The sequence below is a fragment of the Hoplias malabaricus genome, chromosome X1, assembly GCF_029633855.1.
Source record: "Hoplias malabaricus isolate fHopMal1 chromosome X1, fHopMal1.hap1, whole genome shotgun sequence".
In the NCBI taxonomy this organism is placed as follows: Eukaryota; Metazoa; Chordata; class Actinopteri; order Characiformes; family Erythrinidae; genus Hoplias; species Hoplias malabaricus.
In genome coordinates this window covers 14,809,238-14,881,326 of record NC_089818.1, presented here as the reverse complement: position 1 = coordinate 14,881,326, position 72,089 = coordinate 14,809,238, and the positions used below count along the sequence as shown (strand labels likewise).

The window sequence follows — 72,089 nt, the reverse complement described above, 5'->3', positions numbered from 1 at the left end:
TTGTTTGTCTGTTGATTTTGCACAAGAACAGCTGTTACCTGCCACTTCTTACATCACACAAACTGCAGCTAAAGAGGGACTTTAAAATGAAAAATTCCAGCAACAGAATCGGTGGAGGTAAATAGAACCAGACGCCAGCATTTAAAAGTTCTTCATAGAAAATTATAAGCATTATGCCCTGGGGCCGGTTGCACCTTAAACACCTTAAGTTTTCTGCTTAAGTATGACACTTAAAGCTTAATTTCTCCTTAGCTGAGGGATTTACTTAAGGGTGTTGCACAGAATCACTTAAAAGATTTCCTTATGTAAGGAAATATGTTAAGGGGCTTACTGTACTAATAGATTTGTTACGAGAGTAAAATTCTATTGTTTCCATGGAAACCACTGTTTACATGCACTCACTGTGTTACCTGTTATCGCCTCTATTGTACCAGCTCACAAACTTCAGCAGATGGGCGAGGGCGCTTGAAACTTGGTGAATGATACAGCACCTTGTTGATTTATTGACATGAACTACCTCATCTATTACTGACTGGAAGGATCCCATAGCATAAAATCAGAAAGCAATCATTAACCACATCGCAGCAGGAAGAGCACCACCTGCGGAAAGTAGCGTGATCCAACTCGACGGTTGGACGGATCATTTGTTGACTGTTTTACTTTGATTGGAATCATTTCACAGCGGTACAACAGGAGGCTAAAAACTTGTGGGCACCTGTACAAGTGTATTATTAAGGAGGTTGCCCTTTTCCTGCTGTAACTGCTCTGCTTTTTTGGCATAGCTTGAGAGTAGATATTGGAACACATGGAGGATTTGATGAGAGCATTACTGAGTTCAGGTAGCTATATTGGATGACTATGATCCCAGTGACCCCTCGCAACTCATTCTGTATTTAATGGTACTGCTTTATTCCAGATAACGCAGTTCCACTCTCGTTCCACTCCAAATGACTTTGTTTACATCTCAGTGATTGAATTATCCCCAGGAAAGTCGATGGATTTCCACATTTAATGGAAGAAACAAAGCGTTTCACATAAAGATGCCTTTATTCCAGTGTGATAAAAGCATTTTCGTAACTTCTACGTCCATATTGTTTCACTGCTTTTTAATATTCACTGTTTAATATGTATCTGCACTAGATTAATTACAGACGTCTTGACTTGGTTAATAGCATCAAGGTTTTTTTTATCACTAATATCTTCCCCATTTTTTGGACCAATCCATTTGGACTCATGGAACACTTCATCTTTCGACTTATTATTTATTCATAGCTTCATTTTGCACACATCACTCATGACTTTGCCATGGAACTGCAAATTAGAGCTGGTGTGGAAGAGACAAAATGTCTGGTTACAGTCCTATGAATTCTGTGCTCATGAGGCTTTATTAATGGATTCATAAAGTGTGATGTGGCATACAAAATACCTCATTGTTACATTGTTATATAATTAACACTCTGTCGGGTTCCATAACAAATTATATTAATTTTAAGGAACCTGTAGGTCACTAGGTAGCTTTGCTGCAACACAACTCTTTGAATCCAGCCATAATTATAACTGGTTTCAAACAGCTCTACCTGCATATGCCAGGCATATATTTGAATAAGGAAGGAATACAGGAATACAATATTTTGTATTCCTTACAAAAGCATATGTTCGGCCTTGTGTATACAGCATTCATAAATATATTGTCGCTATCCAATGGAAAACATTCATACATTCATTGTCATCCAGTTCAGGGTCACGGTGGGTCCGGAGCCTATCCGGAATCATTTGGCAAGATGACACCCTGGAGGGGGTGCCAGTCCTTCAGGGCAGCACACACTCACACACATTTGAGTCGCCAATCCACCTACCAACATGTGTTTTTGGACCGTAGGGGGAAACCGGAGCACCCGGAGGAAACCCATTTGTACACAGGGAGAACACACCAAACTCCTTACTGACAGTCACCTGGAGCAGGACTTGAACCCACATCCTCCAGGACCCTGGAGCTGTGTGACTGCAACACTACCTGCTGCACCACCGTGCCTCCCCAGTGGAAAACATGTCTCCCAAACTAGTAATTTTACAGGGGAAGGAAAAACCTCCTAAATTTTCAATGGAAGTCAATGTAAAAAGATTGTCCTTGTAATTTTGGATCATTTCTATTGCTCCATTATAAAATGCTCACACAATATGAAGGAGAGCTGCTGTGTCTAAATGATCTAGTAAACTAAACATCCACAAAAATGGAGATTCATGATTTTAACTGGACAGCGGTAATATATCCTTTTTGCTGCATTGGTGTGCAGTCATTAAAAAATAATAAACGTGTTTATGGGAGCGTATCATAATGCAAGTGGTGCTTTAAATTTGCTGATATGTTCAGGAGAAGTGTGGCTTTATCTGCATTCACACACAGAGTGGATTCCAATTTGCTGAGTCAGCAACTCCTGTGACATAATATCCCAGATATTTCTCTCTTGTGTAACCTCAACAGCACTGGTGATTAGATGCCACAGACTTTTAAACCCTCACGGTGTCCTAAAACATACACCAACACTGTCCTCTGTCTCCCTCGAAACCCAGTGTTCAGGCATTAGTCTGAAAACACACTGGGCACTTTATCAGAAATGTCTGTGCTGTAGCTGTACTGTATAAGTACAGTGTAAGATTATGCCACTCTTATGACCATTGTAGTTCAGAAGGTTTGTTGTGCTTATATGTGAAAGTACACACACACACACACACACACACATATATATATATATATATATATATATATATATATATATATATATATATATATGCTTTGGGTGACTGTGAGGAGTTTGTTGTGTTCTCCTTGTGTCAGCGTGGGTTTCCTCCCACGGTCCACAAACACACGTTAGTAAGTGGATTGCCTACTCAAAAGTATACATAGGTGTGAGTGTGTGAATGAATGTGTATAGGTGTGTGTGTGTTGTCCTATGAAGGACTAGCACCCCCTACAGGGTGTGTTCCTGCCTTGTGCCCAGTGATTCCGGGTAGGCTCTGGACCCACCGTGACCCTGAATTAGACAAGCGATTACAGATAATGAATGAATGGGCACATTTATTTAACCAGTTAATTACAAAATTTGATCTCAATGCAAAGAATTACTGGAGCTTTCAAAATTATGCCAAAAATGTCAAGTAAATAAATAAATAAAGTGTGAAACTGTAGATGCATGGCAGCCATGATATCTCTCCTGATCTGCGTGTTCCAGTGGTGGTTGTGACAGATCACAGAGGTCAAGTTAAAAACTGCAGAATGGCCGAATGCACAAAGAGCAGAAATATCTGAGGGCAGCGGATTGGTTTTTACGGCCGTGGTAATGTAAGCCGTTATTCCAGCGTCCCTGTATTCTGCTGACATGGCCGTTCCCGACTGAGATCAATGAGGCGCTAGACGCCACTTTTTATTGAATTTTGTTTTAAACACAGCTGGAGATATGAAGACATCTCTGGGTGGGCTGCTCAGGACCCTTCACTGAGCTGAGTATAGTCCCTGTGTCTCAGCTTTCACTAAAATAGTCAGTAACTGCAGGCAGGGTTGTGTAGAGCACCTTTAATCTATATGCAAGTGCAAGTGCTGTGTCAAGGGTAAACCTATATATTGCAATAAAAGTAAAAATACCTTAAGTTCAAAGGTAGCAGCTGCTGTATTTAAGTACTGAGAGGAACATCTTACAACATCAGTGCAATGTCAGTATTAAAACTCCAAGCATTGGCCTATTTTTTTTAGCATATTCATTATCTCTCCAGAGTCCATCCACGTCACTGGGCACAAGGCAGGGACACGCCCTGGAAACATATCAGTCCACCACAGAGCATCAAACACTAACCCATTCCCTCACACCTGGAGGAAACCCACACAGACACAGAAAGAACACACGGAAGACCTCATTGACAGTGAACCAAAACAGGTATCAAACATTGGACCCCAAAACCGCTTTGTAGCCTTTTTTCCAACAAAGCAGTTGGAATGGACTCAATTGGAACTGATTTCTGTCCAGTTGCAGTGAATGGAACCAGATGTGTCCAGATCTACAACACAAACACAACATGTGCTCTCCCCAAACTTCAAACCAAACAAGTGCCTCAGGCTTATTACGTGTGATGTAGTAAGTTCTGGAGGAGCTTTTAGAGCTAGACATCTGGTTCCATTCACTACCATTGTGATCAATTCGGAGTAGGTACGTTTCTGCCTCTATTACACTTTTATCACCATCTCTCTCTCTCTCTCTCTCTCTCTCTCTCTGTCTCTCTCTCTCTCTCTCCATCCCTCTGTACCCCCTTCTCTTGATGCTTGCCTCTCTACCTCCCTGCCTCCTCTCTCTACTTCTCCCTTTACAGTAGAATATAAACTCTGACACATGCTCTGACATCAGCAGCTCCTCTCTTTCACATTCTCTCTCTCTCTCTCTCTCTCTCTCTCTCTCTCTCTCTCTCTCTCTCTCTCTCTCTCTCCCATCCTTTCCTTCACTCTCTCTCCTTCCCCCTCCCCTCAGAGTAGAATATAAACTCTGCCACATGCTTTTACATCAGTAGCTCTCTCTCTCTCTCTCTCTCTCTCTCTCTCTCTCTCTCTCTCTCTCTCTCTCTCTCTCTCTCTCCCTCTCTTGCTCACTTCATCCCAAACGTGGAGCAGCATGGATAAGGGAGGCGGTAAGTAACACTTCTTCCTCTACTTCTTCTTCTTCTTCTTCTTCTTCTTCTCTTTCTTTTTTTTCTCCTGCTTATTTTTCTGTGGTGTGTTGGGCAGTGTGGGGCTGCAGGGTTTGCTGCTCACTGCAGTAGAGCACAAACCGGAAACGCCTCAAACACTCCTGACACACACTGGGCTTTTATGCTTTCTGCCAGAGTTGAGTGTGTTATATCTATAAGCTCAGTGTTTGATCAGTGTTAGGAACCCCCCACCCCAACTTAATCCCACCGACACACACACACACACACACACACACATGTGCCTCTCAGCTGCCTCATATGCTGCTCGCATACTTCACTCACACACACTCTGCAGATGTTTCTGCTTCAAATGGGGAAAAAGTGTGTGTTTGTGTTTGTGTATGTGTGTGTGTGTGTGTGCGCATTACTATGCAACAGAGTGTGTTCTGCAGGGAATCTATTTTACTCGGAATGTTTGAGATACGTGTGTATGATACAGTGTAACAGAGTGTGTTCTGCAGGGAGGATCTCGCTCTCTTTGCTGTGTTTTGCTGAAGCCAGAGCCAGGTGCTCTGCTGGAAAAGTGCTGGGTGTCCACTTTTGTGCGTGTGTGTGTGTGTGTGTGCATGAGAGAGGAAGAGAGAGAGAGAGAGACAGCGAGAGAGAGAGAGAGAGAGATCAATGTGTTGTTTGGAGCTGCTTTCTTTATGTGTCCACAATTTCAGAGAAGAGTCATTAGAGGGAAGAACACAGCACTAAACACTGCATAATATGTGTAATATTAATATTATTAAAAACACATGCCATGTTTATACTTTATTTATATGCATCTATGTGTAATAATAATAACATGCTCCATATATTAATATAGTTTTTGTATGTAATATTAGGACACACACTCACACCTAATGTGTGTATATAATACTGAAGTATATTGTTGCTTTGAGCAATAATTGTGTATTCCAGTGGAATAATATATACGTGTGCACTTATATGTAATTATCACGTAGGCTGTATGTATTATAAACATTATACGAAACATTACTATGATATTATTATTATGTCTAGTAATGATTCATATAATGTATATAATCATAATAATAATAATAATGTACAAATGTAATTTGTATAGAAGTATATTTATATCTGTGTCCTTATGTACAAAATATATTTGTACATCATCATCATCATTATTATTATGATTATTATTATTATTATTACTATTATTATTAATAATAATAACAACACTACTGCTTCTACTACTACACATTTCTATGGTTATGTAAATAATATAAATATATATATAAATATATAACCATATAATATAAAATATATATTATATTATATAGTATTTATATTATAACATGCACTTATCTGTATATAACTGTATACTACTCCCTCACTCTTAGCCTAACCCCAACTCTAACTCTAAACCTAACCCTAACCCCAAGTCTAACCCTAGACTAAGTCAAACCCTCACTGTAATCCTTACTCTGACCATAAACCTAACCTTAAACACACATTTAACATAAAGATGTAACAATTTACCAGTGGTCCATACACCAAAATAAATTCACAATATGAGTTTGTAAATGGCCTGTACTATATATATATATATATACACACTCACACACGCACAGCTCGTGACTCCTTCACTATCTCTCTGAATTAGTGTCTGCTGAATTGATGTGCTAGAATAAAATGAATGATAGAGAACCTCCTTTGTCAGCAGAGAGATAGAGAGAGAGAGAGAGAGAGAGAGAGAGAGAGAGAGAGACTGAAACATAGACTGAGAGAAAGTGAGAGGGTTCGTCAGAGGTGACAGAGTGAATGAGAGAGATGTAAGAGATGAACTGAGGAGTGAAAGAGATAAGATATATAGAGAGATGGAGAGAGAGAGAGAGAGAGAGAGAGAGATTCCTGGGTGTAGTCTCTTGTCTCTTGCTCCGTTTTTCTCTGCCTCATTAAGGCAGTCGTCTTCCTGCTGACCTACACATTTTTTCTGTTTACTCCTTTTCTCCTAAAGGCCGCACATCACTCTTTCACCATCCCTCCATCTTCAGTGTAGACTGCATTGCTTTCCTTCATCCCTTCTTCAGAATGACGTTTCATTTTCCACTAACACCTCCATGAATTATGAATCGCAGATGCATTATGCACTCGTACAGAACCTGAACTCCGCTGAGTAAATACAGGCCACAGACATAACTTTCATCATGTTTTACAACCTCACATGAACTCCAAGAGGTCTATCTACAAAGCCCAGGGAGGAGGCGGGGGGTGGTTTCCTACCCTCCCACTAAAGTCTCATAGTGCAGTTTCTGCAGTGCCGAGCCCAAAGTAGCAATGACACAAGCTCTATTCTCTCTATTACAGCTCAGTGGAGCATCACAATGATTCTGAAGCTGTAAGTTTAAGGTAAAAATACTCCATAGTGTTCCTTTAAGCAAGTACTCACCCATTCTCAGTTTACATTGGAAATCCAAAACGCTGCTACATTAAGATCACCTTAAAAAGCAGAGATTTTATTAAAAATTCCACTTTAAATAAATGACTACTTCAAAAAATATTAAATCCTTGAAAAAAAGCCAGTATATTTTAACTGTCACCTTTAAAAATTCCACATTAAAAAAACGGACCTCTTATTTTGATTTCCACATTAAATATCCAACCAATTCAAGTGAATATTATATTATAAACCATAAAAAGGCTGCCAATATATTTTGATTGCCACCTTTAAAAAAATTCCACCTTAAGAAAGCCAAAATTTTATTAAGACTTCCACATTAAAAAATGACCACTTCATCCATTATCTGTAACGCTTATCCAGTTCAGGGTCACGGTGGGTCCAGAGCTTCCTGGAATCATTGGGCGCAAGGCAGGAATACACCCTGGAGGGGGCGCCAGTCCTTCACAGGGCAACACAGACACACTCACACACTCACACCTACGGACACTTTTGAGTCGCCACAGTTTTTGGACTGTGGGAGGAAACTGGAGCACCTGGAGGAAACCCACGCGGACACGGGGAGAACACACCAACTCCTCACAGACAGTCACGGGGAGCGGGAATCAAACCCACAACCTCCGGGTCTCTGGAGCTGTGCGACTGCGACACTACCTGCTGCACCACCGTGCTGCCAATGACCACTTCAAGTAAAGCTTAAAACATGAAAAGCTTGCAAACATCTTCGTGTTCTTGTGGACATAATGTTTGAGATGGCTGCGTGGAGCTGAAAACACCTTTGCAAGTTTGCATAATTTCTAAAGGTTTTTAGCAGATTTGTGCCCTCATCTGCTGTGTTTGCTCAGTAGCCAGGAGTGTGACACAGTGTGTGAAGCTTCAGTACAAGTGTGTTTTGTTCTTTGAAACCAGGCAAACCTTTATTGGTTGCATTTCTTATGAATTTATGACATTGGTAGCTCATTGCTCATATAATGTTGACACTGTAGGTATAAAATGTCACACAGCTCCAGGGTTCTGAGTTTAAGGGTGAAAGCCTCATCTCGGATCGCTGCCTATGAGGAGTTTGTTGTGTTCTCCCTGTGTTTGTGTGGGTTTCTTCCAGGTGCTCCTGTTTCCTTCCACACTTCAAAAACACACACTTCTATGTGGATTGGGGCTAGGTCTTTTTATTTATTTATTTATTTATTTATTTATTTTACCAGAGGAGGAGGGTCCCTTGTGAGTCTTGGTTCCTCCCAAGGTTTCTTCCCCCAGCTTTGAGGGATTTTCCACTGTTGCCATTGGCGTCCTCACCTGGGTTTATTTATGACACCATCAGGTTGTAAAAAGTGCTATACAAATGACTTGGATAGGCTATGCAAAACTGTCCATAGGTGTGTCCAGGGTGTGTTCCTGCTTTGCGACCAGTGATTCTGGGCAGGCTCCAAACTTACTAACGGTGAATAAATGAAAGGATTAATGCATTAATATAATAACTTTTTAATGTTCCGAAATCCCATTTGTTTTTCTCTGTGAGAAATTCAGGACCTGGAAATCCTCATATGGCCATGACTTATACTACAGCCGGCCGCTATAGAAGCAGGTGACACGGCCTGTGTCCACGGAACTGTGGTTTGGCACAATCCAATGTTTGAAACGAACCAGAATTATCCACAAGGGCAAATTTGTTTTTTTGAAGACGTCACCGTGGCTCGCTCTGTAAACCTGCCTGGGTCAGGGTGCTGGGGTCAGAGGGAACTTTGCTCTGTTAGCAGGAAATGATCCTCTGAGCGGCTCAGTGTGGAGATGTGAGCTCGTACTACCCTCCTTTACCTGTCCTCTGCTGCACCTGCACACCTACACACACCCTCCACTCTCTCATACGAACACACACACAAAGCACAGGATTAAAACATGACATGTTCACTTCAGTTGGACTTAGCTATGTTTCTTTTTTAATATCTTATATGATTTGATCAAAAGAAAAGTAATGTTTCATTTACTTTATCATTTGAACATGGCAGCGGTTTAACATTGACTTGCACCAAATGCTAAAACGTGTTTTCAATATGCGCAGAAACAGACTGGCCACAAGATTAAAACCACTGACAGGTGACATGAATAAGATTGTTGATGTGAATACAGTTGCCCGTTGTGTGTGGGGGGGTGGGGGGGGTTAAGTTTATCAAGCAGTCTGTTCTCATAGTTGATGTTGGAATATAATTATATGAAGGGCTTATTTAACACTTGAGGGGTGTAAGTAGTCTAACTGTCAATGTTTGTTTTTGTTTACATTATGACAGAGTGCGTTTGTGTCACTGCAATTTTTGTTTCTGTTGTTATTGCCACTGCAACTGAGTTTGATCATGTAAAAGCTGCCAGGTAAAGTTATTATCCTCTGCTAGTGGTGCCTAGTGTGTGTGTGTGTGTGTGTGTGTGTGTGTGTGTGTGTTTCAAATTTAGCTTATAGCTCCCTCTATTGTCACCACTTAATTACTGCAGCCCTTTTTTACCAGCGCAGTACAGTAAGACATTGAAATTGTCATTGACTGTAAAGTAGTGATGACATCACAGGATTTTCTGATGAAAGCAGTCATTGACGTCATCCAGGCCACAACATTCAGTGAAAAGGGGGGATGATAAATGAAAATAAAAGCCCAAATGGACAGCGAACACAAACCTGCACAAACATTTCTGAAGTCTTTTTTATGTGATAACGGCGGATTTGATCCATTTTGATGTAAAATGGACCAAACAACTCTTCTATACTTTCTGACCTTGGTGTGTTCTGACCTTTTGGGGTGAACTGTCCGAGCATGTCACCCTTATATCACAGAGAGATGCCTAAATTAATATGATTAAGACTACGAGCCCCTTTAGTTCAGCCTTAGTGTATTTGAGCTACACAGATCGGCCATAACATTAAAGCCACCTCCATGTTTCTGCACTCATTGTCCATTTTATCAACTTCACTTACCACACAGGTGCACTTTATAGTTCCACAGTTAAAGACTGGAGGTCATCTGTTGCTCTGCATACGTTGTTAGTCTCCTTTCATCCTTTTCTTCCCCCAGAGGACCCCCCGCACAGCCCTGCTGTGAAACTGACGTGGTGGTGGTGTGTTAGTGTGTGTTGTGCTGGTGAATGTGGATCAGACACAGCAGCTCTGGTGGAGTTCTAAACCAAGTGTGCACCCACTGACACTCGTTACTCGTCGGCCCACCTTGTAGATCTGTTGCTACACAGGATGCTGTCGGCTAGATGTTTCTGGCTGGGGGACTGTTCTCAGTTCAGCAGTGACACCGTGGTGTTTTAAAACTCCAGCAGCACTGCTGTGTCTGATCCTGGTGTACTAGCACAACACACATTAGCACTTCACAACATCGCAGCCACGTCCGTGTCACTGCAGCGCTGAGAATCATTGTTGTGCACGAGGGGGCGCCATTTACAGACAAATAACTTTGAATGTTTCACAAGAGAAGAGCTTGACAGTGACACTGTGTGCTATGTTTGAAAGGTACACCATATATATGTATGTGCTACTGAATAGATGATGATGATGATGATGATGATGATGATGAACACCCTACTCACTCGCTTTCTATCACACACACACACACACACACGAACATTCACTCCACGCACAAACCCTTTCAAAGATACATACACAAAGCACACCCCCGCAACACCCACAAACATATACACCCCCTCCAGAGACACAAACAAACATACAGACACACACATACTCTCAAAACACACACACACACATACCCTCAAAACACACATATATACTCTTAAAACATACACGCATACACATATAATCACCCAACCCATACAAACCCCCCAAACAAACACATACCCCCCCCCCCACACACACACACACACAAAAATACACTTACACACATAAATATGTACCCCCTAACACACTCCAAATTCAAAACACACACATGAAAACACATATACAAACACACATGCACGTGTACCCCTACACACTAACACATACACTTAAATTCATATACACCCCCCCCCAACAGGCCCCCCCACCCCTCCCCGCCCCCCCGGTCTCACTCTGCCAGCTCACAGCAGAGGAGGCTCACCCTGTCGTCCTTGCGCGTGCAGCAGCTGACCAGACCGGAAAAGAATAGAGAGAAAGAGAAAGCAAAGAAAAGAAAGCAAGAAAAGCACGAGACGCACCGGCTAGAGAATAGATGGAAGCGCGCGGAGGAGAGATGGAGCCCCCCCAAAAACCCCGGCACGACCCCCCCCACCAACAGCCTCTGTGGTGGTGCTTGATTTACCGTGCTAGCGCGCGAGCTCGCAGCTAAAAGAAGTGGAGAGGAGCTCGAGGACAGGACGAGACGCTGTCTGTGCGTTTTGTTTTGTTTAGTTTTGTTTTGTTTGTATTTTTTTTCGTTTCGTTTTTCCCCCGTTTCAGTTTTTTTGCATGCATCGAGCAAAGTGGAGCTGGCGGAAATCAATGAGGATTGCGAGGCTCTTCCTGAGGAAAGGAGCGCATATGCTGCAGTGTCTCTGTGGAGAGCGCGCGGAGGCGACCACCACCACCAGCGGTGAGACATAGTGCATGCCCAGGGATGAGGGAAAACACACAGAGGGAGAGAAAGAGAATGAAGCAGAAAAGAAAGAAAGAAAGACAACAAGAAATTCCCTTAGACCCAGACCTCCGTCATCTCATTGGCCGGAGACCTCGCCGGCTCTCCGAGGCGCGAGGCAGATACAAACGCTGCTTTGACTCGCTTACTCGCTCCTCTTCGCCTTCTTCATCATCACCATCATCATCACTACCACCACCTATCATCATCGTAGGCACCATCCTCCTCCTCCTTCTCTTCATCATCACCATCCTCAGCTACAGTCTTCTCAAGGACGCTGCTGCGGGAGAAATGTAAAAACCAACTATCGATGCAGATGCAGCACAACGCAGAAAGACAGGGATAAAAGAAGAAAGAAGGAGAGAGAGAGAGAGAGAGAGAGAGAGAGAGAGAGAGAGAGAGAGAGAGAGATTAGTGGCTTCGGAGAGAGATTATTTTAGGGTCCTAAAGGAAAGGGGCTCGCGGGTGTCCTTCGGGACTGAGAACTTCTGCACGTGATTCAGCACCTCGGACAGCAACTTCCTTCACTGCGCAGCGGTACAGCGTGGCTCCACTACACTACATTATACAAAACTATACTACATAAAACTACACTACACTACATAACAATACACCACACAACTCTCAGCACTCAGTACTACACTACACTACATAAAACTACAGCACTCAATACTACACTACACTACACAACTCTGAATCACTCGGTACTACACTGCACTACATAACACTACAGCACTCAGTACTACTCTACACTACAATACAGCACTCAGTATTACACTACTGAACACTACAACACAGCACTCCGTACTACACTACTGAACACTACACGACAATACTGCACTCAGTATTACACTACTGAACCCTACACAACAACACAGCACTCAGTATTACACTACTGAACTCTATATTACAATACAGCACTCAATATTACACTACTGATGCTACAATACTGCTCTCAGTATTACACTACTGAAAACTACACTACACTACTGCACTCAGTATTACACTACTGAATACTACATGACAATACTGCACTCAGTATTTCACTACTGTACCATACACTACAATACTGCTCTCAGTATTACACTACTGAACACTACATGGCAACACTGCACTCAGTATTACACTACTGAACACTACACTACAATACAGCACTCAGTATTACACTACTGAACCCTAAACTACAATACTGCACTCAATATTATACTACTGAAAACTACACTACACTACCACACTCAGTATTATATTACTGAACACTACACTACAATACTGCACTCAATATTACACTGAACACTACACTACACTATTGCACTCAGTATTACACTACTGAACACTACACGACAACACTGCACTCAGTATTACACTACTGAACACTACAATACAGCACTCAGTATTACACTACTGAAAACTACACTATACTACAGCACTCATTATTACACTACTGAACACTACATTACAATACACTCAGTATTACACTACTAAACACTACACTACAATACACCCAGTATTACACTTCTGAACACTATGCTAAAATACAGCAGTCAGTACTACTCTACTGAACACTACATTACAATACACTCAGTATTACACTACTAAACACTACACTACAATACAACCAGTATTACACTTCTGAACACTATGCTAAAATACAGCAGTCAGTACTACTCTACTGAACACTACTCTACAATACTGCACTCAGTATTACACTACTGAACACTAAACTACACTATACTAATGCTCTCAGTGTTACACTACTGAACACAACACTACTGTACTCAGTATTACACTACTGTTCCCTACACTACAATACTGCTCTCAGTATTACACTACTGAACACTACACTAAAATACAGCACTCAGTATTACACTACTGTACCCTACACTACAATACTGCTCTCAGTATTACACTACTGAACACTACACAGCACCACTGCACTCAGTATTACACTACTGAACACCACAAAAATGTATATATATATATATATATATATATATATATATATATATATATATATATACATACAGTGGTTAGTGAGTAAGTCACTGCTGTTTCTGATTCTTATGCTGTAAAATAAAAAGCCCGCAGTATAAGTGCTTAATAAATGTCATCTTTAAAACTGCATATACACATTTGCATCACAGAGCAAATAAATCACACACAGACACACACACGCCTACTATATGTACTCTCCTGTTCATTCTTCAACTTCATGACTTCATTAGTTTTGCCACATTCCTGCTGAGCTGTACATATTTTTTGTTTGTTTGTTTGTTTATTCATTGCTTTCTTACAGGCCACTGTACTCTGTGCAGTTATGAGGACTGGTTCACTGCAGTGGAGGTATACACAGTGTGAAGTTAAGATTTGTCAGGTGTCCCTGCCCATGTTGGGGTACTTAAGGGGTTTCAGGTTTAGCTGCTGGTTTGAATGATCAATAAGAAAATGCTATTTATCTAGAGTCTGATCAAATTCATTGCTATATTGTGTAGTTTAGGGTGTCACTTTATACAGCATCTTACAGTCACAAAACTTCAAGGGTTCTGTAGTAAATCAAATTGTTCAACATAGAGTTCTACACAGAACAATTTATATGGTGATATAGTTCTTCAAATTAATGCAGAATATGCTGTATATGACTCTATACACTACTTTTCTAAAAATGCTTGGTAAGGCACCAAATAAGGTGCTTCAACTGTAACATATTGTACATTGTAAAAAACCTGTGTAGTGCTACAAACAGTAGCTTTCAAAAGATGGTGTATATCACCCTATACAGCACATTCTGCATCAATGTGAATTATTTTGTCTTTATACAAAGAGCCATTCCTGCATGCAAATATTTTTGGATTAATAGAACCATTGCCTTTACTAAAGAACCCTTGAGAAATCTACTTTCCAAAACTCTGCTGTCCAACACTCTTCTGCCTTACACTCTACTGTCTTACACTCTACTGTCCAACACTCTACTGTCTAACATTCTACTGTCTAACACTCTACTGTCCAATACTCTACTGTCTAACACTCTACTGTCTAACACTCTACTGTCCAATACTCTACTGTCTAACACTCTACTGTCCAATACTCTACTGTCTAACATTCTACTGTCCAACACTCTACTGACCAACACTCTGCTGTCCAACATTCTACTGTCTAACATTCTACTGTCTAACACTCTACTGTCCAGCATTCTATTGTCTAAAACTCTACTGTCTAACACTCTACTGTCTAACACTCTGCTGTCCAACACTCTACTGTTCAAAACTCTACTGTATAACACTCCACTGTATTACACTCTACTGTCCAACTCTCTACTGACCAACACTCTACTGTCCAACACTCTACAGTCCAACACTCTACTGTCTAACAGTTTACTGTCCAACACTCTACTGTCTTACACTCTACTATCTAACACTCTACTGTCTAACACTATGATGTCCAACACTCTACTGTCTAACACTCTACTGTCCAACACTCTGCTGTCCAACACTCTACTGTCTAACACTCTACTGACCAACACTCTACTATCTATCACTCTACTGTCCAATACTCTACTGTCTAACACTCTACTGTCCAACACTGTACTGTCTAACACTCTACTGTCTAACACTCTGCTTTCTAACACTCTACTATCTAACACTCTACTGTCTAACACTTTGCTGTCCAACACTCTACTGTCTTACAGTCTACTTTCCAACACTCTACTGTCCAACACTCTACTGTCCAACATTCTACTGTCTTACACTCTCCTGTCTAACACTCTACTGTCCAACACTCTACTTTCCAAAACTCTGCTGTCCATCATTCTTCTGCCTTACACTCTACTGTCTTACAATCTACTGTCCAACACTCTACTGTCCAACACTCTACTGTCTAACACTCTACTGTCCAACACTGTACTGTCTAACACTCTACTGTCTAACACTCTGCTTTCTAACACTCTACTATCTAACACTCTACTGTCCAACACTTTGGTGTCCAACACTCTACTGTCTTACAGTCTACTTTCCAACACTCTACTGTCCAACACTCTACTGTCTTACACTCTCCTGTCTAACACTCTACTGTCTAACACTCTACTTTCCAAAACTCTGCTGTCCAACATTCTTCTGCCTTACACTCTACTGTCCAACACTCTACTGTCCAACACTCTACTGTCTAACAATTTACTCTCTTATACTCTACTGTCAAACACTCTACTGTCTTACACTCTACTGTCCAACACTATACTGTCCAACACTCTACTGTCTTACACTCTACTGTCCAACACTATACTGTCCAACATTCTACTGTCCAACACTCTACTGTCTTACACTCTACTGTCCAACACTCTACTGTCTAACAATTTACTCTCTTATACTCTACTGTCAAACACTCTACTGTCTTACACTCTACTGTCCAACACTATACTGTCCAACACTCTACTGTCTTACACTCTACTGTCCAACACTATACTGTCCAACACTCTACTGTCTTAAACTCTACTGTCTTAAACTCTACTGTCCAACACTCTACTGTCTTACACTCTACTGTCCAACACTCTACTGTCTAACACTCTACTGTCTTACACTCTACTGTCCACCACTCTACTGTCTTACACTCTACTGTCCAACACTCTACTGTCTTACACTCTACTGTCTTATACTCTACTGTCCAACACTCTACTGTATTACACTCTACCGTCTTACTCTCTACTGTCCAACAGTCTACTTACTTACACTCTTCTGTCTTAGACTCTACTGTCCAACACTACACCGTCTTATGGTCTACTGTCTAACACTCTACTGTCTTACACTATGCTGTCCAACACTTTACTGTTATACACTCTACTCTCCAACACTTTACTGTCTTACACTCTACTGTCCAACACTCTGCTGTCCAATACTCTACTTTCCAACACTCTACTGTCCTACACTGTACTGTTTTACACCCTACTGTATTACACTCTACTGTCTTACACTCTACTGTCCAACACGCTACTGTCTTACATTCTACTGTCCAGCACTCTACTCTCTTTCACTCTACTGTCTTACAGTCTACTGTCCAATATTCTACTGTCTTACATTTTACTGTCCAACACTCTACTGTCTTACACTCTATTGTCCAAGACTCTACTGTCCAACACTCTACTGTCTTACACTCTACTGTCTTACACTATGCTGTCCAACACTATACTGTTATACACTCTACTCTCCAACACTTTACTGTCTTACACTCTACTGTCCAACACTTTGCTGTCCAATACTCTACTTTCCAACACTCTACTATCCTACACTGTACTGTTTTACACCCTACTGTATTACACTCTACTGTCTTACACTCTACTGTCCAACACGCTACTGTCTTACATTCTACTGTCCAGCACTCTACTCTCTTTCACTCTACTGTCTTACAGTCTACTGTCCAATACTCTACTGTCTTACACTTTACTGTCAAATACTCTACTGTGTTACACTGTGCTGTCTTACACTCTACTGTCCAATACTCTACTGTCTTACATTTTACTGTACAACACTTTACTGTGTTACACTGTACTGTCTTACACTCTACTGTCTTACAGTCTACTGTCCAATACTCTACTGTCTTATATTTTACTGTCCAACACTCTATTGTCCACACTCTACTGTCTTACACTCTGATGTCCTACACTCTACTGTCTTACTGGCTACTATGCAACACTCTGCTGTCTTATACTCTACTGTCTTACAGTCTACTATCCAACTCTCTACTGTCCATCACTCTACTCTCTTACACTCTACTGTCTTACAGTCTACTGTCTTACACTCTACTGCCTTACAGTCTACTGTCCAACACTCTATTGTCTTACACTCTACTATGTTACACTCTACTGTCTTACACTCTACTGTCCAACACTCTACTGTCTTACACTCTACTGTCCAACACTCTACTGTCTTACACTCTACTGTCTTACAGTCTACTATCTCAAACTCTACTGTCCAACACTCTACTGTCTTACAGTCTACTGTCTTACAGTCTACTGTCAAACACTCTACTGTCTTACACTCTACTGTCTTACAGTCTACTGTCCAACACTGTACTGTCTAACACTCTACTGTCTAACACTCTGCTTTCTAACACTCTACTATCTAACACTCTACTGTCTAACACTTTGCTGTCCAACACTCTACTGTCTTACAGTCTACTTTCCAACACTCTACTGTCCAACACTCTACTGTCCAACATTCTACTGTTTTACACTCTCCTGTCTAACACTCTACTGTCCAACACTCTACTTTCCAAAACTCTGCTGTCCATCATTCTTCTGCCTTACACTCTACTGTCTTACAATCTACTGTCCAACACTCTACTGTCCAACACTCTACTGTCTAACACTCTACTGTCCAACACTGTACTGTCTAACACTCTACTGTCTAACACTCTGCTTTCTAACACTCTACTATCTAACACTCTACTGTCCAACACTTTGGTGTCAAACACTCTACTGTCTTACAGTCTACTTTCCAACACTCTACTGTCTTACACTCTCCTGTCTAACACTCTACTGTCTAACACTCTACTTTCCAAAACTCTGCTGTCCAACATTCTTCTGCCTTACACTCTACTGTCTTACACTCTACTGTCCAACACTCTACTGTCCAACACTCTACTGTCTAACAATTTACTCTCTTATACTCTACTGTCAAACACTCTACTGTCTTACACTCTACTGTCTTACACTCTACTGTCCAACACTATACTGTCCAACACTCTACTGTCTTAAACTCTACTGTCTTAAACTCTACTGTCCAAAACTCTACTGTCTTACACTCTACTGTCCAACACTCTACTGTCTAACACTCTTCTGTCTTACACTCTACTGTCCACCACTCTACTGTCTTACACTGTACTGTCCAACACTATACTGTCTTACACTCTACTGTCTTACACTCTACTGTCCAACACTCTACTCTCTTACACTTTACTGTCTTATACTCTACTGTCCAACACTCTACTGTATTACACTCTACCGTCTTACTCTCTACTGTCCAACAGTCTACTTACTTACACTCTTCTGTCTTAGACTCTACTGTCCAACACTACACTGTCTTATGGTCTACTGTCTAACACTCTACTGTCTTACACTATGCTGTCCAACACTATACTGTTATACACTCTACTCTCCAACACTTTACTGTCTTACACTCTACTGTCCAACACTCTGCTGTCCAATACTCTACTTTCCAACACTCTACTGTCCTACACTGTACTGTTTTACACCCTACTGTATTACACTCTACTGTCTTACACTCTACTGTCCAACACGCTACTGTCTTACATTCTACTGTCCAGCACTCTACTCTCTTTCACTCTACTGTCTTACAGTCTACTGTCCAATATTCTACTGTCTTACATTTTACTGTCCAACACTCTACTGTCTTACACTCTATTGTCCAAGACTCTACTGTCCAACACTCTACTCTCTTTCACTCTACTGTCTTACAGTCTCATGTTCCTATACTCTACTGTCTTACACTTTACTGTCAAATACTCTACTGTGTTACACTGTGCTGTCTTACACTCTACTGTCCAATACTCTACTGTCTTACATTTTACTGTACAACACTTTACTGTGTTACACTGTACTGTCTTACACTCTACTGTCTTACACTCTACTGTCCAATACTCTACTGTCTTATATTTTACTGTCCAACACTCTATTGTCCACACTCTACTGTCTTACACTCTAATGTCCTACACTCTACTGTCTTACTGGCTACTATGCAACACTCTGCTGTCTTACACTCTACTGTCTTACACTCTACTGTCCAACACTCTACTGTCTTACACTCTACTGTCTTATACTCTACTGTCCAACACTCTACTGTATTACACTCTAACGTCTTACTCTCTACTGTCCAACAGTCTACTTACTTACACTCTTCTGTCTTAGACTCTACTGTCCAACACTACACCGTCTTATGGTCTACTGTCTAACACTCTACTGTCTTACACTATGCTGTCCAACACTATACTGTTATACACTCTACTCTCCAACACTTTACTGTCTTACACTCTACTGTCCAACACTCTGCTGTCCAATACTCTACTTTCCAACACTCTACTGTCCTACACTGTACTGTTTTACACCCTACTGTATTACACTCTACTGTCTTACACTCTACTGTCCAACACGCTACTGTCTTACATTCTACTGTCCAGCACTCTACTCTCTTTCACTCTACTGTCTTACAGTCTACTGTCCAATATTCTACTGTCTTACATTTTACTGTCCAACACTCTACTGTCTTACACTCTATTGTCCAAGACTCTACTGTCCAACACTCTACTGTCTTACACTCTACTGTCTTACACTATGCTGTCCAACACTATACTGTTATACACTCTACTCTCCAACACTTTACTGTCTTACACTCTACTGTCCAACACTTTGCTGTCCAATACTCTACTTTCCAACACTCTACTATCCTACACTGTACTGTTTTACACCCTACTGTATTACACTCTACTGTCTTACACTCTACTGTCCAACACGCTACTGTCTTACATTCTACTGTCCAGCACTCTACTCTCTTTCACTCTACTGTCTTACAGTCTACTGTCCAATACTCTACTGTCTTACACTTTACTGTCAAATACTCTACTGTCTTACACTTTACTGTCAAATACTCTACTGTTTTACACTGTGCTGTCTTACACTCTACTGTCCAATACTCTACTGTCTTACATTTTACTGTACAACACTTTACTGTGTTACACTGTACTGTCTTACACTCTACTGTCTTACACTCTACTGTCCAATACTCTACTGTCTTATATTTTACTGTCCAACACTCTATTGTCCACACTCTACTGTCTTACACTCTAATGTCCTACACTCTACTGTCTTACTGGCTACTATGCAACACTCTGCTGTCTTACACTCTACTGTCTTACACTCTACTGTCCAACACTCTACTGTCTTACACTCTACTGTCTTATACTCTACTGTCCAACACTCTACTGTATTACACTCTACCGTCTTACTCTCTACTGTCCAACAGTCTACTTACTTACACTCTTCTGTCTTAGACTCTACTGTCCAACACTACACCGTCTTATGGTCTACTGTCTAACACTCTACTGTCTTACACTATGCTGTCCAACACTATACTGTTATACACTCTACTCTCCAACACTTTACTGTCTTACACTCTACTGTCCAACACTCTGCTGTCCAATACTCTACTTTCCAACACTCTACTGTCCTACACTGTACTGTTTTACACCCTACTGTATTACACTCTACTGTCTTACACTCTACTGTCCAACACGCTACTGTCTTACATTCTACTGTCCAGCACTCTACTCTCTTTCACTCTACTGTCTTACAGTCTACTGTCCAATATTCTACTGTCTTACATTTTACTGTCCAACACTCTACTGTCTTACACTCTATTGTCCAAGACTCTACTGTCCAACACTCTACTGTCTTACACTCTACTGTCTTACACTATGCTGTCCAACACTATACTGTTATACACTCTACTCTCCAACACTTTACTGTCTTACACTCTACTGTCCAACACTTTGCTGTCCAATACTCTACTTTCCAACACTCTACTATCCTACACTGTACTGTTTTACACCCTACTGTATTACACTCTACTGTCTTACACTCTACTGTCCAACACGCTACTGTCTTACATTCTACTGTCCAGCACTCTACTCTCTTTCACTCTACTGTCTTACAGTCTACTGTCCAATACTCTACTGTCTTACACTTTACTGTCAAATACTCTACTGTGTTACACTGTGCTGTCTTACACTCACTCTACTGTCCAATACTCTACTGTCTTACATTTTACTGTACAACACTTTACTGTGTTACACTGTACTGTCTTACACTCTACTGTCTTACAGTCTACTGTCCAATACTCTACTGTCTTATATTTTACTGTCCAACACTCTATTGTCCACACTCTACTGTCTTACACTCTGATGTCCTACACTCTACTGTCTTACTGGCTACTATGCAACACTCTGCTGTCTTATACTCTACTGTCTTACAGTCTACTATCCAACTCTCTACTGTCCATCACTCTACTGTCTTATACTCTACTGTCCAACACTCTACTGTATTACACTCTAACGTCTTACTCTCTACTGTCCAACAGTCTACTTACTTACACTCTTCTGTCTTAGACTCTACTGTCCAACACTACACCGTCTTATGGTCTACTGTCTAACACTCTACTGTCTTACACTATGCTGTCCAACACTATACTGTTATACACTCTACTCTCCAACACTTTACTGTCTTACACTCTACTGTCCAACACTCTGCTGTCCAAAACTCTACTTTCCAACACTCTACTGTCCTACACTGTACTGTTTTACACCCTACTGTATTACACTCTACTGTCTTACACTCTACTGTCCAACACGCTACTGTCTTACATTCTACTGTCCAGCACTCTACTCTCTTACACTCTACTGTCTTACAGTCTACTGTCCAATATTCTACTGTCTTACATTTTACTGTCCAACACTCTACTGTCTTACACTCTATTGTCCAAGACTCTACTGTCCAACACTCTACTGTCTTACACTCTACTGTCTTACACTATGCTGTCCAACACTATACTGTTATACACTCTACTCTCCAACACTTTACTGTCTTACACTTTACTGTCCAACACTTTGCTGTCCAATACTCTACTTTCCAACACTCTACTATCCTACACTGTACTGTTTTACACCCTACTGTATTACACTCTACTGTCTTACACTCTACTGTCCAACACGCTACTGTCTTACATTCTACTGTCCAGCACTCTACTCTCTTTCACTCTACTGTCTTACAGTCTACTGTCCAATACTCTACTGTCTTATATTTTACTGTCCAACACTCTATTGTCCACACTCTACTGTCTTACACTCTGATGTCCTACACTCTACTGTCTTACTGGCTACTATGCAACACTCTGCTGTCTTATACTCTACTGTCTTACAGTCTACTATCCAACTCTCTACTGTCCATCACTCTACTCTCTTACACTCTACTGTCTTACAGTCTACTGTCTTACACTCTACTGCCTTACAGTCTACTGTCCAACACTCTATTGTCTTACACTCTACTATGTTACACTTTACTGTCTTATACTGTACTGTCTTACACTCTACTGTCTTACAGTCTACTGTCTTACACTCTACTGTCCAACACTCTACTGTCTTACACTCTACTGTCCAACACTCTACTGTCTTACAGTCTACTATCTCAAACTCTACTGTCCAACACTCTACTGTCTTACACTCTACTGTCTTACAGTCTACTGTCAAACACTCTACTGTCTTACACTCTACTGTCTTACAGTCTACTGTCTAACACTCTACTGTCCATCACTCTACTGTCTTACACTCTACTGTCCAACACTCTACTGTCCAACACTCTACTGTCCAACACTCTACTGTCTTACACTCTACTGTCTTACAGTCTACAGTCCAACACTCTACTGTCCATCACTCTACTGTCTTACACTCTACTGTCCAACACTCTACTGTCCAACACTCTACTGTCTTACACTCTACTGTGTTATACTCTACTGTCTTACAGTCTACTCTCCAACTCTCTACTGTCCATTACTCTACTGTCTTACACTCTACTGTCCAACACTCTACTGTCTTACACTCTACTGTCTTACACTCTACTGTCCAACACTCTACTGTCCAACACTCTACTGTCTTACACTCTATTGTCTTACAGTCTACTGTCCAACACTCTACTGTCCATCACTCTACTGTCTTACACTCTACTGTCCAACACTCTACTGTCCAACACTATACTGTCTTACACTCTACTGTGTTACACTCTACTGTCTTACAGTCTACTCTCCAACTCTCTACTGTCCATTACTCTACTGTCTTACACTCTACTGTCTTACAGTCTACTGTCCAACACTCTACTGTCTTACACTCTACTGTCCAACACTCTACTGTCCATCACTCTACTGTCTTACACTCTACTGTTTTACAGTCTACTGTCCAACACTCTACTGTCTTACACTCTACTGTCCAACACTCTACTGTCCATTACTCTACTGTCTTACACTCTACTGTCCAACACTCTACTGTCTTACACTCTACTGTCTTACAGTCTACTGTCCAACACTCTACTGTCCATCACTGTACTATCCAATACTCTACTGTCTTACATTTTACTGTACAACACTTTACTGTGTTACACTGTACTGTCTTACACTCTACTGTCTTACAGTCTACTGTCCAATACTCTACTGTCTTATATTTTACTGTCCAACACTCTATTGTCCACACTCTACTGTCTTACACTCTGATGTCCTACACTCTTCTGTCTTACTGGCTACTATCCAACACTCTGCTGTCTTATACTCTACTGTCTTACAGTCTACTATCCAACTCTCTACTGTCCATCACTTTACTCTCTTACACTCTACTGTCTTACAGTCTACTGTCCAACACTCTACTGTCCATCACTCTACTGTCTTACACTCTACTGCCTTACAGTCTACTATTCAACTCTCTACTGTCCATCACTCTACTCTCTTACACTCTACTGTCTCACAGTCTACTGTCCAACACTCTACTGTCTTACACTCTACTGTCTTACAATCTACTATCCAACTCTCTACTATCCATCACTCTACTCTCTTACACTCTACTGTCTTACACTCTACTGTCTTACAGTCTACTGTCTTACACTCTACTTTCCCACACTACTGTCTTACACTCTTCTGTCCAACACTCTACTGTCTTACAGTCTACTGTCCAGCACTCTACTGTTTTACACTCTACTGTCTTACAGTCTACTGTCCAACACTCTACTGTCCATCACTCTATTGTCCAACACTCTACTGTCTTACACTCTACTGTCTTACAGTCTACTGTCTCACACTCTACTGTCCAACACTCTACTGTTTTACACTCTGCTGTCTTACAGTCTACTGTCCAACACTCTACTGTCTTACACTCTGCTGTCTTACAGTCTACTGTCCAACACTCTACTGTCTTACACTCTACTGTCTTACAGTCTACTGTCTCACACTCTACTGTCCAACACTCTACTGTCTTACAGTCTACTGTCCAACACTCTACTTTCCATCACTCTACTGTCTTACACTCTACTGTGTTATACTCTACTGTCCAACACTCTACTGTCTTACACTCTACTGTCTTACAGTCTACTGTCTCACACTCTACTGTCCAACACTCTACTGTCTTACACTCTACTGTCTTACAGTCTACTGTCTCACACTCTACTGTCCCACACTCTACTGTCTTACACTCTTCTGTCCAACACTCTACTGTCTTACAGTCTACTGTCCATCACTCTACTGTCTTACACTCTACTGTCTTACAGTCTACTGTCCAACACTCTACTGTCCATCACTCTATTGTCTTACACTCTACTGTGTTACACTCTACTGTCCAACACTCTACTGTCCAACACTCTACTGTCTTACACTCTACTGTCTTACAGTCTACTGTCTCACACTCTACTGTCCAACACTCTACTGTCTTACACTCTGCTGTCTTACAGTCTACTGTCCAACACTCTACTTTCTTACACTCTACTGTCTTACAGTCTACTGTCTCACACTCTACTGTCCAACACTCTACTGTCTTACAGTCTACTGTCCAACACTCTACTTTCCATCACTCTACTGTCTTACACTCTACTGTGTTATACTCTACTGTCCAACACTCTACTGTCTTACACTCTACTGTCTTACAGTCTACTGTCTCACACTCTACTGTCCAACACTCTACTGTCTTACACTCTACTGTCTTACCGTCTACTGTCCAATACTCTACTGTCTTACACTCTACTGTCTTACACTCTACTGTCCAACACTCTACTGTCCATCACTCTACTGTCTTACACTCTACTGTGTTACACTCTACTGTCCAACACTCTACTGTCCAACATTCTTCTGTCTTACACTCTACTGTCTTACAGTCTACTGTCTCACACTCTACTGTCCAACACTCTACTGTCTTACACTCTACTGTCTTACAGTCTACTGTCCAACACTCTACTGTCCAACACTCTACTGTCTTACACTCTACTGTCTTACAGTCTACTGTCCAACACTCTACTGTCCATCACTCTACTGTCTTACACTCTACTGTCCAACACTCTACTGTCCAACACTCTACTGTCTTACACTCTACTGTCTTACAGTCTACTGTCCAGCACTCTACTGTCTTACACTCTACTGTCTTACAGTCTACTGTCCAACACTCTAATGTCCATCACTGTACTGTCTTACACTCTACTGTCTTACAGTCTACTGTCCAACACTCTACTGTCTGACACTCTACTGTGTTACACTATACTGTCTTACACTCTACTGTCTTACAGTCTACTGTCCAACACTCTACTGTCCAACACTCTGCTGTCTTACACTGTACTGTCCAACACTCTACTGTCCATCACTCTACTGTCTTACACTCTACTGTCCAACACTCTACTGTCCAAAACTCTACTGTCTTACACTCTACTGTCTTACACTCTACTGTCCATCACTCTACTGTCTTACACTCTACTGTCTTACAGTCTACTGTCTTACACCCTAATTTGAACTTTATTTATTATGGATTTCATAAAACGGCATAAAGTTCCATGAAAACAAGGAGATTCTTTAAGGCTGAAATATTGTTATGTACCAGCATTTGGAAACCCATTCTGTAATTACAGTGGAATTGACATGTTTACATACAACCCCTTTTTTCAATTTTTTTTTATTTTAAAGTTTGTAAAATGTAAGAATAACACCTTTCATCACATTCCCAGTGGCTCAGCAGCATTGCTTTATTATGTTTAACTTGGGTCTAACTTTTTTGGAAAAACTTCTACAAGGTTCTCACAATAAGATGCAGAACCTGAGTGTAACTGAGTCAGGTTTTTAGGTATACGTTTGTATTGGGAGTGTATTGGGAAGGCTCCAGATTGCTCCCAAGCTTTAAGTTGCTGGCTGATGTCTTGAGGTGTTCTTTAAATATCTCCCTCCATAAACAATGATGGTCATTATGGTCAAACAGTTAAATTTTACTTCCATCAGACTAGATGTTGTTTCTCCAGAATGGAAGGCCTTTGCCCCATGTGCAGTTGCAAATTTTAATCTGGCTTTTTTTATGGTGAGTGGTCTTTCAGATTGTCTCGATATAGGACACACTTTATTTTAGGTTTAGATGCTTTTTGGTGTCTTCCAGCATTTTCCCAAGGTCATTTGCTGTTGTTGTTGGTTTGATTTGCATTTCTCACACCAGACTATGTACATAAACTTGAATAAAATGATCTGGACGTTCAAATCATCTCAGTCAAATTTATAAAACACCTCAATACTATTGTCTCTTTATAAATCACAATAATGAACTTATGACAATTTTCAAAACAGTGTTTAAAAAGCGCTTTAGAGTGAGATAAAACAACATACACAAAATAAATTAAATGAAAAAATCTGAATAAAACCCAGAGTTAAATAAAAAAAAAACTAGAATATTACAAATAGTAGAATGAAATACATAAAGCAATGTAACTTTAATCATCCTTTTTTATATTCCGCATTTTTTAAGTTATTTTAAACAAGTGAGTGTTAATCTTTCTTAATTCTTCTTTCATTTCCGTTTTGTAATCTTTCTGCGTCATAGACGGATTTGTGTGAGGATGGTTTGTGGGAGGATGTATTTACTTGCAGTTCTCTATTTTACCACACGATGTCACCAATTTACGGTCTCTCTGCAAAGTCTTATGGCTACGCATGGGTCAAACCTTGCTTAAATATATGCTCATTTGTACGCAACGTATCACTGTTTCTGCGTGAGATGTTACGTACGCATGTTTCAGACCCGTTTTTGTGCGTACGCACCCTTTATAAACGAGTCCCCTTGACTGATATCTTTTGATTCAGCCAATCAGAAGCTAATGAAGTCATGACAAAATTTTCTGAAGTTCCTTTAGCAATTTAAAGGCACAGACAGTTTGATTTATGTAAAAGTCTGTCCCACTAACATCCTGATATAATGAGGTTTAATTGAAATGACCTGTTGACATCTGTGAAGAGGAAAAATATTTTTAAAATAACTTTAATGACCCCAGAGTGTGTGTATGGAGACTTATGAATTTGAATGTGCATGATTTATTTTTTATGTTTTCTGTAAAGTTTAATGCACAATTTCTATTTCCTTTATATAATTCAAAATATAAAGTGTGTTATTGATATGTATAGGCCATATTTTACACATTAAGTTGAAAACTGTCACTGTGTTGGTACCTTTCCCTGTCACCGTGGTGGGACCCTCACTGGCACGTCTTGTATACGTTTAATTCGGCAACATAATTATAAGCCTACATATTTTTATTGTAGGGTTTAAATGGAATTGATTGCATAATTCCAACTCCAGACTTACATTATTTTTTTTTTTAAAACACATCAATAATGACAACCTACAAACACTCCTCATTTTCATCTCGAGAGGGGAATGTAAAGCACCTTCAAGGTACGCAGCTGGACTTTACCAGGCCTTTACACTTTCTGGAGCTTTAGTGAACAACAGCTGGTACAGGATGTCATTTGTGACTGTGTAATATTTCTGCATTAATGAGTGAAGAGGTGGGTTGTCTATAGATGATGTTTACTTATAGTTTACACTGAACCTCAATAATACCACATCTATCATGTGCCACCTGTGTACATTCTATTACACACACTCTGTGTGAGTGTATTCCCTGGTGCTACCCCAGTCCTTGATGGGTCTGTGTTCCATGATGAGAAAAAAGTGCTGATGAAACATTTTGGGCCTCAAGCTTGGGCAGCATGGGCTGTGGTTTGATTGAACACGTCCCCTCACCTAAATGAGGTTTTTAAACCAGGACAGGAGAATCCTCAGGAGCTTGCTGAGGAGACACCGCGCGTGGAGCTCTTATATAATGAGATATTGCTTCTGCTCTGAATTGGCGTCTTGGGACGCTTCTGAAATAAATGGACTATATAGTACAACACCAGACGGTAAGAGAATGGCAAGCTGAGAATCTGATATACTCCTGCATACCTTTGCTATGTCTATAAAGCACTGCCCACTCCACACTTTGGATAGAACTACTGATCACTTTAATAGTACCCCCTGTGTATTTACAAGGTCTACTAAAAAACATTAGGGGACATTAGTGTTACAAGCATAATGTTTAAACAGTATATATATATTATTGATCTTGTAGTGACTATAGACAATATCAGTCACTGAAATCTGTAAAAAACCGTAGCGACTCCACTCAGGCACATGACATGAACTCACTGACCCATTCCCCATGTTCAAATGCACCATTCATCCATGATTCTGTGCTGACCATGGCTGAACATATCATGTAGCTGTGGGTGATTCTGTGTTATCAAGTGTACGTGTAAATATTCCAGGCTCAGCAGAACTGAATGCACTCTCATTACAATAAGTGACATATCCCCTAAGCTGGAGATAACGTGGGAAAAAAATAATTATATATATATAGTGGTAATTACAGTACTGCATTATATTTATATTTATATATATATATATATATATAATGCAGTTCTGTAATTACCACTAGATGGCAGCATAGTGTAACAAAAGAAAGCCTTTAGCCGTTGTTCTTGCCGTTCTCTTAAGGTGGATGCTGACTGGGCTCTGTAAGAGTGCATGGCAAAGACACTGGATGAATAAATATATATTATACGTACTATTCTTCTTAAGATACACTAAATAGATTTTAGACACAGAAATGTAAATGTTTAATGACAAATTTATATCATTGGTGTTACATGCTTTTTTGTTCATAAAATCTAAACAGAGACTCTGAATAAAGAACAATATTTTATATTAAATGATATATAATAAAAATATACATGCAGTAACTTATTATTTTATAAATCAATAATGATTTATGACAGTTAGCTCCAGACGGTGTGATGTGACTGAGCATGTTAATTCACGGACGTTTTTTAAGAACTACAAATTCACAATCTGTATATGAATGAACAAAGACAACTGTACACACCGTAAGACCTTAATAAAGCATATAATTACAAAACGTAAACCTTTATTCGAAGGCAGACATACATAGGTAGAAATAGAGTGGTGCTGCTGGTTGTTTCACTGCCCTTGGGGAGCTTGGGTTCCTGGATTGGATCCAATTTTCGGGTAACGGCCTGTGAGGATTGTGGTGTTTTCTCCCTGAATCTGCGTGGGTTTCTTCTGGGTCTGGTTTCCTCCCATAGTCCAAACCAACATGCTGGCAGCTGGAATGGCTGTGTGAAACTGTTTACAGGTGTGAGTGTATAAAATTATCCAAAGGCAGGGGACAGTTCCCAGCTGAAGGACTCTTCCCGATTTGCGCCCCTGCCTGATTTGGACGGCGCATGCGCAGAACACCATTTAAGTGTTCACTTTACTGATACCTCCGATATTTTACTATCTTCTTCTTCGAGTATAATTGTAAAGAGACACAGCCCATTTTGGTTGAACGTCATGTGTGTCCCACATTGTTATTCGTCATTTTTTGTTTAAACAGAACACTACCTCAACACGGATATCGTCAGCTGTAAATAAACACACTTTGCAGCTTCTCCAGGTGTTTAAAATTGTAAAGGACAACGAGGAAAGGCTAACTCAGGTTAAACACATATAAAGTTGTTCACTCTTGAAGATAGAGCTCTTCAATGCTGCTATAAGTGATATACGTGAAGGTCAGCGCATGCGCCGTCCAAATCGCGTAGGTCGCGCAAATCGGGTAGCAACAGCCCCTAACCCTTTAACGTCTCCTCGGACGCTGTGTGTAAATCTGCTCACTATTGTGTGCATCTGTGTGGGTTCACCCTCAAGGATGGATTAAATGTAGAGTCTCGCTTTGCCCAACAGAATTAATAAAATATATCTTAACACTCTTCCACTGGGCAGAGGTCATGAAAATCAATGCATGTCATAAACACAGCATGTCATAACTGCTGACCTTATGATCTCAAAAGTGCATATTACAGTGACATAATGTTGTAATAGTGCCATATAACATCACACCGTCAGCTTTGTGTTACTGTACATTCTTAAAAATAAAGGTGCTACAAAGAGTTCTTTGTGAGATGCCAAAGATAAACCACTGTTGGTTCCATAATGAAACCATTTTTATTTAAGAGATGTGTGAGTGTGGAGAACCTTTAAATGGTTTTAAAACTGATCCCTCGATTTTAAGGTTCTTTACCCATTTAAATGTATTAGCAAAAGGGAACTTTATAGAATCAAAACCGCTTCCCATATATATATATATATATTTGTATGTATGTATAATTGAATATTTGTTGAAATGAGGCCCAGTAACTTCAAACAAACCCACTGCGGATTCTTGGCAGAAATGGAAGCCGGAAGATGCCCTCCCCATGCTGTTCTCAAGCAAGGCATGCATCCTTTTTATTATATAATCCAATAAGAATGATTTATTAATGTGGTGTAAGCAGCTCTTCTGCCTTTGATATGGAAAAGCCTGGGCTCACGCGCTCTCTCATTACGTCACATGTCTTAACTTTCCTACTGCAGCATTTAAGAGGCGAACACAGAAAGAGTGAGGCGCAACAGCACCAAGATACGAGATGTGCCTAATGAAACTTAATTTTATGATCATTGTACCGTAATAGAGCAACATTGTGCATCCACGTTTAACGCATCTGTAATAATTATAATTAAGGTTTCCATACGTACTGTTAGTTTAACGCTGAACTTGCTGCTGAGAATACTGAGGGAGGAGATCATAAACTCAATCATGGCTATAACTAGCTACGAGGACACCAAGGCCCGGACCTCGGTTGTTTTTTTTTATTTTTATTTTTTCATGTTTTCCCCATCTCCCATATTTCTAGGACAGACTTTGGTCTGGATATTCGGACCTGGACCTGGCAACCCTGCTCTCAATTTGCCGGTAGAATTGCCAACCTGCTCTCACAAGACCTTTCAATTACTAACCGTCTTTGAGTGCTTTGAGTGCAGGTATATTATGCATATGTTATCGACACTGCTGCTATGACATAAACGTGAGGACTTTGTGAGGGCAAAAATGTGTGTAGCACTGCTATTCAAAACCTGTTCTTTATCTGCAGCAACGTTAGCTGAGCAGACTTTATACCCCTCATGTTATGCTACTTTGTCAGATTGTGCTACCTAGTGTGTATTTACAGGTTTAACTTACAAAATACAAAGGTAGGACTTCTTAACACGGGATAAAAACGTAATAATACAAAATGCTTTCAGCAGTTACATGTTTTATAGTAACGTTATATTTATCTTAAATCACTTTAGAAAAAAACTCAACACAGATAAAACTAGAAGTATTATATTTTGTTCATTAATTAATTAATTCATTATCTATAACCTTTATCCAGTTCAGGGTCGCGGTGGGTCCAGAGCCTACCTGGAATCATTGGGCGCAAGGCGGGAATACATCCTGGAGGGGGCGCCAGTCCTTCACAGGGCAACACACACACACACACATTCACACCTACAGACACTTTTGAGTCGACAGTCCATCTACCAACGTCTGTTTTTGGACTGTGGGAGGAAACCTACGCGGACACAGGGAGAACACACCAAACTCCTCACAGACGGTCACCCGGAGTATATTTAGTCATTTATCTAAACACGATTCCAGCATCAGTTATTTATATAAGTTGTAAATTTCTGTATCGTAATAACTTCCATCTTTAAACAGTTGTTATTAAAAGTAACGTGATATGACATAATCTATGCAGTATATTAGTACAATATAAGAACATGAACTATTTTAATTACTGCATTAATGAAAACAGTTAGTGTCCTTATGTCCCAATCCTACATGGATTACTACAGTCTGTTTATTTTAATGAGGGACTAAAGACTTAATTCCTATATATTGCCAAAGATTGTGATTATTAATAGTATTTTATGTGTTTTTTTTTAGTAATCATTAAGGAGAAGTGAGAAAAACAAAATACATATTCTGGAGTCAAAGCAGTTTATGGGAGAATGGATGGGTAACATAAATTAGAAGTCAGCATTTGAAGTTGTAAACATTGTAAACAAGCTGGTTTGCATTCCCGCAGTGTGGACCTCACTAAAATGTTAATGCTATTTAAGGCCCTGAAACTCAGCTAACATCTCTGAACTCTGAACTCTTTTCAAGGCCCCCAATGTGCTTTAAAATCTTTGCAACATTAGGGATTCGCCTACCCTCCAACTCCTCCCCCATCCCCCTTCAACCCCAATGTGTGGCATCCACCAGGACGATGCACAGCAGCCCAGCTTTGATTGGAAAGCCAGATCCTTTGATGGGTTTTAACGACTAATGCTTGAAATGTGCAAAATGAACTGCCTTGACACTGTCTCCAGATAAAATCACTTCACCGACAAGTTAACACCACATACAACAAGCAGCAACATACAAAAACAGCTGGTATAGTAATATAACACTATTAAATTGATAAATATTAGGAAGTTGAGTGCGTGTGACGCCGTGGCCATGCTGATGAGACGAGACAGGGTGAAGCAGAGAGAGCTGGGACTGAGACTCTGCATTAAATTTGGAGCGAGCTCTCTCCCAGCGGCCAGTGAATGTTTAATGCTGCTCCAGCAAACGGAGGACAGAGACCGAGAGAGAGAGAGGGAGATTGAGCGAGAGAAAGAGAGAGTCTTCATGTCTCCTCCACGTGATCCTCCCACTCTTCTGCAGCGTCTTTAAGGCAAGAGAACACCAAACTTCTTTTCATCTTTCCTCCTCGCTCCTCTCTCTGCGACTGGGAAAGAAAGAACATGCTCTGAATTTGCTCCAATGTGCATCGTTTCCATATAAAAACATACATTATATCCACTATTATATCCAGCTAAAGTAAGCAGGACAAACTGATGGCAGTGTAAAATTAGTCTCAGACTTTGACACAATGAAATTATCTAAAAATATAATGTAATAGTTTCAAATTGTAAATATACACAAGCAATATTATTTTTTTATTGAAAATGCTTTAAAAGTCCAGTGAGATCACCTTCTGCTGCTCCCACACTACTGGAAAACAGCATCAGTGCTCCTCTGTATTAAAGAACAATGCCACCCATGTAGTCAAAATTTCAGCATAATAATTATATCTGCATACTTTCTCTATAGTCTCTATATGTGTGAATAGACATTTTATTTACTGCTAGAACCCAGCAGAGGACCCATATATTTTAATAAAATAGTAATGTTTTTAGGGACTATTTTGGCTCACTACGTCCTGCATGTATCCCTCCACCATAAATCGATTTGTACCAAAAAAATCCTTTCATTCAAACAGCCTCTAGCATCAGGTGTGTATTCAAACTCGTCTCCTGTAATAACTTTCTGTGTGAACCTTTTAGAAACTTTTGACATCTGGTTCCATTCACCCCCACTGTGAACTTTGATATGTCTCAATCTAAGAACTAGAATCTGAGAAATGCAGCACTGAAGTATCCCGTCTCAACAGGGGAGTTGTGCAGAAGTGCTGGAGCAGCTGCACATGAGGTTTAGCTCAGAGGTTGTGGAGGGTATGTGAGATTGTGTTCTGTGGGGGAATAGAGGGATGGGTGATTGATAGGTGGTTGGATGAATGGGCGGAACAGATTGGAAAAAAAAATTATTACAAAAAACATACCTCTATTGGTGTTTTCAAAGCCAGGCCGCCCTATAAGCTCACTGTGCACACTGTTTAGGGCCCCACAAATTAACGAAGGCCCCCTCGTCTCCCCCTCACGTCAAGTTATTGAGAATTTGTTAGTTAGTGTATCATCAGAAGATGAAGCAAAACTATCTTTCAGGAAAGATTCTACAAGACTGCAAGTCTACAAGTTCGTCTAGAGGTTAAATTGTTAATTAATAATAGTCTACATACATAGCCACAGGAATATATTTAAAGGCGGCGTGCACTGAGGAGCTGCTCTCCATAAAGCCTCACAGTGCCACAGTATCATGAACCAAACGTTGAAGCAGAAATGTGAAAAGTGAACAAATACTGATAGTTTTATACCCTCTAGTATTCATTTAAACTTCTCCAAACACACAAGTGCACTCTAAAAGTTCCTTAATCTTCCATTCCACATTAAAAAATTATGTAGTTACCTAGTGCTTAGTGGAGTTCTTTGAAGTTTCAGTTCCATCTTAAATGCTGCCACAATATTCACACAATCACACTAACACACCAGCATATTTGAGATTTTTGTTACACCTTAAAGAGTGAAGCAGTTACAGCTGCCTGGACAAAACGAATGCCTCATTTAAGGTGGAAGAATAAATAGTTACATTTGCTTCTTTTTCCTATTCCACCTTAAATATGGTAGTTACAAAATTGCTCACAGATTTCAGGTATAAAAATGTTGCGTAGGGCCCCAGGAATGTCTGGACCGGCTTTGAGCATTTTTCTCTCTCCCCACTTTCCCCCCTGTCCTACTACTTCTCTCTCTCTCTCTCTCTCTCTCTCTCTCTCTCTCTCTCTCTCCTCTCTTCACTTCATTTTTTCTCTCTCAACCTCCTTCCCTCCTGCTCCTTATTCTCTCCATCTCTATCTCCCCCTCTTGCTTTCTGTCTTTGCTCTCTGATTCTCACCCTCCCTTTTTCTACTTTCCCCTCTCCCTCTCCTCCTTCCTCACCCCTCACTCTCACCCTCTCTCTCTTACACACTTTCCCTCTCCCCTCTCCTCCTTCTCTCTCTCTCTCTCTCTCTCTCTCTCTCTCTCTCTCTGCTCCTCATCCAAATCTCAATCACGTATGATTGCGTAGGGGGAGAGCAGCTCGCTCTCATTCAGTCTCCGCTCGTTCCTTCCTTCTCTCGTGAGTGCGTGCGTCTGGGACTCGGTAAACGGGACACTGTGCGTTTCGCGGGAGGATGCTGGTGAAGCTGAAGCTGATGGTGATGATGATGATGATGGTGAAGATGAAGCCGTCTTCTTTCTGTTCGGTTTCCCGCGGATCGCAGGATTGCTAAGGGGAAGTTACGATGGGCTGCCCGTAGTGCATGTGCTGCACAAGACCAAAGGGGAGGACGTGGAGGGAGGGAGGGGGGGCTGCATTTCTAAAGTATACACAGCTATATTAATATAGTACTCATTTGTTACATTGTAATTACCATTATTTTTGGTGTTATTACTGGACAGCGAAGAAGATGAAAATGTAGGCTCTCGTGGGGTGATAAAAAAGATACAGCACCTGGAAAACACCTGACGCGCCAGACGAGCGCGAGACTCTATTAGATTAACGAGCAAAACAAACTAACAGACAAAAACAAACAAACAGAGCGTGATGTCATGGCTGCGATCGCGAGCTCGCTGATCCGCCAGAAGCGCCAGGCGCGCGAGTCCAACAGCGAGCGGCTCTCGGCGTCCAAGCGGCGCGCGAGCCCCAGCAAAGACCCGCGCTCCCTCTGCGAGCGTCACTTCCTGGGGGTCTTCAGCAAGGTCCGCTTCTGCAGCGGCAAGAAGAGACCCGTGCGGCGGAGACCAGGTCAGACCCCCAATCATTCATTAATTTAATCATGAATAACACACACCTCCCGCACATTTTAAGCCCCTTTTTATATACTTTTGACCTCTTTTTTACCCCCACCCTAGTGACCACCCCCCAGGGTGGAGAGTTTTTCAGTCATAGATTTTTAATATTATTTTAATGTTAGAGCACACATTCCATAAGTCTCTCTTTTATTCTCTCACTCTCGTGCCTCTTTCTTTCTATACCTCTCCCGCTCTTCTTTTTCTTCTCTCTCTCTCTCTTTCTCTCTCTCTCTCTCTCTCTCTCTCTCTCTCTCTCTCTCTCTTTCTCTCTCTTCCTACAGCTGTCCTTTTCTCCTTTTCTCCTTTTCCCCTTCTCTCCCTTTTCACCATTCTATCACTCTCTCTCTCTCTCTCTCTCTCTCTCCATTCTTCCCATCACTCCCCATCTCGTTCTCCCCTCACCCCATTTCATTCTTTTTCTCTCTCTCTCTTACACACACACACACTCTCTGTCTATATCTCCCTCTCTCCTTCTTCCATTCTCTTTCCCTTTTCTCACTCTCTCCATCCGTCTACCCCCCTCCTCTTCCCTCCCCTCTTCATCCCTCCTCCTCCCCTCCTCCTCTGCTGCAGTCCACAGCTCGAGTAGATTTTGTATCACTAAAGAAAGAAGGAAAGAAAGAAGTGAAGCCCAGACCCTGGCACCTGTTCCATAGCTCCGGCGCAGCCCCCCACAGTGGAGCGCTGCCCCCTCTGCTCTGTATGACTGTACATGTCAATGTTACACGACCTGCATATGTACGTGTGATCTCCTGTAGTTTCTGACGGTTACTGACCGTAATATTGATCGTGATGGCTGATCGGTCCCGGGGTGCGCGCCTCTGTCCTGCTCGCAGTGTCTATGCCAAGTCTAAACAATGCTTATTTATTTGTTTGTTTGTTTATTTATATGTTTATTTATTTATTCAATTGTTTATTTGCTCTCAGTGTAGTGCAACAGTGTGCGAGACATAGTCAGGGACAGGTGGCACCGCAGTGCACCAGTGGTTCTATCTTTCTCTCTCTCTCTCTCACTCTCTATCTGATGAAATCTTTAATGGTTGATGTTTATCAGAGAGAGAGGGAGAGAGAGAGGGAGAGAGAGAGAGAGTGAGAGAGACAGACAGACAGACAGACCGAGAGAGCAAGATACAGAGCAGGGACGGAGACAAAGAAAAAGAGGGCAAGCGAGAAAGAGCGAGAGGGTGAGAGAGCATAGACAGAGAGGGAGAGAGAGACAGGAACAAGAGAAGGTGAAAGAGGAGGATGTATGAGAGAGAGAGAGAGAGAGAGAGAGCTCTGCTGCAGTGTGGTCAGGGGTGTGGATGGACACAGCACACTGTTGTCCTTTTTGGATCAAAGACAAAAAAATGCATCTCTTATGATGTAGGACACAGTGGAGAGAGAGAGAGAGAGCGAGAGAGAGAGAGAGAGAGAGAGAGAGAGAGAGAGAGAGAGAGAGAGAGAAAGATGAGCTATCAAGTTAGAGATACACATTCAGAGGCAGAAGCTGGGAAAATTGAAGCGAGTAGAAAGAGAGAGGGAAGAAAAAATGGGCAGAGATTGAAAAAGTGAGAAAAGAGATTGACAGAGAGCAAGAAAAGCAGAAAGGGAATGAATAGATGAAGGGATAGAAGGAAAGAGAAGAAGAGAGAGAGGCATAGCCAGAAATAAGTGAAGAGTAAAGAAAGGATGAGAAGAAGAGAAAGAGTATGAAAGACAGCTAGTGTGAGAGAGAGAGAGAGAGAGAGAGAGAGAGAGAGGCAAAGCCCCTCCAGCCCCTTCACCTTCACCACCAACCCTCCCTACACACATTATCAGTCATTTGCTTTGTTAAAGAAGAGAAGAGAAGAGCTGAGAATGTTTGTGTTAAAACCGCTGTTGTTTCTCCTTCTCCTTTTTCGTAAGATGCGCCCTCGAACCCTCCGCAGGTGTCCCGTAAGGGCGTCCGGCTCGGTCAGTACCTCAGCCTCCATCCGTGTGCTTCCGTCTGCCACCCACCACTCCATCCCAAGCCCATCCTGACCTCTTTTTTTAATTATTATTTTTTATTTTTTGCAAGTGGGTGAAAGGGAGGGCTGGGGGGAGGGCTGGGGGGAGGAAGGGAGGGAGGGGTTGGGCCAAGCTCTTGTCCGGCAGCCGTCTCTGTCTGGTCAGTCTCTGTAGTCTACGGCCGACTGTGTGTTTTCTCTCCTGTCCTCCTTTGTCTTTGTCAGTTGCACTGCAAAGAACGATATCCTAAATTAGTAAAAATCATCTTCAAACTTGTCCATGAATCTAATATTCCTCTCTATGTGTCGAAGAAGGCAAACACAAAAATGGCTTTACAATGATAAATCAGTACAAATCAGTCTTTCACAGTACACAGCAAAGCCCAGCACTTACTTACACAGTGGGAGTGTTGCGCTGGTACGTGGATCAGACACAGCAGAGGTAGTAGAGTTTTAAGCACTGTGTACACTCACTGTTCTCACTATTACACTGCCTTGTTGGTCCACCTTGTAAAGACAGAGACTTTTTCTGTTGCTGCACTGTTTGTGTTGTTGGTCATCAGTGAACACAGGACACAAGATCAAATTTCCTAGTAATATTTTAGTTCTCTTATAGTACGTATACACATCATTTCATAATGAGAAATATTAGACACATGGTCTGGATTTAAGATGGCGGCCCTTAATAAAATATCATTTGTTGCAGTGTGTCTATTTTTTCTAGTTGCTTTCTGGAGCTCCCTTTCTTGTAGGACCTTGATTTTTCTTTCATCTTTTCTGTCTGCTTCTTCATCCCCTCCCCTCCAGTTCTCGTTTGTTCTGTCCCTTCAGTACGTGATGTAATGTGGAGTTTTTTCGCCGTGAGGGGGGCAGCGGGGGGCTGGTGTGTATCGCCGTGTTTGTCTTGTTTCTCCTGTCCAGTCCAGTGGTGACCTTGGTGGTAGAGGAGATCACCATCTCATGACCATTAACACATTGTTCGTCCACATGCCGTATCCAATATGTACAAAGCCAATCCCAAAACAGTCTGGGAAAGTATGTGAATCGTGAATGAAAACAGAAAGCGAGGGTCTGTAAATCAAATTCATAATTTTCAATTTATTTGTCTCCTGTAATTATTCCCTCGTTCTGAAATTGATGCCAGCAGCACGTCCCAAAAACAGGAGGAACCTTATATTTAAAATGTAGTGAGATCCAAAAACATCTTAAACAGGGGATGCAGTAATGCTAGGGTAAAGGTCTACCCAGCACATCATGTAGAGCCCAAATGTGCAGCCCTTTATATGGCCTACAATGTCAGTGATGGGACCAGGAAGGGTTAAACTTAGGGCTGATATGTGAAGCCCACCCCGAAAGCACAAAAATTACTCTAAATTACAACAACCCACCGTGGGTCCATGTAGCACCACATATTGGCTGTCCTCATTTATCCAATATCGGTAGCCCGCCTGGGTCCACGAATAACCCTGGTACCAACCCAGATCCCCTGATCACCTTTGAATTGATTTTCTAGATTTTGTTAAAAAAAGTCTAAAAATATTTTTGTGAAATTTAAGCCCATTACATTTAAAATTGCCTAATTTTAGTCATGGGTTTTTAAATGTTTTACAATTTTTGAAGTATTATATATTACACATGTTCATAAAAAATAGCCTTAACATTATGTTACATTTAAAACATCCATCATTATGGAAGGAATATGGACACATTTTTGTTATAATACAAGTGCACTGCAAATTTTTATTCAATGCAAACATTTGGCAAACATTTCATCATAGTTCTTATCTTCAGATGATTATTTTTATTTAGTTTTTGTCTAGTTTTCATCGTGAAAAAACAGGTTGTGAAGAAATATTTCTTGTCAAGATGCGCAGCTGAAGGCTTCAGAAGACTCTCTTCAAAAATAAAAAAAAACTCAGCTTTCAAAACTTGATCAATCCATGTCGTCAATCCTCAAACCATTCCAAAGCGGAGGGAGCCCAGTGGTAAACATCCTCCTGTTCCCAACCTCTTTGGAATGTGTTGCAGGCATCAGGAATGGAAGCTGATAAAGTTAAACATTGGCTAATCCCTGCTTTCTGGTTTTTCCTGACATTCCACAAACTGTTCCAAACCTTTTCGGAATTGGGGTTTGTAAGTGTTTTGTTGATGCAATGGGGTGATATGGAACATCTCTGTAGATCAAGGCATTATGCTCAGTTCTTACTGTACATACTGTAACATATGCCTCTGAAACACAGAGAAGGACTTGGTAGGAGGTAAACAGTAGATGTCCATGCAGGGTATAAACACCATACAGCTAGTAATACTAACACCACTGAGCAAATCTTCTTCCTCACCTGCTTCCAACTTATGTATGGAGCTGTGGTTTCCATCTGTGATTTAGTATTGGATCCCCTGACGGGCTCCATCCCGTGATTGATGGCCCTCCTACCTGTTTGAGACATCTTGGTCTGGATGGATGGAGGTCATGATGAATGGCTGAACTGAGTTGAATCGGTTACCACCATGCAGATCCATAGTTCCTCCAAGGCTGAGGAAAGTCACTCCCATGGTTCCCCTCATGTAACTCTCACCCCACAGTCCCACCTCCAGTTTGGGAATTGACCTATCAATAGTCTGCTCACAAATTAAATCTTTCGGAGCAACTGTGAGTTTGGAGAGGTTCGAACATGAAGCCATAAATCCTGCATGGATTTCCTTATCCTTTCCTACTCGTAGATGCAATAACTCAAAATGCCTTCTGGTAATTTTGAGATGGACCCTAACAGTGAAGAAGAAAAGGAAGCAAACAATGATAGTAATTTGTTCTTGTCAAATTGAAGAACTACCAACCTCATAGCATAATTAGCGATACCAGCTGATAACAGTCATATTTTATGCATCCAAACCCCATGGAAACAGGTTTACATACAGCAGTTGGACAATACTCTGTGTACAACTGATTTAATCTGACACAAAAAGAACAAAGCACTAATTAACTGTAGGATACTACTGCTTTAATACAATATTGATATGTGAGCAGCCATCTTGGATTCTGAATTTGGGGTTGGTGAGGCTCTCCCGACTTTCCAAGTAGAAATTCCAACTAGTAGGAGCATTCCAGTTGAAATCTTCTACTTATAACTCAGAAATGTTGAAATCTGAGTACAAACAGATCACAGCATAAGACTTGGTCCACAAATGTAATCAATCGGCTCTGTTTAATCTAGTAAAAAAGGATAGAAGATGCTCAACCAGCTCAGATCAACAGCCTCAATTATGTTCAGGTTAGTTATGGTTTAAAATAGATAAATAAATCAGCCACAGCTATCTGTTACTAAGGATAACTTAATGTGGGACTATGCTGTACCTAAACAGTGAAGCAGACATTAGAATTGTTGCCTGTGATGAGTAAACTTATATATTTTTAACTCACAACAGCTGGCAACTTATGCATTTGTGGGCAGAGCATGGATAGGTCAATTGTACCTACTTGTCATCTTCACTAGGAAACACCAGCAGGTGATTTCCTGAGCTCCCAGCATTCTTAGCAAGTGAGGCACATGAGGTACATGAGGCACATGAGGCAAATGAGGCGACTGCAAAGAAATAAAAAACCTCACTGACAGTAGCAAGCAGTATAAGAATTTCACAGGAAGCTGGCCTTGAATGTTCAAAATACTCAAATCTGCTTGAATCTTAAGAAGCAATGCAATGCCTTTAGGGGTGCAGACTGACGTAAGATGTGGGGTGTGGGTGGGGGTCCATCTCTTTCTCTTTTCCTCCAGAGCCGCAGCTGAAAGGTATTGTGACCCGGCTGTTCAGCCAGCAGGGCTTCTACCTGCAGATGCATCCGGATGGCACCATTGATGGCAGCAAGGACGAGAACAGCGACTACAGTGAGTGCTCTTAAGCTTTTGGCATGATAAAAACATCAATGATAATCAAGTAAGAGGCTGTAAGGCAATGTAACTCTTCAATATTTTTTTATTTTTTTTTAAATTACATTGGATTTGAGCCTGGTGCTGAGTCAAGTAAATATCTGATCAGGTGCTGTTGCCAGGAAAGGTGGTAGAATAGGGATATTAGCCAGCGTGCTAGCTACTAGTTTAGCTTAATTGCAAACTACACCTAAAATGGAGGAGAGTGGCAGAAAAGGGATATTAGCCAGTTGGCTAGCTACTTGGTTACTGGGCTTGCAAATAGCTCTAAAATAGAAGCAAATGTTGGAATATGGAAATTAGCCATACTATATATATATATATATATAGTATGTATATATATATAATATATAATATATATATACTAACTTCCAAACAGCACCAAATGGAGGATCCATTCTCATCCAGACTTGTTCCTACATGTTTCTGTCTCTATAGCATAGTGGGTATTGCTTCCCTGTGCTAAGGAGGTGAAAGGGTTTGATTCCCCAAGTAATCACACTAAAATTACATTCTCTGGACCAAAATTACAGCTTCAAAATCATTGTGATGCTCCCCTGATCTGTAATTTGGAGGATAGAGTCTCTGTCATACAGCAGAGCTTACTTAGTGTTCCTTTACGTGTATAAGTCCATAGCTCAGAGATTTGTCAAAGAACTTTTGACCAAGCTCATGGCTTTTGTTTTGAATGACTAACTTGCTCACTTCAGTCTGGTAACTGAGCTGAAAGCAGGTAAGAACATTATTGTCTTGACGCAAATTAGCTCGGAGACATGCAGAGTGCTGAGTGGAGAGCTGAGTGCTTTTGAAGAGTCAGTGAAAGCAAAAAGAGCCGAACCCTCTCAGCGAGACTGTCAGGTTCTCTGCTAGGGAGCTTTCCGTGACTCATCTTCCCTCGGAGGAATCGCGTGTCTAACCTCTAGCCTCTTGCTTCGAGAACTGCATTGAAGAAGGAGGGATACTCAAGCACTGGCTTTGAGGTACAGTGCCCCAAGAATAGACAGAAGGAAGACAAGGGTCTTTAGGGACTCAGTTTCAAAGAGAAAAGACTGGGTTTTCATTAGTAGTGGTCCTTGCGATGAGAAACAGGCCATTCATCACAGTTCCACAGTTCCACAGAGAGAGAGAGAGAGAGAGAGAGAGAGAGAGTAAGGAACTCCCCTGAGAACACTGACAGGGCACAACCTTCACACCAATAACATTTGCACCATTGAGGATTAAGCTCCATCCCTTGAGCTGTTTCACCACAGACAAACACTTCCCTCCGTGGACCAGCTCTGTGACAAATGAACTGTTCCCTCTCAGAGTCATGCAGGGGATTCTAGTTATCCCAACACGTTCTGGGCTTTGAATTATTAGTCGAACCCTGCTATGTAACACTGATATAACCATGTTATAGTAGATGTGTTATGTCCCAGTGTCAGAGGTCAGTACCACCTGATAATCAAATCAAATCAAATCAAATTTATTTATATAGCGCTTTTCACAACTGATGTTGTCACAAAGCAGCTTCACAGAATTCCAGTAAGACAAGATTTGACATGAAATGTAAAGACAAATGTAAAACCCTCAAGTGAGCAAGCCAGGGGCGACAGTGGCAAGGAAAAACTCCCCCAGCTGAGGAAGAAACCTTGGGAGGAACCAAGGCTCACAAGGGGTGACCCATCCTCCTCTGGTCAATCTACTGGTGATGATAGTTAGTAGTCCATGAGAACTTCAGTGTAGGGACAGCTTCAAGGCACTTGGTGGTTGCTGGAGCGTGGGCAGCTGGTCTGAAGAGTGGAGGAGGATCTCGACAGTCATCCATCAGTGTCCAGACAGACAGGTGGGCAGTCGTTTACTCGGAAAGATGTAAAGGGATGGAATTAGTTTTGAACTGTTTTGTGTTTGTAAAGTAGAAAATATGAAAATTTCCAGAGTGTGGCTAATGACTCCGGCAGATCTGACTATGACAGCATTAACTAAAAGGAGAGAACCAGGAGGACACACAGACACGGGAGCATCCTGAAACACTGGCATCCCTCCGCTCCACCGTCAACAAACCTGAGTGATCGCGAGAAGCGGCGGGACGACAGCACCAGCGTCTCAGTATACTATAATTCCCTGTGTCCATGGACCCCCCGGATCTGCCGCCTTTATCTATGGGGGAGCATTAGCTACCAAATGATAAACTAAACAAATGAGTTTTTAGCCTACATTTGAAGATTGCGACTGTGTCTGAGTCCTGAACATTTTTTGGAAGATCATTCCAGAGTTGGGGGGCTTAATAAGAAAAGGCTCTTCCCCCAGCTGAGGCCTTCTGAATTCTGGGAACATTTAAAAATCCAGTATTCTGTGATCTGAGTGAACGTGGAGGCTCATAATAGGAAATTGTATCTTGAAGATATTCAGGAGCAAGCCCATGTAGAGCTTTATATGTTAATAACAAAATTTTGTAGTCAATGCGGAATTTAACAGGCAGCCAATGAAGTGATGATAAAACTGGGCTGATATGTTTAAATTTTCTAGTTTTAGTGAGGACCCTAGCTGCAGCATTTTGAACTAGTTGAAGTTTTCTTAAATTGCTGCTGGTGCATCCTGACAGTAGTGCGTTACAGTAGTCAAGCCTTGAAGTAATAAAGGCATGTACTAATGTTTCTGCGTCCTGGAGGGATAAGGCATTTCTAATCTTAGCAATATTGCGAAGATGTAAAAAAGCTGTCCTAGTGATACTACCTATGTGTTGATCAAATGATAAATCCGGGTCAATTATGACACCAAGATTTTTTGCTGCTGAACCAGGTTTAACTGGAAAGTTAGCTAGATCTAAAATTAAATCTGATAATTTATTTCTTGTCACTTTTGGACCCAAAAGCAGGACCTCTGTTTTGTTGCTGTTTAGAAGGAGGAAGTTATGCAACATCCAGCCTTTCACGTCTTTTACACAGTCCTCTATTTTCTTTAATCTGTGTTTGTCATCGGGCTTGGCTGAAATATACAATTGTGTGTCGTCTGCGTAACAGTGAAAGTTAATGTCATGGTTTCTTATAACTGTGCCTAGCGGTAACATGTATAATGTAAATAATAATGGTCCTAAAATAGAGCCTTGTGGAATTCCAAATCTTACTTTAGAATAATTTGAATTTAGATTGTTTACTTTTACGAATTGATAACGTTCCGTTAAGTAAGATTTGAACCATAATAGGGCTGTCCCTGTGATTCCAACCATGTTTTCTAACCTTTCTATGAGAATATTGTGGTCTATTGTATCGAAGGCTGCGCTTAGGTCAAGAAGCACCAACAGGGATACGTGGCCTTGATCAGAGGCAAGAAGAACATCATTTGTTATCTTGACTAGAGCTGTCTCTGTACTATGATGTTGCCTGAATCCAGATTGGAATTTTTCATATATATGATTCTTATGTAGATATGAACTAAGTTGTTGGGCCACAGCTCTTTCTAAGATCTTAGACAGAAATGGCAAATTAGAAATAGGCCTGTAATTAGACAGTGTACTAGCATCAAGATTTGGTTTCTTGATCATAGGTTTAATAACTGCTAGTTTAAAAGCTTTGGGTACATGGCCCAGACTAAGCGATGAGTTTACTATAGTTAAAAGAGGATCAATAATAGCTGGTAGTACTTCTTTGAGCAACTTTGTGGGAATTGCGTCAAGTGTGCAAGTTGTACAGTTTGCGGAGGTGATAATCTTCTCTAGTTCTAATTGTGGGAGTGGGTAAAAGGTTTCAAGTCTTTCTTTTACAGTTATATTATGTTTTATTTCATTCACATCAGGTGGCAGCCAGGATGGATTTGATCCTGTGGCTAGAGTTTGTTGTCTAATATTCTCAATTTTATTATTAAAAAAGTCCATAAAATCTTTACTGGTGAGAGTTGCTGGAATTAGTTGTTCAGAACCTGCTTGATTTTTTGTAATTCTAGAAAACACACTAAACAGTGCTCTCGGATTATTTTTATTATTGGAGATCAGCGAGGCCAGATATGCTGAGCGAGCTTTAGTGAGGGCATTTCTATACTCTATAAGGCTGTCCTTCCAGGCAGAATGAAACACTTCAAGCTTGGTTGATCGCCATTTCCGCTCTAGTTTTCGTAATGTTTGTTTTAAAGTACGGGTCTTATCGTTATACCATGGTGCGAGCTTTTTCTGTCTTATACTTTTATGTTTAAGTGGTGCTACCTTTTCTAAAGTAGATCGACAGGTATTTTCTAGGTAGTCAGTTAGTACATCTAGGTCCATTGGGTCTGATGGAGTTGGAACTGGGGTCGATAGTTCTGGTAGGTTTTCTATAAATTGTAGGGCGGTAGATGGTTTTATTATACGCCTTGTAGAATAGCGAGGGTTCTTACATATATTATGGATAAAACGTAGCTCATATGAAATTAAGTAATGATCGGAGATTGCTGAGGATTGCGGTAAGATATTAATTTTGTCAATGTTAAGACCTAGTGTCAGAACTAAGTCTAAAGTGTGGCTGCAGTAGTGTGTAGGCCCTGTTACATTTTGAGTAATACCAATAGAGTCTAAGATTGAGGTAAATGCCTTTTTTAGTGGGTCACTTTCCTTCTCGAAATGGATATTGAAATCTCCTACAATTATAACTTTATGATTGCACACCGCTAGGTTTGTAGCAAAATCGCTGAATTCTTTCAGAAATTCTAAGTAAGGCCCTGGTGGTCTGTAAATGTTGCATAATAAAAATGCGTCCTTTTTTGTGACCGGATTTGTAATAATAGTGGAGAGAACCTCAAAAGAAGAAAAGGTGTCACATTGTTTAAGACTAATTTCTAGGGTATTTTGGTAAATTACACATACTCCACCTCCTTTGCCTGATATTCTTGGGCTATGTGCATAATTATAGCCTAGGGGGGTGGCTTCATTTAGTGCTAAATATTCATTTGGTTTAACCCACGTTTCCGTGAGACAGAAAACATTGAATTTATGATCACTTATAATATCATTTACGATGAGTGCTTTTGAGTTTAGCGATCTTATGTTGAGTAACCCAAATTTTAGTTCTGAGGTGTTGCTGCTAGGTGTTGTGTATGATTTAATATTGATTAGGTTGCTGAAACAGGCTGATTTTGTTTTTCTACTTTTACATTTAGTTCGGGGGAAAGACAATACAGTTGAACCTGGGTGACGCCTCAAGACAGTTCGCAGACGGTCGGTTTAGCCTGTCTGTCTGCGGCCTGGTCCCGGCTCTGGATTGTCAGCAGCTATCTACACTACTCTGCCGACTAACTAAAAGACTATGTGCTATACTGCAAGAAAGTAAGGCAGCACCCTCCCGCGTGGGGTGGATACCATCCCTACCTATAAGACCAGGCTTGCCCTCAAAACGTAACCAATTGTCTATAAAGCCCACTTGATTTTCGGAACACCACTTGGACATCCAGCAGTTTAACGCCCAAAGTCTGCTGTAAGCTTCGTCGCCACGCCGCATTGGTATGGGACCAGAGCAGATTACGGCATCGGACATCGTCTGGGCCAGTTTAATCACCTCTGTAATATTACCCTTAGTTACCTCAGACTGCCGCAGACGAATATCATTGGCCCCTACATGAATGACTACCCTCGAATATCTCCTATTAGCTAACAGTCTAAGGTTGCCACTAATATCCGGCACTCTGGCTCCCGATAAACAGCTAACTGTTACTGCCGGCGCCCCTAAAGGAGTAGCTAATTTCACGTGCCGAACAATAGAGTCTCCTATAACCAGAGCACTCTTAACAGGCTCCTCAGCGGGTGCTTCGCTGAGCAGGGCAAACCTGTTTGACACGCGAATCGGAGGAGCGTGGTGTCCCGGTGGGCTAGCTTTGGCCTCAGCGTTAGCATCAGCCTTAGCTTTCCGGCTATGACGCCGAGACGTCACCCATTCACCCCGCTGTGAGGGCTCTAACGCCGGAGTCGTGGGGGTGCTAACTCTCCCTAAGGCACCCGGAGTTGCTAACACTGAATCTCGCTGTTTATCCCTCAACAATAATAAGCTCCGGATGCGCACTTCTAGCTGGTCCACTTTATCCACCAGAGAGCTAACTAGCTGACACTTACTACAAATACAACCACTATATTTATCGCTAGAGGTGGAAAAGGGCGTTAAACTAAACATGCCACACTCTGAACAGGCAAAACAGCCAGTAGTAGCCATGGAATTGCAGGTACTTACCGCTTTTAGTGAATTTTAGTAACTTACACCAAGAACGTTACTCCAGGGTCCGGTGGCAGTTTTAGTGCCTCTGTAATGAATATTCCTGCGGAGACAATCTAAAAGATAGATCTATGGATGGTTAGTAGGTTATAAAAACAGATATAAATATAGAAATAACAATGGAAACGATTAAACAGGAAAACCCGAGCGATCAAAACAGCTTCCAAACGGGTACAGAAACAGCCAAACGGGTTGCCAGATCTCTGAATTTCCTCACCTTATTCACCTGAAACCAAGCAACAAATAAACATTGATATAACATCAACATCACAGTTTATTGCATGTATCAAGTAAGAACTTCAATAGAAATTAAAGTACTGAGACAGACAAGAATGAAATCAAAATAATACATCCAGAGTCTACCTGGAATCATTGGGCGCAAGGCAGGAATACACCCTGGAGGGGGCGCCAGTCCTTCACAGGGCAACACAGACACACACACATTCACACCTACGGACACTTTTGAGTCACCAATCCACCTACCAACGTGTGTTTTTGGACTGTGGGAGGAAACCGGAGCACCCAGAGGAAACCCACGCAGACACAGGGAGAACACACCAACTCACAGACAGTCACCCGGAGCAGGACTCGAACCTACAACCTCCAGGTCCCTGAAGCTGCGTGACTGGGACACTGCCTGCTGCGCCACTGTGCCGCCCAAATTCAAATTTTATCATAGGTTATCATTGGACAAGCCTTTTCTTCAGTATTTGCCCATTTCTGTGCTTTTTAATTTTATCTTTTAAGTATATTAGTTGTAGATTATTTATATATTTATGAAAGATTTACTTCATGAATGGTTTCTGGAGCGGTGATAATTAGTGCAGCACCAGGCTTGTTTTAGAGAGCGAGGGAGAGAGCAGCAGCAAGCAGTTCCAAGCGAGCGAGGGAGAGAGAGTGTGTTTGAGCGAGAGTTTGTAATCGTTTATCATCAATAAATTCAGACACTGAATGACTCTATATCTATTTTCTTGTGTTTTATATCAGAAGGGCTCCTGCACTGTGGTGCTTGAGAGTATATTTCTGTCATTTTGCCTGCAGTGTGTGTGTGTGTTTTAACTCCGTTATCTGTGTCTGTGTGTGTGTGTGTACTGAGCCTCACTGATATTTTAAATTACTTTTCACCACGGAGAAATTTAATCCTAGAAAGAGTTCTCTGCAGAAACTGTGAAAAACATCCACACGGCAGACAGTTTACAGGTGTCAGTGAATATCCTCAGCTCAAAGAAAATCCAAGTTAAGCTAAAATTTCAATATTGGACCGATAAAAATAACAAAAAAATCCACATCTCGGCAAATAATATATCAGCCACGCATCACTACTAACAATGAGAAAACACTTCAAAAATAGGCCTAGGCCCTTTCAGATCTTCAAAGACCAGTACCGTGGAGCGTCTACACCATCCTCAGCCACTGAGAACTGTAGACTTGAGCATGGTGCAGAGTCAAGTGAAGATCTGAGAAAGTGCTGCTGCCAGGAGAGAGTGGTGGAATATCCTCCGGCTTTCTTCAGATCACCTTGAACCATGATAAGGGTTCACCTGCCTGGGAAAACCCCAGTAAATAATTCAGCAAAAACAAAATCTCTGAAACCTGTATTCCCACTCCGGGCAGCTTCAGCTCGGCTGTAGAACAGAAGAAACAGAAAGAGCATGAGAGAAATACAGAGAGAAGACTACTGTATTTAGACCACGGTTGATCCCTGGGATAAATTATCCCTATAATAGATTACCTTCACCTTGGAGCAATTGACCTCTTGAACTCTACTGATTATGTTAATGAGATTGGTAATGCATTTTTCAAATGGCCTTTCTATCACAGCAGTCAGCAGATTGAGATTGAGCCTAGTTTCTGCAAAACATTCGCGGTCTACCTGAGGAATTTTAATCTTGCGTTGATGACACACTGGCCAAAACTTTCTAGGCAATGCTCACACAGTGTTTCTTCTTAAATGAAAGCTATTCATAGATAGTTTGTAGTTTGTAGTGGGCATTAACAGCCTCTATTATTTTGGGATGGCTTGACACTAGACTTTTGAATATTGCTGTGAGCATTTGATGGCAACTACAAAAGCAGCGGTAAGATCAGCACGGATGCTGGCTGATTATTCAGTTTGGCTGGCTGATTACTTTAAACCTCTTGCCCAGTTTTGGCACTGGAGATGGTGCCTACCTACAAGTGGATCAGGCACAGCAGGGCTATTCGAGTTTTTAATGCTGTGTCCACTCATTGTCCACTAATCAGAAACACATACCTTGTTGATTGACCTTGTAGATACAAAGTCAGAGTCCTTAACTCTTGTGTTGTTAGTCCTTCATTAGTGGACACAGGTTGGTGGACAATCCTCAGTCCAGCAGTAACACTGAGAAGTTTAAAAACTCCAGCAGCAATGCTGTGTCTGATCCACTTTCACCACATCACACACAATCACCACCACCACCAGAAACAGGTTGAAACAAAGCTAAGAAAAATGTGAAGCGCAACAAACCGACTAGAGTCTCTAATTGTAGAACTACAATGCTCTCCTGTAGTGTAGAATCAATGTAGAAACAAGTTTGTGGATTTAATGTTAAGACTGATCGGTGTATAGTTTATTACAGAGGAAAATAAGATCCTGAAAACAAATCATATGCTAAATTAGCCTCCAACACAAAACTGCCCACTGCAAGGCCAGGCTGTCTTGGGACAGAGGCCTTTTCTCTTTATTGAATCCCATTATGAACTGAAATATGAATTCATATTCCAGGCTGGTGCACTGATTGGGTCATTTGCATTGCTTATGAGCATGAGGTGAGACCTTGGACACTCTGCTTCTGAAAGCAAATGTGCTGCGCTGAGTGGAGCGAAACGAAGGGAATTAGCCAATTAGCATCTTCCAACATGATAGTCTCAGTTTAAAAAATGATATCAACCACTGAAAGTACGGATGCTTTATTACCTGGACTTTGTGCTGACTTCATGGCAAGTGCTCGCTCCATAAATCCTCCTGCTTTAGCTGATTAGCATCACTATGGCTACACACCATCCACTTTATTGGAAGCACTTGCTGACCATTTTATTAGCCCCACCTATTTTAGTTAGGTCCACTATGTGCAGTGTTAGGGAACAGTCTTTTATTTCATTTCCAGTCATAGTGGCCATTAACTACACATTCATTTGTAATCAGCAGCAAAGTAGAAACATGTTTACAAGAAGCCTGTAACACTAAGCAGGATATCTACCAGTATTTAAAGTACTCAAATTAATATTTCACCCTTCTAATCTTAATCTAACCCCCCCATGGTTAAGATACTTAAACACAGTTATGGGTCTTTACTAAACACCTGCAAAGTGCACAGCAGTGAGGAGCGAGGAGTAGAAGCTCTGGTTTTTAGCCGTTTTCACTCTGTTCTCTTATATCTCCATTCTCGTTTTCTCAGTTTTTATTCAGTGCTCTAACCTCTCTGTGCTGTACCACAGTACAGTACCGTATGCAATTTCTTAGCTGTCCTGTAACTCCTTCATCTAACCTCTAGACTGCTACTGACCAGGGCTTTCTAATAAAGTGGGCAGTGCATGTGCATCTAAAATAATCTCAGACTCGTCCTCACCATTGTACAGGGTAGTCGATGAGTCAGCCGTCAGTGAGATAAGAATCTGATGATGTAGTAGAGTTCACTGTGATCGCGCTGTCATGGAAACAATAAGGCGATCAAAGTCTGTGTCAGATTTAGAGACTTCAGGATTAATGGAAATGAAATTAAATGAATGGCTGTTACTACATGCTTCACAATCTGTCTCTGACTGCCAGCAATTCACTGACCACCACCACTCGGCTGATAGAGCTGTCGAAGTTTGTGGTCATTAATCAGGACTAATAGAAGGGTTGTGGTGCTGTACACTGACCGGCCAAGTCTCCTTTCACATGAATCTGGACAGTGGGGTTTAAGTCCAGCTGTGAAGGCTTGAAGGCAGGCTGAGATTTGGAAGAGGCTTACCCCCACTATTGGCTCCTATATTAACAAGCTGTAATTGTTTGGACAGTAGATGATTGCTGGAAAAACAGATAGCAATGACTGCAAAAACAGAACTTTAGACATTTGAACAAATTTGATTCTTGATTGGTTTGTTCCAAAAAAGCTTGATTTGTGACATCAATATTTAATAATCACAGGCTGCCACTTGGTGCTACTGACTAAGCACTGGCCATGTCATTGGGACATCACTGGTTCAATTCCCAATGGCATCTGAGGACAGGTGTCGAAGAGATTGCAATTGACCCCCACCCCACCCCCCAGTGTAGGTGTCTTGGCTTGGGATCTGTGCAGAAGGCGTTCTCCTGAAGCACATTGAGCTGTCCAGAGGCATTAAATTCTGGTGGTGGCTGGTTTCAGCTTCCAAGCTGCGTGACAATGTGTGTGTGATTGGGGAAGTCCTAGCCACAAGGTGTAATTGTGAAAGTAACACTAGGTAGATTTACCTTCAAACTACAGCTTTAAAACAGGGAGAATAGAGCGTTTGTCGTTGCTACTCTGGGCTCAGAAACAGCATTTTGTAACTCTGGGGGAGGGTATTATTTTACTTTTCGCTTTGATTTTACACACAGATTTCTGATTACGCACAGTGCACTTAAACTGCTGGATTTTTCATGGGAAATATTTGACCAAAAGATCTTATTTTTAGACTCTTTTTGTTAAAACACTTTTTTGTGAAAAAGAATATTTTATTTGCATTTTCCCAGTGTGTGACTAATGACCACATAGAATACATTGTCAGCCCTTCATTGACTTGAGGCTATATTTGCATAAAGATGACTCTGAGATTATTATTGGCCTTTTTTTAAGAGGCCAGGATTGGAAAAATGTTTCCAAAAATGACGGGAATTGATGTTTACTGCCAAGTTAAGCCAGAACCGTACACTGACTTTACGATTTCGCTTTAATCTGACACTTCTAAAAATGACTCAGCTAAACTGACAGGACTAGACTGGATTTCTTAAACCGCAGAAGGGGTAAACAGTCTTACATTTACTGGAGATGTCTGATGTTTCTAAAAATAACACCCAAAGTGCTGTCAAATTTGCAGGAGCATCCTGCAAGGAGCTGCCCGCTGGTGCCCTTGTCAGGGCGAATACAGGACGGTTGCAGGATGGAGGCATCACTCCATCACAAGCGCAGCCAGAACTCACCTTGGACTGACAGAGAGAGGGGAACTCTCAGTGGACCGTACGAAAAAAAGGACTTACCTGAGTCTGGAAGTGTCCCAGATGATCACCTGCAGACAGCAGCAGCAACACGTGCCTCTTTGCTTTTCTCAGAAGACTTTAGAAGCAATATTCTGGTGTCATTGCTTTTAGACGTACTATATACACGGATCTGCTAAATCATTAAAAGGACCTCCTTGTCCATTTCATCAGCTCCACTGACCATTGAGGTGCCCTTTGTAGTTCTACAATTAAAGACTAAAGCACATTTGTTGTTCTGCATACTGCATTAGCCCCCTTTCATCCTGCTCTTTAGTTCTCAGGACCCTCACAGAACCAACAGAGAACAAGTATGATTTGGATGGTGGATCATACTCAGCACCGCAGTGCAGTGACCTGGTGGTGGTGTATTAGTGTGTGCTGTGCTGTTTCTAGTGGATCAGACACAGCACTGCTGTTGGAGTTTTTAAACCCCTCAGTGTCACTGCTGGACTGAGAAGACTGAGAAGGGCATTGAATGTAGGATGTTTCCTATTGGTTTGTCCTTTTCTACAGAGATAATACCAGCTGTGTGTGTACAGAGGGAAGAGGTGTACAGTATCCAGACTGTATTACAAAAAGGTGATACGTTACCACTCCTTGCTGCTTATTGAATTGTCGATGGTGATCAAGGTTGCGATACAGATGGAGCAGATAGCGAACAGGTCATAAATGCTGGAATATTCCCTTAAGGCCAGTTTACACTACAGCACTCCTGCTCTCATTGATTTCGATCAGAAAAGATTGAATCTGCTCTGTGGACAAGAGCAAACTGGCACAGCTCCACAGTCTTTATCAGATTCAGCAGGAGCTTATCAGCACTCACACTGTATTTTCTATATCTATACGTATCTATACATTATCCAGCCCTTATTATACTGAGGACAAATTTACAAAGAAAATGAATAAGACTGGACTGAACCCGCTGATGTATTTGTAAACTATAGTAGTTGGTGGGCCTGAGTATTCAAATCAAAGAAGGTCATAATGTTTTATTCATGTTTTGTTTCCAGCTCTTTTTAACCTCATCCCGGTGGGACTAAGGGTGGTGGCCATCCAGGGAGTTAAAGCTGGTTTCTACATTGGCATGAATGGAGAAGGGTTCCTCTACAGCTCGGTAAGTCCTGTTCTTCCTCTTTATCTTCAGTGTTATTACAGATGTGTCATGTTATTATTATTATTATTAGTAGTAGTAGTAGTAGTCTTCGCAGTAGTATTGTATTTTAGGTGCTTGTTTAGATGCTCTATGTTGAAAATACATCCAAATCCTGTAGCAGCTGCATATGAGCCTAATATCAACATGCACAATGCCAAGTGTCGGTAAGAGAGGTAGGAAGCCCCCCAGCACTGGAGTGATGGAGTGATAGATCTCTAACTAATATGTATCTGGTGAGTTAGAGTGAGAATTGATCACGAAAACATCAAGGCCATCAGATCTTCACAGCAATGTTCCATAAGCCTTTTCAGAAGAGTAGATGTTGTTACTGCAGCAAAGGAGTACAACAAACTCACTGCTGATACCCTACATTTCAGAAGAAATGCTATTATTTCATATTATTAGAATTGCAAATATTATTATTATTATTATTATTATTATTATTATTATTATTATTCTTTTTTATCAACATGACAAAAACATAAAAATGAAACCAACCTGGGCATGTGAAATACAGTGCATGCACCTGGAAATTCATTATTAATATGCATTTCCATCTAGATTTATAACATCTTATTATTCACGATCAAGGCGAATGGCTTTTATATATCCCCTGGTTCACTTTGTGCATTTACACCTCCTCCATTTTCTCAGGTTGCATTAGCATATATGCTTCTCAAGCAAAACTGCAGAGGTACCCAATCGTTAACCATTTAATTCAATACCCCAGCACCTGCAGATTCTGGTATTAGCCTCCACGGAGCTATGGGAAAGTGGGGGCAGCGTAGGGTTAACTGCCAAACGGGCGGCTTTCTCCCTGTGGGTTTGAGCTGAGTTATGGTGGATGACAGGCATATGCTCCCACCACTCTGTCGGCAGCAGAAACGTTGGTGGGAATGTGTCGCAGTGAGCTACCGCCGCTGATGACTTATATAATGGCCGGCTGCACAACTCTTAATCCTGTTAAAGACTATCCGCGAGGAGGAGAGTAATTTCATTTCCTTTAGCCACTGGATTCAACGCTCAGATCAATTCCAGGAGTAAACTGTGTCTCTAAATGGACGGAGGCGTCCTATTCATCAATAAAAACTAATGAAGTCGTAATCAGCGATGACCAGTACTGTCAAAGTGGACAATACTGTGTGCAGTTTCAGGAGAAAGATTATCCCTTTACAAAGGCAGTTTAAACTAGGCCTGTGTGACTGAGAGAGAGAGAGAGAGAGAGAGAGAGAGAGAGAGAGAGAGAGAGAGAGAGAGAGAGTGTATGTGTGTGTGTGTGTGTGTGTGTGTAAAACTGGTTGAATGTGTCAGTGACTGGGTGAATGTGTGAAACTGTCCAAAAGTGTGAGTGTGTGAGTGACTGGGTGAGTGTGTGAAACTGTCCACAGGTGTGTGAGAGTAAGTGACTAGGTGAGTGTGTGAAACTGTCCACAGGTGTGAGTGACAGGGTGAATGTGTGATGCCCTGTGATGGATATGGTCAGGACTGTACCAGGTGTGATTCTGCCTTGTGCCTAATAATTCTCAGTCAATTCTGGACCAAGCCCAACCCTGATTAAGATGATATGCTTACAGAAAATGAATGGATGAATTAATGAATAGATGGATGAATGAATGAATGAATGAATGAATGAATGAATGAATGAATGAACAAGTAAGTGAGCGGACGGATGGAAGAATGAAAGGATGGATGTATTTGTGAATGAATACCTGACTGAGTGAGTGAGTGAATGAATGAATATTTTTCATGAATAGTGACTGTAAATATTTGGAGAAGTGAATTAAGTGCAACATTCTTTTTTTTCCCTTTTCCCCATTGAAACAAACATAATGGACTCTGGTTGCTTTCTAGTCCTTGTGTTTTTTCTGAGAGTGAGAGGAAGGGAAGTCCCTTTTGAAATGTGTCTTTGAAAAAGCTAAAAAGAGGTTTTAATTAAATGGAAGCAGAAAAAACACTTCTGTTTGCCATATGGAGCAGCTCTCTCCAGACCTGCTCCATGGGAAATTAATATGCTAAAACAGAGAGAAAATCAGAGGGGATGGCAAAACCTACTGCGAGTTTGTTCAATATTTACCAACAAGACTGAGGGCTGCAAAGTCTTAAAACAAACAGGATGAAGAGGGCGGAAATGGAGGACGCTGTGGAGTTTCCAGCATGCACTGTGTCTGAACACTAATGGCCACCTGTGCATTAATTTTCTTCCAAATTGAAGGACATTAGTAGGAACACTCTGCTGTTCCTGTAGTCTCAGCCTTTAAGCCTTTTGAGAGCGCTCCATCACTCTTTAAGCTCATGAACAGCTACAAGCCCTATGACCCCAGTAGTCGAATTCACCAATGCGTCCGCAGCCTTTCAGACATGGAGTTTATTTCTGTTGCTCATTTTGTCTGGCTGTGCTGCTGGAGCTCTTGACACTAACCATGATCCTCTTAACACTTCCGAAACAGCAAGAGCTCAGCATGTAGCCTTTTCCAGTGTGCACTTAAAAAGCCAGAATATATCTGTCAGTCTGATCAGTCTGATTAGTATTCACATTTTGTACACGCTCACAGTACACATTATTCTCAAGATTCATTTACTGCCATCAGTGCACATGAAATAGGAATATAGTGTATGATGGCATGCTTTTCTTGCAAGGAAATTCAAATGGCAAGAAGAATTCATTATATGGACAATTTTGAAAAGTTGGTAAACTTTCCCTTCAAGGCAAATTGTATTTTATTTTTAGTCTGTTCTTAGACAGACACACAGGAAGACTGATAGATAGATAGATAGATAGATAGATAGATAGATAGAAAGAAATCTAGACTGTCATTGTTGATAAGGGTTTCCTGACTTGTGACTATAACACATTGAGACTTGCGAGGACAGTGCCGTTTCTAATCTTTTGGCCCACGTCTCAGTTGTGTTTGTAAACACAACAGATACATTTTTTTGTTCATGTGAAATATCAATAATAACTCTGGCCTCAAAGGGTTAATCATGTGAGTTGAAATGGTTAAGTCATCAACTCCAGCTTCAGGTCGTTCAAAGACACACACCCTTTCCACACACGGTACACACACTGTTCAGTGGAAAGCTCCGGCTGTGCACAGTGTCCATCACTGTCCTGTTCTCCCTGAATCCAGCTGTGCTCACATTAGACAAGCAGCTTGGCCTCTTCTTTTTTGTTGCTGTGAAACGCACCATCCAATCAGGATCCTGCAAGCTCGCGTGGCCGAGCTGTGTGTTTAGTATTCTCCTCCAAGCACGTTGAGGCTCCATTTTGAGGCAGCAAACAGAAACACATGCTGTTCTGGGATTTTAAAGCATAGTAAGTGTAGATTACATACCTGATAGGTCTCTGTCGTCATGTGACGTGGTGAGAATTGTTTTTATATTTATACTAAAGTACTGGGCAAATGTCAGAGACCACCCTTTATGTGTTTCAAACAAACAAAGCCCAGCACTGACAGCCTTCATCTTTGAGGTTTCATCCTCACTTCAGATTTTAGCACATTCTTCCACCGTGAGGCAAACACCTCAGCATTGTGTGTCTGAAAGGATGTGTAAATTGGTGTACAATAAAGTGGCTGTATTTCAGTGATGGGAAGGTGCAAACGCCAGCTTAGGACATAAAGCAATTCAGGAAAGTGTGAGATCACAGCAGAAATCTGTCCTTCGTGACGTCCAAGAAATGGATGAGTGGAATTCTAATGATATTAAAATTGGGATGGGATTTGAATGGAGTGCCGTGCGGAGTGTGATGGGCTTGTGCAGGACCGTCATTTCCTTTGCACCAGAAGGACATGCATTTTTATTAGGCTTTTTCTTAGAGCTTATTTTGATAGCCCCCACTGTCCTTCCCCTATTTTTCTCATCTCCCCTCAGTGCTGCTCAGTTCAAATTCAATTCCAATCCTGAGGAGGATTTGGAGAAATGGACCCGATGAGGAATGTAAATCTGTGACGTCTGAAAATGAACTGGCGAACGTTTAATGAAACCTTTATCTCCCTGATGCATATCTGATGAAGAAATACAGCATTCACTTCACTTTCCTCATCAAACCCCCTGTAAATTCTCTCCAGACTTTGCATCCTCACTCTCATAAATAAAGGCTGGATCTGGATGACTGTAAAGCGTGCACCAGTGCAGACGCTCACGTTGCATTGTTTGGCTGCAATGGCACACCTCTGCAACAAAACGAATGTAAATAAAAAGCCCCCTGCACCAGCCTCCTACCTCCACCTCGTGACCATCTACACAATTAACTCCTTCACACCTCAGTCACAGCTATAGGGCCCTCTTCAGAAGGCCTGCAGCTGTTCTTTCTTACACTGTCAGATACAAGCTGTGTGAATGTACCTTTAAACATACAAAAGTTATGTTAAGTTCAAGGTGTGTCCCCTGAAGGTGCATTACCTTCTATTTTCCAGAAGGAGAGGTGAATATTTATAATCTTTAATGACAGAACTGTGCAAAAATAATAATGATAAAAATTAATTCTGGATTCTGTGGTGCCCTTGAGGGTACCACCACATTGACAGCTTTTCTGAGAGGGTATTTGTGGAGGAAGAAGTGTGCCCACCCACTTTTGCCAAAGCCCAGTTAAGGGTCCATTTCTGATCTGAGATTTATGAATGTTACCTTACACTAAAGAGATGCTGAAAACACTGAGGCTAATACTGAAGCTAATGCCTGTTCTTAGCTAAGCCCTGTGATGGTGCTGTGTTACAGCTTCCACATTATCAGGAAAGTGATGTTCACTGTCAGAGCTGTACTCTGGCTTCTTCTGTAGAAATGGGTTGGAAAGTGCCGATGCAGAGATGCTGCTGTCGTCCTCCAGGGGGGCAATTACTCAGGGAAGTTTCCCCCCTCTGATCCAGCTCATTATCTGGGCCTCTCTGGAGACACGCTGAGAGGAAGCTTTCGGTTTTCTGCTCCGGGAGATTTGAGAAGCTCTGCCTTTTCCTCCTCTTCCAGCTTTAATGATGCAACTCTTCCTCCACCTCCAAAAATAAATAAATAAGTAAAACAAGAAAACTTTGATCCTACCAGCTATGGATTTATCTGAATTTGGGAAAGATTTAAACACAACACAAGTTCATTCACTCATTGTCTGTAACCGTTTATCCAGTTCAGGGTCACGGTGGGTCTGGAGTCTACCTGGGATCACTGGGCACAAGGCAGGAACACACCCTGGAGGGGGCGCCAGTCCTTCACAGGGCGTCACACACCCACACCTACAGACACTTTTCAGTCGCCAATCCATCTGCCAACCTTTGGTAGAAGCACACGGAAGAAACCCACGCCGACACTGGGAGAACACACTAAACTCCTCACAGACAGTCACCCGAAACAGGACTTGACAACACAGGTTCTAACACTAAAATGGCCTTGTTCATGATGATAATGACACACAGATTGAAATGAAATTAAATGGGAAGCTCTAGAGCAGCTGAACATGAACTTTAAGGGTATTGCTGTAGGCATTCTTTACAGTGTTGCAGCATGTAGTACCTCTACTAGACTAGGACTACTAGGACTACTCATCTATTTCAGTTCACTAATGCTGTCAAAGTGGTCATAGTCACCAAATCCTCACAGCAATGTTCCAAAATCTAGTCCAAAGCCTTCACAGCAGTGTAGATGTTCTTACGTCAGCCAAGGAGGATGAAATACATATTAATATCCTTAATTTCAGAAGACATTGGAGGAGTAGATGTCAAACAGCCTTTGGACTTTCAGTCTATAACACATAACAATGCATTTCATTGTGATAGTGCTTGACTTTCTCTGATCTCCAGTGATCACTGCCACCTTCATTCAATGAGTTTTGAAATGAAAGGCTGTGAGGAGTTTGGTGTGTTCTCCTGTGCCCGCAAGGGTTTCCTCCGGGTGCTCCGGTTTCCTCCCACAGTCCAAAAAACACACGTTGGTAGGTGGATTGGCGGCTCAGAAGTGTCCGTAGCTGTGAGTGTGTGAGTGAATGTGTGAGTGTGTGTCACCCTGTGAAGGACTGGCGCCCCCTCCAGGGTGTATTCCCGCCTTGCGCCCAATGATTCCAGGTAGGCTCTGGACCCACCACGACCCTGAACTGGATAAGCGCTTACAGATAATGAATTAATGAATGAATGAAATCAAAGGCTGACACAAGATGAATGAATGAGTGTATTATATCACAGGCCTGCTTTTAAGCTGGTATTGTCTATACCTCCATGTGGTCAAGTGACCACATTTCATGTCCAAATAGGGATATGAATAAATGTATCTTGCCTTCAGCCACAGTTTATATTCAGATAGCTTTATATGCAGAGAGAAATAGCCACATAAATATATTATATTACCATACCTGAACATTAAAAATGAGGAGTAGTACTAAGACTTTGAACAGAATCACAGGGAACAGAAATGTGGTCAGTGATGGACAAAAATATGAGCTGAAAATTTGCATTCATTCTCCAGTCTTTAAGCAGTGAAAACCTGACCAGTGTTTGTCCGTTACACATGTCCTTTTCAGATTCACAAACATCATGACATTTGACTCTGAGCAGATGATACGTGTCTTAGATGTTAATCACTGATCAGGACTCCCTTCTGGAACAGTTACTAAACACGAGAGAGTGCAGCTGCCTTATGAATAAGTTCATGCTAACTTTGAGTGCGCATGTATGAGTGAGTGAGTGAGCATATACATATGTTGTATGTAAGTGTGTATGCGGGTGAGTATATATGTAACTGAGTGGGCTACTAAGCAAGTACGAATCAGCATGTAGGTGAGTGAGTATGTGAATGTGAGTGTATGCACTGTATGTGAGTATGTTGTAGAGTGTATGAGTGACTGAGCGAGTGAGTATGTATGAATGCATGTATTTTAATTTTGTATTTTTATAATAACTTTGTAAATATGGACGGAGGACCTAAGTCACAGAGTGAAGCTTCAGAAGGGGAAACCAGGTGAAGTTTGTGGTGTGTGGTGTCTTTATATGAAGACAACCCCTCTTTGCTTTAAGCTCCTAAAAAGATTACATTACACACTCTGGCGCCTGTCCCATGCAGAACTCAGAGAGCCATAAATCCATGCGGCCCAGGGCTGTGTGCTCTTATTTTGGAGCTAAATGTCAGACTTCAAGGCGTTTTACCTTAAATAGCATGACTTCACATCAATAAAACTCACGCATAAATCACTCTAAAAGAGCTCGAAGGAAATGAGACGCTGAAAGAGTGGCGCATCGACCGTATTATTAAGCTCTGACTCCTGGTGACCGTATGGACTGTGTTTTTTCCCGTATATTCCATGTTCGTTTTGCATCTTCATGCTTCTTACAGACTGGGTGTATACATCCGTATCTGCACACTTCTATATCTTCGGTCTTTCATTAGTGGTAAAGTTAGTTGTCTTTGCTCACTTTCGAACTCTGGTTTTCTTCATACTGAGCTCTGCTTTTCCCTCTGGTTTTATGTCTCTTTAATATCCTTCAGACCTTCCTGGCTTTCCAGGAGAGCCTGATTTGTATGATATTATATGCTTATTTCACTTTCCACAATCATCTACCTCCAGTCTTGATTCCCTTATTATATTCCTCTACGTAATAACTGAGGTGTGATTGGTGTATTGGTGTAGATCTGTTGGTATAATCCAGTTACATGCTGCACATTTGTTGTGACTGAAGTGACTCCCAAAGACTCTAATGTGCTTTGTCAGTCTAGAAACGTGCAGCTATCATTCATTCATCAATAATTAGATGTTTATTATACAGGTCAAACAGGAGTAGTGATAGAGTGCAGCCTTGTCTGGTGCCTCAATCTGTTAAAATCCATGTGGCTAGTTTGTCCATTGTCTATCATGACTGTAGCTGCTTGAGGAGTGTAAGTTAGGACGAACTGACAGAGATAAAAACACTGATTAAAGTGTTTTTTAAACAGTATTACTCATGTGGAATTGACCATGTCAGTGTGCTTAGCTCTGGAATCTGTCATTTGAAACATGCTATTTGTAGCTATTTGCTGTGGAGTTTGTTGGCAGTCGTGTTGATGCTGGTTTGCAGTGTTAAACTGCTGGATTGCGTAGGGTTTCCAGGCTCTGGAGTTTTTCCCCTCTATTATTTATGATACGTTCGCTCTGACCTACTTTGCAGTGAAGAGGTAACCACAACTCTCTCTGTAGTTTAAAGGCATCTATCTTTAACTAAAACACAAGAGCATTGTCCAACATTCATCACATCCACTCAGAGCCACGCATCCTTGTGGAGTCAGTCTTTTTATTCTCTCTTTTCTCTCTCATCTGCACGTGATTTCACATGTACAGAAACTGTGTTTAGGTTAAAATGCCCTCCAACCAAACACAACCCCACACCCACACACACTCTCTCTAATCCCTGCTCTCAGTTCAGTAGAAGGAGATGCCGCTACTACATTTTAGCCTAAAGCAATGGAACCTAATAAATATCCTGTGAAGTTGTGGGTTATACTTCCAATAGATCGTGTGCTCATAAATTTATTAATACCTTAATATGACATACATAACAATAGCAATATCAATATCTAGCATATATAGTATATATTAATAGTATATAGCAGTATATATTGCTAGTATATAGCAATCCCATAGCAATATCTAGTATAATTGTATGCATAATCCATCATAAACAACATGACTTTACATAGTCAGATTAAATATATGTTCATAAGTTGTAGACCAGACTCTTGTTATAGTGCATTATAATGTTTACAGCAGAGGTATTTTTTTAAAACTAGGGTTCTCCAGAGAACAAAATTTGAATATGTCTGGTAGACAGAGTTCTATTATATTGTATTAGCATATACTCTCATGTATGCTGTGTAATTATATCAACTTCTGAGTTACTGAACAGGCTTTCATTAGCAATATAATGTATCATGTTGTTTTTATAGTGATATAGAATTTTAATGGTGCAAATAATTTAAGTTATGAGGTTTTAAAATGCTAGAGTTGTGTAAATGGGTAAAATATAAACATAGAGGAACAACAGGGCTCTTCTGAAATCCTTTAAAGAACTTCATCATGCTGTGGTTAATGCAGCTGCTCTGTGCTGCAGTAAAGCCGCTGAGGGATAGAGGGGGATTCCAGTTAAAGGCTACCGCACCCATCTCTCTCTCGCTCTTACACACACACACACACACACACACAAACACACACCCACACACACACAAACACACCCACACCCACACAAACACACACACACACACACACACACACACACACACACACACACACACTAGTATATTCCTGTTGTTATGGATAAGACAAATACATATATTTAGTTGCATACATATTTCACATATCTATCTATAGTAGACACATACGATTACCTTTAAGATTTGATGGCATTCACATAAACATTACTGGGTACTGATTTTGGATGATTAGTTCTGGATCACAAACTCCATTCCAGCTCATCAAAAATCCTTCACTTTATAGAATATAGTTCCTGTGCTCCACAGCCCAGATTCTGGGCAGATTTACACCACATTAATTGATGCTTGGCATTGGGCAATTGGGCATATATATATATATATATATATATATATATATATATATATATATATATATATATATATATATATATATATATATATAATTATATATAGGTCCCTTATGTATCATATATATGTAAATGAGTATATATAATACGTCTGATCCCAAACCTGATCCTTTGCTTTTAAGTTTTATAAAATTATAACATGAATATATTGTAATAGGAATACACCAACACACACACACACACACACACACACACACACACACACAATGTGAACTTATGTCCTCAGACAAGCCCCAATCCACATTTCAGCAACACCATTATTTGCAGAGTAGGATTAATTACCTTAAAGCTAATAAAAGCTAATTGCAGCACAGCTCCCACACAAATGCACCATCTACCAGAGGCAGTAGGAAGGAAGGCATGCTATAAAATGCGCCTCAAGTAGAATGGCTGTAGAGCAAATGGCTGACTAATTATTTTTTCAGTTCGTGTTTAATTGCATGCCTCGTCTCAGGCAGATTCACCAAGCCTATTAGCCTAGCGAAGCATTTAGCATTTAGCTGGTGCAGTTCCAGTAGCATGTTCATTGATTGATGCAAGCAGCTTCTTCTGGATTGAAGAAAACCTTGGGCTTGGGCTTGATAAGGTCCTTGGCCATTGATTTTCTTTCCACTCACCCAACTCTGAAAAAGCACTTCATATTAGCCCAAATATTTGATTAAACCAGACTCATTTATCTTGTCTGTTACTGCTTCTTGTTTCAAGGTGAATTCATTTTTAAAGATCAGTTAAGCCATGGTGTATGGCCTCTATTCGTTTTTATTGTAATCATATTTCCATCAAAATTCATATATAAACAAATGCATTTTAACAAACACCACTCTTGGTGACTGTGAGGAGTTTGGTGTGTTCTCCCCTTGACCGCGTGGGTTTCTTCCGGGTGCTCCAGTTTCCCACAGTCCAAATACACATGTTGGTAGGTGGATTGGCTTCTCAAAAGTGTTCATAGGTGTGAGTAAATGTGTTGAAGGACTGGTGCCCCCTCCAGGGCGTGTTCCTGCCTTGCGCCCAGTAATTCCAGGTAGGCTCCGGACACACCGCGACCCTGAACTGGATAAGCGGTTACAGACAACGAATGAATATTTTTCAATGCACAGTGACAATATGAAAACCTTTTTTTTCAAATATGTAATTTTTTATGCCTTTACATAACTTGATTATTCAAATTTAAATATTATTTTAATATGGCTTTAAATAACTTGAAGCACACTGTTAGAAATACAAGACATAAGCTGCTGCTGTTCTCAGAACAGTGGACTGGCCCAGACCTCATCATCACTTAATCTGTCAAAATCACTTAAACTTTGAAGGTGAGGGAAAATGTCACTCCAAATTTCAAAAGCAAACACCAATTTCCTTAAATAATATGAACTGTTGAGGCACTTTCTTAGTATTTTTTTTCTGTCCCTGAAAAATGATCAAAAACATGTATGTAATAGCTGTTTTATTAAAGATCGCAAATGCTTAAGATTTATATGTAGTGCATATAAAGTGGATGTATACAAGCATCATACTGTCATATCTTATTTAAACGATCTTTAATTCCAAATTTAATCACAGACTTAGCCCTGTGTCCTCTCCAGACTTACAATGTGACTGAGGCAGCTGTCTAGACATGAGTGGTGTCTAACCTGACTCTACCTTCTGAATAACAATGACCTGTCAGACGGATCAGGGGAATAAAGGATTTGTCCAGCTTAAACATAGCTGTCCGCCTTGAATTTGCACCAATTCATCTCCGTTACTATGTCCCCTGAAGCCAATAGGTCTCTCTCTTCAGAGGATTGGTCACAGTGTGCATCTTCTCATCAGCACTAACTCAGCATACCCTTTCACTTCCGACTTCCTTCCTCCTTCCACATTCCCAATCCTATTGTTGTAAAATTCCCATATGCTTTCCTTGTAATAGAAGGATTCCCAAACATTGTCTGCACCTACAGTTTTAAATATATTCTTCTGAAATGAAGAAGTCAGTAGTGGGAGTTTGTCCTCCATTTATTGCAGTAACAGCCTTGACTGCTCTGGAAAGACTTTACACCAGATGTTGGAGCACTGCTGTGAGGATTTGATGGCATACAGCCACAAGGACATTGGTGAGGTCAGGAACTGGCACATGCTCAACTTGAAGGTACTCAAACAAAGAGCAATGTATAAACAATAAGTAGTATGAATAAAGAATAATGGAGTTAGCAGGGTTTTTTTTTTTACCATAGGCTTTTTCAGGAGTGTAGGTGGGGCCTGTATAATGTTTTCCGTGATATGACACCTTTAAAATCATCTCCTGCTAAATTGTGGTTAAATAGTGCTACATTTTCTTTGTTTGTAACTGCCCTTTACAATCTCTTTTGTTGTTTTCAAGTTTTTCTCTTGGTTAAGGTGTCTGCCGAGCACCTGTTTCATTCTCAGCTTTGAATATAAATGCTTCGAATATAAATGCTTCCCAAGCCGATGAGTTCAAAAGGGCTCGGTGGGCTCCTCAGCTTGTTTATCCTCGCTTAAGTCTCACTAATGCATACAAGAAGAAGGCCTCCCATGCCTTGTTTCACAAGTAGGTCCTTTGTCTCTCCTTCAGATCGCCGTGGAATTTGAATGAAAGCCGTTTTAGCTCGTCCTCGGCTTTTCACTGGGCCTCAGAGGCCGCCGCCACGAGTAAATGGAATTCATCACACATCCATTAACAGCCAACCTCTGCAGATTGCTTTTTGTTTTTCTTCACCTCTCCTAATTTCTCTCTCTCTCTCTCTCTCTCTCTCTCTCTCTCTTTCTGATAGATCTCTCTCTTGCTGATAGATCAGGGCTCTGGATGTCAGTCAACATATTTTCACACAAATTATGTAAATTTTGGTGTTCAAAGCACATCTGAAAGTCCTCAGTGAGGGCCACCGAGGCAAGGAGAATGCAACATATAATTACTTAACCCTTCGAAGTCCAGAGTAACTGACATTTTGTTATAGCTTCCATTTACTTTGCATAATATTCAATCATTGCTTTAAGAACCACGGCACTCTACTGGCAACTTAACACCAGATGAAATATAACCCTTCCGAACCTGTAGTAAAAGTTAATATAATTTTTTTTTTCCATATCATTCTTGGTCATTTTTGTTTTTTAGGTTCATTGATTCGTTTATTGACTAATAGTCTCAGCCACAGTCGCCCATAATTACTTGGAGAGTCTGATACTTTCAGTGCAATAATCTGGCCTCATTGTTAGGATTCTGCCTGTTGTGTTCAGATGGGCTCCCTGTACATCAGCGTACACACACTTCTGTTTATTGTTTTGTACTGGAATTGAATCGCAAAGTGAATCGCAAAGTAATGCCAAAATTGCAGTCTTGTGATTATTCCTTTTTCATGTCAGTCTAATTTCTTTTCCTGCAGTTCTTGCCCACATTATGTGGTGAAAGTCATCAGACTCTACCTAGAAACTCTGGCAATGCATGATATTTTGAATTCAGTAACAAAAACACATATGATACAGAGGATATAGAGCTATAACCTGCAATAAAATTAGTTTTCCTTATGTTCTTCTTTAATATATAATGTAAAAAGCAATGGCCCTACAATGGAGCCATGTGGAACACCATTAACCATGTCCAGGACTCTGGATGATCCACAAAACTCACTCAATGTTTTTGGTGAGTTCTGGTAGTTATGAGAGTTAAAAACACTTTGTAAAACTTCAGTAACATCAACAATTGGACGTCTGTGGTAGTGTTAAATGCTAATGTTAATGAGATCAACGTGGACTTTAATACAATTCCAAAAGTTAAACTGTTTGAAAAGTCCTTCGTTTATGTGATATGGATAAGGAAGTGTGTGTGTGTGTGTGTGTGTGTGTGTCTCTGTGTGTGTGTGCATGTTAAATGTTGAGCTAAGGTTAATCAGACTTGGCTAGAGTCCTATATTCCAACTCAGCAGGACAGAATACACGCTGACCTTCTGCACCTTGTAAAAACCAGAGCGTCTGGTGCCTGACAGCATGCCACCGCTCTGAGATAACACACACACACACTCACTGACCACTGGAGAAATACACGCCGGGAAATCCCTAAGGACTCTTCACTGTCACCTCCACCCACACACTGAGCACCTTCATAAAGAGTAACTCAATTTTTTCTCCTGATCTACAGGAGATGTTCACTCCCGAGTGCAAGTTCAAGGAGTCTGTCTTTGAGAACTATTACGTCATCTACTCATCCACTATGTACCGGCAGCAAGAGTCCGGAAGAGCCTGGTTCTTGGGCCTCACAAAAGAGGGCCAGGTCATGAAGGGCAACCGGGTCAAGAAGACCAAGCCCTCTTCACACTTTCTACCCAGACCTATTGAAGGTAGGTTGATTGATAGTTTGATTGATATCTGAATATAACCTTCTGCCATTTTATATTATTTATATATTTTGAAAATAATAGCTTCCATTTCATGATGAATGAACCAATATTAAAGAATATTTTGATACAACAGTAAATGATAAATATTCCACATATTGATATATGAAACATAAGCAGCAGTAGTCATAAAACGTTATATGGTGTAAATAACTAAACTAGCATGACTTTTCAGTAGATTGAACAACATAGTGCTATCCAACATTGTAAAAGTAATCAAGCTAATTTAATAACTGTGCAAATGCAAACCACAAATCCACAGCCAGTGAATAGATTGAAGTCCCTGACCATCATGTCTCTGTGTATTTTCTGCAGTCTGTATGTACAGGGAGCCTTCGCTGCACGAGATTGAAGAGAAACAGCGCTCCAGGAAAAGCTCAGGAACTCCCACTATGAACGGAGGCAAAGCGGTCAACCAGAACTCCACATAGCAGGGCCGGAACACATACACCTACACACACACACACACACACAAACGCGCACACACACACACACACACACCCTGCCCAAGCCTGAACAACCTCGAACCATGGCAACCACAGCAACCACGGCAAGCTGGAACCACATGCTCGACAAAGACGAAAAACTCTTCAATTTTGAAAGAACTTGGATGGGATCAGTGCAAGCAAACCTATATTAATCATATCAGTCAGGACTCAAACACATATTTTATGCAAAAAAAGGGAAACAAAAATGAAAAAAAAAAACTATAAAAACAATTAAAAAAAAAAAATAGCCAAGGTCAAGCAATGGGCTGAAGGCTGATTCACAACAATAGTACTAGTGGTCATAATATTTTTTTGAATGGACGCTGTATAAACAACAACAACTACAACAACAACAGAGCTTTAAATCATTCTTATATGTTTATGCTCTTGCACCATGTTGCTGGTATTAAGGACAACAAGGATATTCTTTACTGACCATGAAGATTCTCTTATTTTTTGTTGTTGCTGAGCAAACTGGTTCAGTACATTATTATTATTATTATTATTGTTATTATTACTTTGCTATCTGCTTACACTGAATGCACATTTGCACTCTTGACAATGGAGTGTTGGTCAGCATGAATGTATCTGAGTCTACTGTAGTGTCGTTTATAAAGACTGTAATTAGGAACTGAATGATTGTAATTACAGAATGCAGTGCTGGGATTATATGGATGGGACTGTTAGAAGATGATGGTGCAGTTTGGGCAAGGGGTGGGGGGTGCTTATATATCCTGTTTATGAAACCTGACCAGGTCCAACTGGCTTTTGGATTGACTTAAAGAAGTACTTGAATGTTTTTCAGCCTAATCTCTATCTCCCACATCTACTCTCCAACCTAGACCTCCATTTATGCTGTCTTTCATTTCTTGGAATATAAATATTTATAATGCCCAAATAAGGAAATCCAGGTCTAAGTCATTTTTTTTCTCTGGAAAAAAATGAATGAAACTTGTCCCTTTAATATCCAGTGGCATACAAAATATTTCAGAGCCTTTTTGTCTTATGGAAATCACTTGAAAGTCACTGTGTCAAAATTTGAAAATGCAGACTATTTCCACTGTATGGGAATTTCACAGAAAAAAAAAGAAAAAAACAAACAATGGAAATGGTCAAAGACTGCATTAAACATTGTTAAATTATGTTTTGTTAAATCATCTTAAGGTTTCACGTAAAGCTACCTTTTTGGGAAATGAGGTTTTGTTCTGGACAAAAATTTCTACATAATTCTGCATATTATCTTCTTGGACCTATTCATTTAGTTCTTTTTGAAACAATAGAGAATCTGTCCATTACCATGTGTTGTAATTTTGTTTGTTCACAGGTTTTCTATTGTTTTCTACGTTCTGAATAACATCCACCAAATATAACAGACAGTAACAGGCAGGAATTTGTAGATTAGATGGAGATTAGGTTTTAAAACCCTGAGATAGTCCTTCAAGCTGGAGTGCTCATGTTGGTTTACTCATTCATTTTCTAAACATACTGTCTTCACAGCTTTCAGAATACCAGCTCTGGAACAAGTACAGATTGGTTATGTGTGTTTTTGTGTCCCGTCGACATGACACTCTTTCACACATCAAGCTGTGGCAAAAATGTGTAAATAGATGGAAACTGAAATTTTCAGTTCGCACTTTCCATTCAAATAATTCCACGCTCTCATCCCAGACACTTGTGCTTATTTTCTTTTCTGGTAATTTGGATTCTGAGCTGGAGCAGAGCTGACTTAAACCCAGCTTAGGGCTCAGCAGTGAAATACGATAAAGATAACCACTCTATACCTCCTTTCCCAAGCATCTCCAACTCAGGAAGCCCTAGTCTGAGGTTATAACGTTATTAGCACACCACTAGCCCTGTCCGGCCCAAAGCACAAAGACTGGCCACTAGTGTGGCCCCTAAAGGGGGCTTCCAGGCTGGAGGTATGGACAGGGTGGGTGGGTGTTGGGTCCGTGGTGGAGTTTAAAACATTATGCTATTCACCAGTCTTCCACTAGGGACAGCAGTGAGTGCTGAGCCCTCTGAGTCTACAATGACAGAAGAACGAATGAAAAATAAATGAGCAAAACTAGCAAAAGACTCAAATGCATGAATGAGGAATGCTGTGTTTCTTCTGAATCTCAAGTGGACAGGTCATTGAGTGTGGTGGCGGGGGTGGGGGGCTTACTTGGGATGATTGAAGAGACAGCAAAGAAAATTTCAGAAGAATTCTTGGAGAAGCAAGAAATGTCTGTAAAAATGTGGGTTTCCTTTTCTTGCTGTGTAAAAATATACAGAACTGTTTATTTTTCCTGTTTGCAGATGTTTTCACCTTACAGAAACACTATCATATTATGCATTATGAACTATGAAATGTACAAACAAAGAATATGCATTGATATTACAAAGCAGAATGATATTAAGGATTGTTTAAGAATAAAGGTATAATACCAAGCTTTCATTTCATGTGTCTCTGCAGTGTCTCTATGTATCTGTGATGACTGATTCAATGTCTCTGAGGTTTGTGTCCTACCCAAATAAAGGAGTACAGCTACGAAATCATTGTTCCACTGAGCTGTAATAGGGAGAACAGAGCCTCTGTCACTGCTATCACAGGTTCAGCACTGCAGAAACTGCACTATGTAGCTTCTGAAGATGGGCAGGAAACCACCCCTATTCCCTCACCCCCTCCTACTTCATCTCAGGACAGTGCTAAAAGTGAATTACAGTATACAACTGTAAGTGGTGGGGGGGGGGGGGGGGGGGGGGCACAGTGGTGCAGCAAGCGATGTCACAGTCACACAGCTCCAGGGACCTGGTGGGTGTGGGTTCAAGTCCTGCTCCGGGTGACTGTCTGTGAGGAGTTTGGTGTGTTCTCCCTGTGTCTGTGTGGGTTTCCTCCGGGTGCTCCGGTTTCCTTCCGCA

At 41.0% G+C, this 72,089-nt stretch overlaps 1 protein-coding gene across 2 annotated transcripts; it reads left to right on the top strand.

Moving 5' to 3' along the window:
* The first annotated feature begins 35,765 nt into the window (after positions 1 to 35,765).
* Positions 35,766 to 69,482, top strand: LOC136676086 (fibroblast growth factor 12). 2 transcript variants are annotated; one of them, XM_066652941.1, is made up of 6 exons: positions 35,766 to 36,223; positions 38,158 to 38,205; positions 42,011 to 42,121; positions 54,607 to 54,710; positions 68,445 to 68,643; positions 69,016 to 69,482. In XM_066652941.1, the coding sequence occupies exons 1-6, from the start codon at positions 36,028 to 36,030 to the stop codon at positions 69,129 to 69,131; spliced, it is 774 nt and encodes a 257-aa protein (XP_066509038.1). In that variant the 5' UTR covers positions 35,766 to 36,027; the 3' UTR covers positions 69,132 to 69,482. The 2 variants fall into 2 exon arrangements, with proteins under 2 accessions (XP_066509038.1, XP_066509039.1); XM_066652942.1 differs by lacking the exon at positions 38,158 to 38,205.
* Positions 69,483 to 72,089: the final 2,607 nt, after the last annotated feature.

What these genes read in the sequence shown, in the direction of transcription:
- LOC136676086 (XM_066652941.1), top strand. Translation starts at nt 36,028, where the DNA reads ATGGCTGCGATCGCGAGCTCGCTGATCCGCCAGAAGCGCCAGGCGCGC. An exon ending in ACCCGTGCGGCGGAGACCAG is followed by an intron (nt 36,224 to 38,157) that starts GTCAGACCCCCA and finishes CTTTTTCGTAAG; the next exon opens with ATGCGCCCTCGAACCCTCCG. An exon ending in CCGTAAGGGCGTCCGGCTCG is followed by an intron (nt 38,206 to 42,010) that starts GTCAGTACCTCA and finishes CTTTTCCTCCAG; the next exon opens with AGCCGCAGCTGAAAGGTATT.